This window comes from Carex rostrata, chromosome 2 (assembly GCF_964058835.1).
Source record: "Carex rostrata chromosome 2, lpCarRost1.2, whole genome shotgun sequence".
Classification (NCBI taxonomy): domain Eukaryota; kingdom Viridiplantae; phylum Streptophyta; class Magnoliopsida; order Poales; family Cyperaceae; genus Carex; species Carex rostrata.
Window position 1 is genome coordinate 12,054,223 of NC_135919.1, and position 72,089 is coordinate 12,126,311.

General features: G+C 34.0%; 6 protein-coding genes across 9 annotated transcripts; 5 read left to right on the top strand and 1 right to left on the bottom strand.

Annotated features, from left to right (window-relative positions):
• Positions 1–15,437: 15,437 nt before the first annotated feature.
• Positions 15,438–19,792, bottom strand: LOC144575077 (amino acid transporter AVT6C-like). Of its 2 annotated transcripts, none has more exons than XM_078325201.1 (5): positions 19,115–19,711; positions 18,828–18,980; positions 16,999–17,202; positions 16,146–16,617; positions 15,438–15,627 (listed from the first exon to the last, which is right to left on the bottom strand). In XM_078325201.1, exons 1-5 carry the CDS (start codon positions 19,500–19,502, stop codon positions 15,483–15,485), a joined length of 1,362 nt encoding a protein of 453 aa, XP_078181327.1. In that variant the 5' UTR covers positions 19,503–19,711; the 3' UTR covers positions 15,438–15,482. The 2 variants fall into 2 exon arrangements, with proteins under 2 accessions (XP_078181327.1, XP_078181334.1); XM_078325208.1 differs by lacking the exon at positions 15,438–15,627 and adding an exon at positions 15,673–16,063 and having other exon boundaries at positions 19,115–19,792.
• Positions 19,793–23,520: 3,728 nt separating this feature from the next.
• LOC144547983 (uncharacterized) lies at positions 23,521–25,211 on the top strand. Its single transcript, XM_078296672.1, has 3 exons — positions 23,521–24,487; positions 24,756–24,912; positions 25,208–25,211. The coding sequence occupies exons 1-3, from the start codon at positions 23,521–23,523 to the stop codon at positions 25,209–25,211; spliced, it is 1,128 nt and encodes a 375-aa protein (XP_078152798.1).
• Positions 25,212–38,393: 13,182 nt separating this feature from the next.
• Positions 38,394–41,100, top strand: LOC144575133 (uncharacterized). 2 transcript variants are annotated; one of them, XM_078325262.1, is made up of 2 exons: positions 38,394–38,673; positions 39,042–41,100. In XM_078325262.1, the coding sequence occupies exon 2, from the start codon at positions 39,116–39,118 to the stop codon at positions 40,763–40,765; it is 1,650 nt and encodes a 549-aa protein (XP_078181388.1). In that variant the 5' UTR covers positions 38,394–38,673; positions 39,042–39,115; the 3' UTR covers positions 40,766–41,100. The 2 variants fall into 2 exon arrangements, with proteins under 2 accessions (XP_078181388.1, XP_078181381.1); XM_078325255.1 differs by having other exon boundaries at positions 38,394–38,589.
• A 2,093-nt stretch (positions 41,101–43,193) lies between these two features.
• LOC144575097 (uncharacterized) lies at positions 43,194–45,712 on the top strand. The gene is made up of 2 exons (XM_078325218.1): positions 43,194–43,351; positions 44,112–45,712. Exon 2 carries the CDS (start codon positions 44,167–44,169, stop codon positions 45,628–45,630), a length of 1,464 nt encoding a protein of 487 aa, XP_078181344.1. The 5' UTR covers positions 43,194–43,351; positions 44,112–44,166; the 3' UTR covers positions 45,631–45,712.
• A 4,183-nt stretch (positions 45,713–49,895) lies between these two features.
• On the top strand, positions 49,896–50,806 carry LOC144575107 (heavy metal-associated isoprenylated plant protein 45-like). The gene is made up of 3 exons (XM_078325229.1): positions 49,896–49,978; positions 50,231–50,306; positions 50,412–50,806. The coding sequence occupies exons 1-3, from the start codon at positions 49,973–49,975 to the stop codon at positions 50,537–50,539; spliced, it is 210 nt and encodes a 69-aa protein (XP_078181355.1). The 5' UTR covers positions 49,896–49,972; the 3' UTR covers positions 50,540–50,806.
• A 14,921-nt stretch (positions 50,807–65,727) lies between these two features.
• Positions 65,728–68,120, top strand: LOC144575148 (WRKY transcription factor WRKY24-like). Of its 2 annotated transcripts, none has more exons than XM_078325269.1 (5): positions 65,728–66,159; positions 66,251–66,424; positions 66,515–67,032; positions 67,145–67,309; positions 67,441–68,120. In XM_078325269.1, exons 1-5 carry the CDS (start codon positions 65,743–65,745, stop codon positions 67,940–67,942), a joined length of 1,776 nt encoding a protein of 591 aa, XP_078181395.1. In that variant the 5' UTR covers positions 65,728–65,742; the 3' UTR covers positions 67,943–68,120. The 2 variants fall into 2 exon arrangements, with proteins under 2 accessions (XP_078181395.1, XP_078181400.1); XM_078325274.1 differs by having other exon boundaries at positions 66,251–66,390; positions 66,514–67,032.
• The last annotated feature ends 3,969 nt before the right edge of the window (positions 68,121–72,089 follow it).

The window sequence follows — 72,089 nt, forward strand, 5'->3', positions numbered from 1 at the left end:
TAGATGTACAATAATGTTCTCTCGTGTGGACAGTATTTTTTTGGCTTCGAATTTAATTCTAAGTTAAATTTTAAAATTTGTTGGATTGATTTCAAGACAAATTCAAATTTTTGAAACTGATTGACTTACCAATGATGTGTTTATGTCAAATTTATAAAATTTTGAAATCAATTTAGTATAAAGTTAAATGGTTAAGTATGATGAAATAAATACATTAAAATTAATTATAAATCTTTTTTTACGGTTTGACTTTATCTAAAATAAGTCTAAAATTTATAAATTTGATATGTAAATAAGTAGATCGATTTTTTTTTTTTAAATCTTGGTAGTGTCTGCAGTATAGTTTTCACTATTCAAACATAAATTACATCCATCGTTCTAAATTCAAAACATCATCCACATCAAATTACATCCAAATCTAAACAATAACATCTAACAATACAAACAACTACAACAATAAATTAAACAAAACCTCTCATTTGATAGTAGACACCGACAAGTTTCAACATCAACTAGCTGGCAACCTGGTAACCGAACGAAATGAGATATCTTTTTTTATGTAGAGACTCCAGAGGTTAGTGGGATGAAGGGAGAAGGGCAGAGGGGCGTGGGATGTGGGTTTGAGGGTGAGGATGCTAGGAAACGGGAGGGTTGGTAGCTAGAGTTTCGTTAACTCTTTCTGATTCTCCTGACAGAAGTGGAGAATGATAGGAAGAGAGACAAGAGAGTTGGTGGCTAGGACTATTGTCGCCAACTTTTTTTTTCTCTACGGGAGTGAAGGATAGCGGGGAGGCGCAGAGGTGGAGGTGCGGCAATGACAAGGAAGGGGAAGAATTTGCGAGAGTTATAAGTAAATAAAAAGTTCATCAAAAAGCTTGGTGAGTTTAAGAACGCACTAATATATACTACTTTTAAAATTAAAACACAACTAAAAGATACGGAATATGATGAAACAAAAAGCACTTAAAATAATCAAATTTAGCATTACAGAGTAACTAATTTACAACCTCGGATGTTTAAAGTTATATAAAGCTCCAATTACGTACCAGTAGTCGTGCTGTAGGCCGGTCTACGGCGTCTTGATATCAAAAGATACTAGAAAAAAAAAATGAACTTCCAATAATAAACTCTGGTATTTTACAGAACAGAATTAACTAATTGCCAGCCTTGGATATTATATAATTTGTATATATAAGACTCCAATTACGTACTGGTAATTGTACTGTATGTTGATCTAGTAAATTCTCTGTCTGGTCCATGAAATTTTCAGATGAAGTTCAATTATGAATTTTTGAGGGAATCATATAATCTGTGAGGTATACCTTATCGGTACCAACCGTTGGAGAATGAAATTGAGCTAGAATGAAAATTTATCATCAAAAGCTACCAAAGGCTAGAAATAGTTGCATGCATTTCGTTTAACATTCATAAAAGGGCCATAAATAAGCAAGAATTAAAAGGAATAGGGTACAATAGATAAATATAAACTAAGTTTAAAGCTTTTTTTAATGGTGTTAAGAGAATAATTAATATAAAAGATAAAGATAAAAAAGAGAGAAACTAATTAATTCTTCAGTAAATTCAAGAAACATGCAAAGATTTTGCTAATAATTAACTGAGAAAATAGACAACAAAGAGAACAATTACCAGCAAATGCATTGCAGATGAACTACATCTCTCTGATCAATCCCTTCTAAGGTACTCATTCATGTAGAACATAAGTTTTAGGTAATTAGGTGGATTGCACGAGATGGAGAAAACGGGCACATGAAGAACTATATAGCCAAAATGAGATTTCTAAATAGTAGTGCACGTGCCCTGCTTCTCCATCCGGTACAGTACACCTCAAAGGAGCAAGAGTCAAGAGAGCAGCTCTAAAAGAAGAAGATTAGGTTAATTCCTTTGGTAGTAGCTTCTAGCTTCCTGTGTACACAAAATAAAAAATGAAATCTGTAATTGACTCGTTCAATTCTTGTCATTCATCGTGTCAATGCCTTATGTAATCCGGTATCTGGTCCCATATGAGATGTACCATTGCCCACTACTGTCATTAATTAAAAGGTACAACGGTAATATGACTAAAGTATGAGAGTTACATCAAGAGGAGAATTGAGGGTTTCATTTTTGGAGTGGGTATATCAAATCAAATTCGGTCCAATGTCTGGTCGGAGACATCCGATCTACATCAAGATCCGCACGCACTTGATCTATACAAATCTTAAAGTTTCCCACACAAATCTTGTTCCAGATTAAACAGCTATGATCTTAAATCAGACCAAATGTGGTCTGATGCCCATCGATCACCACAGATTTGTTAATATTTTTACACTGTTGCCTGCGCAATGTACATGGGTGGATATAACTTTTATTTATTTTTGGTTGTAGGGGTACAGGCCAGCTAGACATTCCAGAGAAGCAGGGCAAGATAACTATGCGGGTTATACTGGCATCACTGTTTTTGCTTTCTCATGATTGTCAAGAAACAACCAAATCCTAACATATATGTTTCCACTAAGTCCAACCATATAGTCGAAACTATATAAAACATATATGACATGCACCATTTGGGGCTCACATACATGTGATGGATCTAAGAAAATTATTCTACTATGGTTAATTTATTTCTTCTTCTTGTTATTTTTTTTTTTTTTATCTTTTCAACATATTTTTAGATGAGAACTAGTCTTCGTCTAGTGACACAAAGTAATGATTTTTTTTTAAATAGAACTCTTTTTAACCATTTTAACGGAAGAATCACGGTGCGCGGGATTGTTATAAAAATAGCCTCCACCGATCTTAGGAATCGGTGGAGCAAGAAAACCATTTTCTTAGAGATTATTGGTGGAACAAGCACCTTATGCGGGATTTTTATAAAAATAGCATTTTCTCCACCGATCCTTAGAACCGGGTGCAAAAATGGCTCCACCGATCTCTAGGATCAGTGAAGAAAAGGCTATTTTTATAAAAACCCGCATAAGGTGCTTGTTCCGTTAAAATGATTAAAAAGAGTTGTATTTAAAAAAAAATTAAGTAACATTCACCGTGTGAAAAATTATGAGTTTGAAATCCGAACAGAGACAATTAAACAAAAATTGATATACTTGATTTCTATCTTTCTATTTCAAATTTTTTTTTTATAAACTTTTAGTACACTAACTTGACATGCATGACGGCATGAGGAGTAACCAGCAAGAGTCACTGCTCAACAACAGGAGTGACATTAAATTTCTCACAGTATTAATAATCAGAACAAAAATAATAGTATCGTTGATTTCAACTAGTCGCAAGAGAAATGTGCATATATGTCCGAGCGACTGATCGGACAATATTTTTCAACTTTAGAAATTAAAAATTAAATTATAGGAAATAAAATGATTATTTTTTTTCAATAAATAGATGTGATCCAACTATACAAAAAACCAATCACAACAACAACTATACAATGCGAAAAAAATCATGAGATTGAACCAATTGTTTGGTTCCATTAATTTCTCGCTAAAATATAAACTAATTTATACACTAAATTCAACCAAATTAATAGTTCGATTCCAGTAAGAAGCGGATCCAAAGAGGCTGATTTATGAAATTTTTTGGAGGTTCACTAGTGTTATATGTTAATACCTGCCCTGAACAATGTTTGTGCTTACCCCTGATACAGTAGAAAAGAAGAAACACTGTCCAACTGAGATCTGTGTCATGATTGAGGAGAAAATTAGGGGAAAAAAAGAAAAATCAAGGAAAAAAAAGGAAGAAATTATTGTCCGTCTATAGAAAGAAAGAGAAGAATGTGATAGGTGGGACCAACATTTTACAATTCAATTGAATGGACCCTTTTGGTTTATATTAGGCCATTTCTATTTTAATGTCTATATTAGGCAATTCAGTTGACACGGACATTGAAGTAGTATAACTAGCTTATATTTTTATTGGATTTGAAAGATCGTCGGCATATTTTGATACAAAAACAGTGCCCACATTACATGTTCTCAATTCTTACAGAAATTGAAGTAAAAGCTCCTCACAAAACTTAAAAGCAAACAACCTGTTCTTGTCTAAAGTTAAATTTTTTTTGGAAATGTATACCTCTTGTAATCGAAATCTTCAAATCTGGTTTTGGGCGGGCAGTTTTTTCAAGGAAAAATTGGTTATTTATCACTTCAAAACCTTTAAATTGTAAAAATGTTATTCCGAAATTTAAAATTGTAAAAATGTCACTCCAAACTTTATTAATTTATAATTTTGTCACTCCAAATAATTAATAACTAAAATACCCTCCCTTCTTCTTCTCCTACCTCCTCTTACTATTTGCTCAAATTTATTAAAAGCCTAATGGAATCAAAAGAAAGCAGGGACAGTTTTCTCATTTCTTCGTCTTTGATGGGCTTGTTGGCTGTTGCAACTTCTTCTTTTGTTTAATTCTCTTTTCCGGGATTCGTTAAATAACATTTTTTTTCATTATATAATTCTGACGATATAACGAACCAAGTATACCAGAAAAGTAAATTTGGATCTCCTTAACTTACTCAAATTTTGAATTTGACAAAATTTAGATATGATTTGTCAATAAAGAATCCACGTGAATATTAAAAGAATTTCTAAACGTGATTGGTCTCGATTCTAATTGGACGGTCGGATTCAAGATCAAAATTTTAGTTAAAATGAACTCCTCCGGGACCCATAGATCTGAACCGTTCGTTTTCTTTGAGATCCATGCTAATTCAATCTCAAGAATCAACAGGGTTTATCTGTTCCACCCACGCCGCCATGCGGAAGATTATATATGCGCATCGATGATGGATGATATATTGCCATTTTGCTATTGCGTAATGGAGGCAGGAGAAGAAGAAGGGAGGGCATTTTAGTTATTAAGTATTTGGAGTGACAAAATAACAAATTAATGAAATTTAGAGTGTCATTTTTACAATTTCAAATTTTGAAATGACATTTTTACAATTTGAAGATTTAGAGTGGCAAATAACCAATTTTCTCTTTTTTCAAACTTAGTAGTAGTTTCAATTTTGACATGGGGTGTGTTAATACTCTATTGAGATTTAGTATTTATTCAAACTTTAAATACTGTAGTTTATCTTTAATTCTATATTATTTATATTAGTGAATATTTAAGTCTCGTCTTTTGTCTTATTAAAGTTTTCTTAAAAATTAAAAATTATAATTTTTTCCTATTTTCTAAAACAAAAAATATATTTTTTTAAAAAAACCGAATCAAACAATTAGTATAAGAGAACAACTACATGGCACTACCTCAGAGAATAAACCGATTTTTTAGGGTAATATTTTGTATTAACATAATTTGTGACAAATTACTTGTATCTTTATTTTTTTTTATTTTTTAAGTATAAAATAAGCTTCTGCAAAACCATGTATATAATATCTCGTTTGTTAAAAAGAAAAATATTAAACTTGTTTTGAACTCTTGATTTTTACAAATAAATGTCAACATAAATAATCACGTTATGTTTTTAAAACTAAAGATAAATAATTGTGTATAATTTTTTCATGCCAGTTTTGTATAGAATGCTATTTTTTTAAAATTTCAAACATTGAAATTCAAAAAAGTGTGTGCATTTTGTGTCTACCACCGGCCGAAATCTTGAATCCGCCCTTAGTTCTAGTATTATCCATATTATTTGATACCAAGACACAATGCAACTGCTGGTTACTAGTAGGATGTCAATGAAACTCTTTTATTCGTTTACCCAACTCGTATCGTATCAGAAAAGAAGGGTAATGGTAAGCTTTTTTGTTAGCATATCGGGTATGTGTAAGGGTAACAATTTTTTTTGTTATCTTACTCATTATCCTATAAGATATTTTTTTAAAATAAAAAAATATATAAATATATATTTGTATGAAGATAATACATGATACAATAAAATTTTGAATTTTACTAAATTTTCATAATACAAATTAGTTGTATTCATATTTTTTTTTCTTTTGTTTTGAAAAATATTTTATCGAAATTACAAATCAAGATGTTAATAGCACTTTTTTATCTGTTTACCCAATCTGTACCGTATTCAAAAAAATTGGTAAGGATAAAGATTTTTTTCATTATTGTAACAAGTACGAGTATGAAAATACCACCACCCGACCTATATCATACCCGTTGACACCCTCTAGTTATTTGGATCCCATAAGATTGAATTATTGGTTTGTTATCATCTATTTTATGGATAAAAAAAATGAGCCTGATAATTGTATCCAAACAAAATCCCCGAGCGTGTCCTCCAAGTTGTTTAACAGAAAAAACTTCTAATGTTGTCTAACTTCCACTTTCAGCGCAAATATCAAAACATTTAATGCTTTGTTTATGACATTTTAAAATGTTACTTGCAAATATTTAAACCTCTATCTAAAATCATTTATATTCTAAATTTAAATAATTTTAATTCTTGACTACTTTTGTCGTTAAGCCAAAAAAATAAATATTTCTTTCACCCACTTTTTTTTTCACTCTGGTCATTATCGTCCATTTTTCCGATGTTCCATGATGAATTTTGCGAATATGAAAATACAAATATTTTTTACTCGATTTTCTCTTTCAAATGAGATTCATGAAGAATAATTTTCGAGTTATATTTGTGTCATCTTTTTTTATCACTTCAAATCTCTGTGACTTTCAATATTTTTTTTTTGCTTCAAAAAAATTTAAACCTCTGTTTACAAGTCTTCAAATCTTTCGTATAAACCTCATTAATAACATTTAATATCTCTAGAATAAAACGTATAAACCTCATGTACAAAGAATTTAAACCTCAACAATAATACTTTAAAGATTTTAATGGTATAAATACTTGCGAGTAACATTTTTAAATGTTATAAACATAGCTTTAAATGTTTAAATATTAGCTCTGAAAATAGATGTTAGACAACATTGAAAGATTTTTTTTATTAAACTACTTGAAAGACGCGCTCGGATATGATGGCTCGGGGGACCATAAAATTTCTCAAAAAAAAAATTCCATTTGTTTTTTTTGATAATTTAATTTTTATAATTTTTAAAATAATAAAGATTGACAGGAAGAAAATTTGATGATTGAGTTGGTACACCCTCCACTCAAGTCTTTTCGGAAAGACTCAAATGTCTCCAAGTGAGAAAGATACTTTGCATTAGTCAGATCTAAGATCTAACATTGTCTAGGCGTAGGAAAATTGCGCTTTTTCCCAAATATCATTTTTGTCTTAGTTGCTGATTTCTGGTGTTAGTTGTCTCTCAAATCATTATTAAATGAAACTCACGTATTAAACGACTCGCTGCAAGATATGGTTGACAGGGGAAGTCCTCCAAAATCCAAAGAATCGACATTCCGATAAACACTCGTACATACTAATTTTTTTTTCTTTTATTTACATGGGGTCATTTACATCTTTTGGAGATACTGGATGAAAATAGAATATAAAAAAAAATTGGGTTAGTTAGAAAACATGATACAGAATCATGAGAAAAGTCCATTGTGTTGATTATGTGTTCAATTTTAAATGCCCACATTTAAGTAAAAGTTGAAAATCAAGCCACCTAACTATTTAATACTTTAGTTATTACAATAAAAAATTTCATCTATTTAGGTTTTGAATATATGGCTTCTTATACAAGGACCATCTACCTTTGTCATTAGACCAAATGCTAGTTTTTTAAATGTTCAGTTTAAATTACTTCTAACAGACATGTTTCATGTTGTACTTTTAGATATTTAGATAATTATTTTTCGTACAAAGCTAGTTATTTTTTATACATAGTCATAGAAAATATGATCAGGTGACTATATATTAATAATAATATTGATTGAGTTAATTATAGTAAATATATTGTTCATATAAACACTTAACTAGATATTTTATAAAAATGATCGAGTTAACTTTAATAATAATATTATTCATGGAAACACTTACTAGATTTTTTAAAATATATATTACAATTATTAACCGGGGCGGAAGCGGGAGAGGCAAAAATGGAATTCAAATAGCTTATTGGGTTCAAATCCATTAGCTATTTAGTACTATATAAAAAACTTCTTAATCAAAACCATTTAACTAAAGAAGAGTTGCTCCATTGTGTCATGTAAATCTGAAATTGAAATATACTTACCATCTCCAATAAGACAATAACTATGTACTGCAAAATGGTCCCTGATGAATTATATATTTTAACTTCTAAGCAAACCCATTCGTTTGGCCTGATATATAATTTTTCATATTTGATTTCTAGATAGATATTGAAGGAAAGGAAAGTTGCTTTTATTATCAAGGAAATTATATATGAAATGGAAAATTAATCAATTATTTTTCAGGGATGTTAATCAACTTTCCTTTTTTCAGAGAAATTAAATATGAAAAGTTATATATGAAATGGTTCCAGAAAAATAGCAAGTTTTTTTCTAAGCAACTTTCTTCTTTATTTCTTCAAATATCTTCCACCAACAACAACTGCCCTCCTCTAAAACAACCTGAGTCGGACCCTGATTATAAATGCATGTCTGCTTGTCTGATGGTGGTACGAAAGTCACATAGTCACTTTTGTACCTTTATAAAACACTTTTCGCTAATAGTTTTACAAGAACAATACTTTTTTTTTTTGTAAGGTCAACGTATATATTAATAACAAGAGAAAATATGTACAACAACTCAGATTTTACGTTGCTAAATTTCTAACTAAATACCCTATTACGCACCCTTTTGCAAATATTGTTGTTAAAAGAGTACAATAAAGAGAAGAAAAATCTCCTATCCGGCCTCGACCTCCCGAAATTTTTATTTATAGTATAAACAAAACAAAAAATATAAACCAAAACCCTTTCGTTCTAGGACAATTTGAGTTCTACCTAGGCCGTAGATTGGTTATGCGGACTCAAATACAGGGGTCCACACAACCAATCTGTAGCCCTTGACTAGAGTCCGTACAGCCAATCTGCAGCTCCACCTTTTTCCTTTCTTTTAAAGAAAATTTCATTAGCTTATAGAGGTGGGTTTTTGTTTCAATAATTTTTTAGCTAAAAAATAAAAGGTGGATTTATGTGCCAATAAATTTCGTTAACTTATAAAACAAAATGTGCACAGAAATTGATAGGTGCCTTTTCTGTATAAAAGAACAAAAAAAAAGGTGGGGCCGCAAAATGGCTCTATGAACATTTGTATTTGGATCCGCACAACCAATTTGCAGCTGAGTAAATTTTGAATTTTGAATTTTTCGGCCGACCCCTCAGGTCTGTATTCTTTCACTGGAAATGAAGTTTAGGGCTCCTGGGGGAGAAATATTTTCTCATTCAAAAATCATGTGGGGAGAAATATTTTCTCATTCAAAAATCATGTAAAACTAGGTGCATCGTTGCGGCTTTGCCGCAACCGTTTATATTTTGTGTATGTTGGTGTACATGAGGGGTATCCTTCTCCCAAACTGTTTATATTTTGTGTATGTTGGTGTACATGAGGGGTATCCTTCTCCCAAACTGCAATGTCTTGATTATTTTCTAATAGCTATAGTTCTTTGATATCGATCATAGAAATTTCTACCACCGAAAAAGACTTGTACAAAATGAACCAAAGATTGAATGCAGTCAGTGAAAAAGCAAAATCCAAATATTTCCTCTTGCTAACAATAGTCCGTGAAAAAGCAATTCGATTAACAAAAGAAACAATAGCACAAAAGAACGGTAATATACATTTAAATGTATAAGATTTTGCTTATAAATGCAGGTGGTCTTTTATTCACTTTAATGGAATATATTTTAATTATAATTGTTAACCAACCATTTATGAATCAAACAGAGCCACAACATAATTGTTATAGAATATGCTGTTACACTTGCATCATCAGAAGAAGATTCCACTTCCATGCTAAATAAAGAAGAACCTTTCTTGCGTAAGATCGTAATCTTCCATTATGTTAAAGAGGACAACCTTTAGGAAAAAAAATAGAAGCAAATAAAGAAGAACACATTCAACCAACTAAAAATAAAACCTTTTCTCCAGATCTTGAAGAGTCGCTGAGCTGCTACATTCTGCATTATTGTTCAAGGAGGAGACATGACTTGCCAACTCAATTAATATTAATCCTAATACCATGCTCAAGTTGTTAGATGCTTGGAATTAGAAGCAAACATAAATTGGAGAAATTTGAGACTAAATACCCTTTATTTTACCCCCTATCCCCCCAGTTCCCCTTTACCATCATAGAAATATTTTTACATTGATTTCCAGAGCAAAAACTGGTTCATGTGGTACTAGCCAGCTCCAAGCCAATGTTGCCATTTTTTAAGACCGAAATATTTATTGTTGTACAGTACTATAATATACCAGAAACATGGTGGTATGATCCTGGTAACCTGACCTGACATTTTCAGTAGGTCAATGGTACTCATTGTCTCGCGAGATAAAGAGTTTCTATTAATAATCAAACCACCATGCCTAATTGGATCACTGACAACTCTATTTAACTGCACAATTAAAAAAATGGGAAAAATTACTTGGGCTCTGTACAGTTAGTTAGGCTTCAACCCTTTGAAGAATGTACTCCTTACAGCTTGCTCCATAAGATATAATATAGACATCTAACCAATCCTTCATCTTCAAATAAAAATTATAACTCATCGTCAGGTGGAACAGGGTCTGTTTCGTCATTTTCTTGTCCTTCTAACCTCCCTAATTATATTCCTTCCTAAATATATTTGCCAAAAAATACAGATATTGGGAGGCAACAAATGTTTGTCTTATGAGGAAAGAGCTACATCGCCATGTGTATCTGGTAGTTCTTCTCATGCCACGTACCATCGCTATATCATCATCATCATCTAAATGATTGCAAATTAGAGAAGAAGAAAAAACCATCAGAAATTAGTATGATCTTCAAACTGCTGGACCATTCAGTTATTTAAAATTTCAACATCAGTGTATAGATCTAACCTTCAATTTTTATTTAGCAAATTAAGCATGGAAGACGTCCATCATTGGATAAGTCAGTAAAGAGTTACTCGATTTTGTGACCAATTCTAATTAGTTGTTCTCTATTTTAATTGACTATAGGTTTGTAATTGTAGATTATCAGCCAATTCAACAACATACATTGCAATTGTATCCCTAAGAAGACAGATTATTGCTGATTACACTCATAATCAAGTTTGTATTACTATAAACCTTGCCTAAGCTAATATGCAAGTATGATTGGTACTGTAGAGAGATGCGGATGTGATTCTTTGATGTTTGCTGATGTTATCCCGATGGAAAATGAAGGGACCCGGGTAGTAACTCGGCATCATACTATTGAAGAAAAATGCTCGTTAGTTTACTGAACTTGTGTTCAATTTGAGTTTATTTGCTTAATTTTTTTTCCTTATTTTTATGACATTTAACGAATCAGCTTTTTCTCTAACAGACCTAGCTATCTATTTCTTGTTATTTACTTATAAACACTTATCAAAATGCATAAATCAAAATATAAAGAATAATTGGATGTATTTCCTACGGAAAAGGACTGGCAGGGCACTATCAGGTTCCAGTTTGACATTTTACTTGCAACCCCATATAGCATGAATTCCCTTATGTCTTAAATATATTATGTCACAGTTTTAAACCTCTATTTGTTGAGGGCACCAATAATGACTTTCATATTTGAATCATGGTACTACTAATTTGTTCATTCCGTTAATTCAAACAATGTATTAATACAACAAAAATTCTTCAGCATATCCATTAGAAATATGTAAAATTTAATTACGGACAGACAAATCCTGATTGTTATCACTCACATTAATTTACCAACAGAGGCAAAACTAAATCCAATAGAGAAAGAAAAAATGAATTTCATTGAGGCATTTCATCAAACACTTACATATGTGTTGAGCTGCCTGACGAAGATGGAGTTCCCATGCTTGAAGTACCTCGACAGGAGTGTGGTAGCGAACAGGCGAGAGTCCCACACCACGAAGCTATTCCCAGATAGTCCCCACTAAGACATACCTCAATAACAGTGAACAGAGTTTGCGATTTCGCTTTTTTATTTGCTGCGCGCGAACTTTCTCGTCTTGAAATTTCAGAGAGAGTAAATGGATGAGAGGCTGGGAGCAGGAGGAGAAAGGGAAAATGGGAAGCGATGTAACTAACGAAGAAGGTTCGCGACAAAGAACAGGAGAGACCGAGAGAACTCTAGAAGACCGCCATGAGCAACACGTAGTAAGGGGAGAATACATGGCAAGGGTGGAAGGAGGAGGAGATGACAGCTGGCAAAATGTCGGACAAATTCGGAAGGCAAAAGATGAATAAATTGGAATAACATCAGCAAACGTCACAAAACACATCTGAATCCATTCATTTTTCATCAGACGGTAGATAAAGGGCGTGACACTGTTCATGCTACAGTACCAAACCATCCAAAATTAATGTATTGATAATGTTCAACAACTATAAGGTCATTTAGTGAGCAACAAAACCATTTTATTAAATTAATTGCAAAAAATAATAACATTTGTTTTTATGAATTTTAAAAAAGAAGTGTAGCAACTAAACAAGATAATTCAACGGAATTTTTTGTCCCAAATCAATGATCAACATATCGAACTACTCTCAAATTTTTGATTGATGAATACTATACATTATACAATGATGCATTATAATGATAATAATTTAACTTTATGGTTTTAGTTATTTAATAAAAAATAGTTGTGAAAAAGATATTCAGGATTACTAATTCAATTATTTGCAATTCCGCTTTTCGTAGGAGTAAATGAATTAAGTTCTTGGTTGCTTCTCGTAGGAGTAAATGAATTAAGATGCTCAAATTTTTAAATGTACTATTGCTCAAAAATAATAAACCAAAAAATTTTGATTTTTTAGAGAATTTGATTTCCATCACGACTGCAGAACACTGATACGGACCTCTATCTGAGACCGTATCGGCATAGTGCGACTCCAACTTTTTTTTTTTTTTTTATGTCTACCCAAACAAGAATCGTCTCTTAAAATTCGCATCATATGAGATATGTCCAAAACATAAAATGGTCCAATGCTTTGGAATTCACGGACATTTGAGATTTGTCAAAAATAATTCAAAATTTTGGGGCCCCATTCATTTTATTTTAAAGCTCAAGAAATGAATCAATACTTTGGTTCATACTTCAAAAAAATGACGTTGATCAACGACTTTGGTACAGACTTTAATTTTTGACTTTGATCAATGATTTTGGTTTTAAAGCTTTGAAACTGTGTAATTGCCAAAAATAAAAAAATAAAAAATAAATAGGGGCTACACTATGTCAATGCGGACTCAAATCTGAAGCCGCATCAGCATAGAGCGCCCCAGTATTTGAGGCCGCACCGATATTCTGTAGCTGTGGTAGAAATCAAATTTTCCAGGAAAGAGACTTTTTTAGTTTATTTTTTCTTTAGAAAATATTAGAAATAAAAAAATTGGTTACACTATCTTAGATAATGTTTAAATTCGATTCATGTCAGAACAAGACGAACCGAATGAGCTCGTTAACCACTTACTCGTGTAGTGAGTCACGTATAGATAAAAAGTTCATTAATTTGGTGCCATGAGTTGCACATGGACTACGAGTCTGAATTTTTTTTTTGCTATTTTACAACGAGTTTCATCCCTTAATAGTGGATACAAAATTAATAATAAAAGAATTGAAAAAGAATTTTATTTCTTTACGACAACAATTTAAAAAATAAATCAAACTAGTCGATCTAAATCAAACTTGAACTTACTCATAATGAGCATAAACTAAAAAATCGAACGAGTTTATTACGAAATTTTTCCGAATCAATCTCGAGCGAAGTACTAGTTACTAATTATCTTACCAACACTTTTTCTATCCTTCCATATTATTCAACATCCGAAGCTCAAATTAAGTCTCATTACATATTCTTCGGATGATGCCGCAGTCCTTACCTGTTGTACCAAACCTTCAAGACTTTATCGAACTTATCCATAAATCTATATTACAAAATCGAAACCAACTTAACGCGGTCAATAATTTGTCTCGGGCCCGAATCCAATCCATTGTAATCAAATAAGCGAAATTACTGTCATGGATTAATTGGCCGATTAGTTGTTGGCAGTGATCAAACTGTCATGGATTTTTTCGACTAATCAACAAATTATTTCCAATTATGATTATTTCCGATTATTCTCGATTAATCGCTTAGCAGTACCATGTCCGTCCGATGATCACATACCATTATTTACAACACTGTTACCAGCATACTCGGCTACTCGAGTATCCAAGTACATAGATGAGGATTTGTACCACTACATTAAGCTCACAGTTTTACTCGAGCGAATTTTTATTTTTTAATATGTGATCAGAAAGATGGTATATACTTTTCAGAATTACCAGGTACTCTGGTGAAGAGTATGTATTTTCTGTTGTTTCAGGTAGTATTACATGATATTGTTTCATTTTTTCTCTGAACTATTAAATCTAAACGAACGCGTCTGATCAAATCTGGAAGTGAATTCTGATGATGTTTACAAATCGATTTGCTTTTTTTTTCATTTGTCTTGGATAGTCTGGACAAAAAAATAATTATCTGATGCATGTTCAGAATTACAGCAGATAATGAACGTACGGGGTTATTTTTGTATTTACGAGAAGATTTGTCAGTGTTTTTCAACAAATATTATTACCATTCAAAAAGGTCAGGGAAATTGTCAAAAGAACATCTTCCAAATTAATGATTAAATGTTACAAATATGAAGGAACATTGCAGATCACATAAAACATTACAATTGCTCATTTTTATAAAAGGGTATCAGATAACAGTAAACATTAATTATTACATTAAGAAATTGCGCATTTACAAAAGTTGGAACGCTAGAACAAATGTTACGCGAACAAAAATCTATTATCTGGGAAGCGCTTGACTAAAAATATATCACAAGCAATCTACAAATTTGGGGAACCAAGTATTCGTTCCAGAAATACCAATTTACACATGTACCAAAAATATGATTTGTGCAGCCTTAATAAATAAATAAGAGTGAGCTTCCGGTACTATGCATAGCGCATACTGGTCCGTATTATGGATCGATATCTTCATTTTTACATGTGAAAATGTATTTGTAGATCAAGCTTCACATTTTTTAGAAATAAAATTACTACCTTTTTAGATAGGTATAAAATCACTTGATCGAAAGATTTTAGATCATTCAAAAGTAGTGATTTTCTATCTAAAAATTAGTAAAAAAAAAATTCTAAGAATGTAAAATTTAGTCTGCAAATACATTTTAATATGAAAATCATGTTGAATTGTTCATATATGTATCCTAAAATGAAAATATCAACTATTTGGACACTGAAAATGGAAATATTGATCCATAGTACAGATCAATATGCGCTATGCATAGCCTCACTCAATAAAAAAATGCTGACTCAATCATTTATGTAGCCTAAATCACCTGATGATGCATGCCACCAAGCTAGCTTTGTATATCTTAACAAGTGATTATCATGAGATCAGTGTTGCTAAACTCCATAAGTGGAGGTAACTGTCTCTCTTACTGAGGTCATAATATTGGAAGCAATTGCAATTGAACTTGTAATCACTGCCAGAACTATCATTGTCCCTGCCAATGCCTTGTCTTTTCTTGTTGCAATCCCATGTACATCCCTGTATAATCTTACAGTTACAATCTTGAAATTGTGCTTTTACAAAATAATTAACAAGAAAGAAAGAGATTGTTGTTCATGTATAATTAAATCATTGTTTTTTTTTCTAATATATCTAGAGAAAATATCTAGCCAACATATTATTGGTTCTAAAAATATCTTGAACTATAAAAAGTATTTAATTTCTAGAAAATGGGCTCAAACTTGAAGTAAATATTATTGTTGGTTTAATTTGAGGTGCAACATTGGCTATATTCAACAATCAACAATCATGAAGCAACAGTCCATACTCATCTGACAATGTTTGATCACCTCTTTTATAATAAAATCAAACCAAGATTTCACATATTTCCAAATTGTACTGATATTGTGCCCCTCCAAATTTATCACAAAGCAGAGCAGCCCTGTCCTACTTCGGTGTAGCAAACCAAAGTTGCCTACACCAAAAAGTGTATTGGACAAAAATTGGGGCAATGTTGGGGACAAACTATAATTTCAAATTTGTAAAAAAAAAATTACCTTAGCACAAGAACAGCAGGAAAGATCAGCGACACACAAACAGCAGAGGTAGAACCAGAGTACTGAAAAATGATCCATATGTTTGGTATAGCAATGGCCGCCACATATAACATTCCCATCAAAACCCCAGTCAGAAAAAGAAACCTCGGATTATCTGAGACAAGCGGCCTTCTTTGCGGGAAAAGAAACTCGTCCATGTTTAGTCTGAGAGAATAGTGCAACAAGGGGAATACTAGGACTAAATGGAGCGCATAGCTGAGTCTAACGATGTCATTGAGGAATGGTGGAACAAGGGTACTGGAGGAGGCAGTGTTCTCGAAATTGGAGAGGATGTCTGCCATGGTCGATTCGCCAAAGAGAAGGTACCCAAAGAAGCCGACAGTAAAGTAGATGAGGGAACACAGAGCAAGGGAGATGCGCACTGCTGATGTCATTTCAGATGACTTGTTTAGTTCGCCATGGATCGGGTGTACTGCAGTTGAAAGAACCGCACGTTTCAGAGAACACTTGAATCGATGATTAAAGGAACTAATAGGTTACCATGTTGCAGCAAATGCTCAAGCTATTAAGAGACTATATATGGTAAATATGTTACGCAAAAAAACAATAGAAATAATTGATGTATGTACTGTGTGTGTATTTATATCTATCTATACGAAAAGTTTGTTAAGGTACATAAGGGAACTATATAATCTTGTATTGATGCAGAGATTGGAAAAGCAATGAGTACAAATTTATGAAGATTTTAGCTCATTAAATTACAAGGACCAGCAGCTGGAGCTAACTTTATGTTATTAACAAAAGATTATTATGTATTTCGACATTTTTAGCTAAGGCAAGGCAAGGTGATTACCATTGAAATGGAAGGTAAATGCTACGACAATGACGGGGACGGCAGTGAACACATCAAAAAATGACGCCAAGTGATCGAAGTCAGGGAAGAGCCTCGGGGTCTTAGTTTTTCCTTGAAACAGAGCATAAATAGCTATTCCCAAGCTTATGCACATGAACAGCACGGCGAGCAGAATCGATACCGCTGATGTGTATCTCAATGAATCTGTAAGGAAAAAAAAATCTTTTCAGATCTTTGGATAATTAAAAAAAAAAATCTGGCTTCAATATCAATGACAAAAATATTGACCTTAAGTTAAACCATCGGATCAAATTAGACTGACTAATTCTTTTTATACATGATTACAATATGGTGGCATTCCAAATAGGGATTACAGTTCCATTTGGAAGTTTAAAATCCCCCTTATTTGATTAGAAAGAAATAAAATTTGTTTTAATGGTACCAGACATGCTTCAGTCAAAGCACTTGGTACCATAATATTGTCTCTTGCAACTTTTTGGTGTCAATCTAGGGTTGATAATTCTTATTTGAAATTGAGTCTCATAATGCTCTCTGATATTAAGGGCCTCTCAGATCATATTTGGGAGGAGGAGGAGATCAGTTCAGACATATCCTAGTCCCAGGCAGTGCAACTGCTTCTGTCTATAGCAGAGGTGGAGGATTCCAGGGAGACTTTATAGGTTTCTACTCAGATGGATTCTGGTGCTGGCAACTCCTTAGATCCAATGTCTGAAAGAGAATTGGATAAGGGAGAATCAGTTGACTGGAGTGCTTTAGAATAATTTTTAGTTGCCCGGATGTTTTGGATTTAGTGTTGTATGCTAGTGTTGGTTTCAACTTTTTTTTCTTTTATTTAGCATCTTTTTGTGTTTGAACTGATGTAGGTCTCTTGTAAGAACAATGTACTTATTTTAGATATAGGTATTAACATATTTTTAATGAAATCGGTAAATAATTTCACTATTTAAAAAAAAATAGACGGACTAAATTTTAGGATTTAGATAAAATAGAAGGCCTTTTGTTGGTAAAATTTAAAATTTATGAAAAGGCTATGCCTCACATGGAAAAAGCATAATAATCCCGGCCCATTTATGTAGTTCGGATATATTACGGTTCTGTTTCGCAGCGGCTTCAATTTTTACTTTTCAAGTGAGAAAATAAAAATTCACTCTAACTAAATTTTTTTTTTTTCAACTCAGTTCAAAATTTTCAGAGTCCATTCTTATTTCTATTCCTTTGAGCCCGCCGAACAGAACCTACATGTCTAGCCCAAGCCCAAAAGAAAGATGATGATCTCAACACGTCCAAACCAAACAGTACAATACAAACAAAACCAGCTCATTTTCATCAATGATCTACTGGGGACCATAGATCGAATCCGCATCACACCAGGCACCTGAGGTCCAAGCTCAAAATCAGAACCGTTCTTTTAGCTTGGCACAAATCTTAAAGCAGCCCCCCTACAGTCACAGCAGCTACCGAATTGACTTTGATTCGAATAGAACTAATTGAACCGTTCAAATTGCACCTCCGGTACCTGGGCGGATACGGACTCCATTAGATCTGGCTTTGGGCTCACTGGAGCAACGCTAGCGATCACTTTGTCTCTTTACATCAACAGATATCAGCCGTCCATAAGAACTCCTCAACATTATTAAATTGGAATAGTGGGACGCGGCAGCAAGTCTATTGTCTATCGTCTATTGCTATGTAGATCTAACCATTTAATTGAACCAACACAGGAGAATTACAATTTACAAAGTTGAAGCTTCAGCCGTGCGATCGGTCAAAATAAATGATCGACGGCCAAGGATTACGGGAGAACTCACCGACACGCTTGGCGAGCACAAGGGGAAGGAGAACAAACACGGCGATGATTAGCAGCGCAACCTCCCGGTCGTTCCACCACTGAGGCCCAAACCACTCCTGCAACACCCCTCCGTGATTCTCATCTCCCACCGTTGTCCCAGACATCACATCCCCTTCATATCACAACGATAAATGATAAATCAACCTCATGTATGATGTATCCATAACATTGTAATTTTTGCAACAAATTGTAAAACATATATAAGAGAGTACAAAAATAGTAACTGATTATTTGATTTAATTATACCTATGATGATGAGGTACATGACCAAAGTGCCAGCTGTGGTGAGCGCGACACAGAGATTGAGCATGGTGGACCCCGCACAGCCGAAGGCATCCCTCATGATTCCTGCATAGGACGGGGGGCCGAGGGTCCACCCGGTGTACCGGAGCATGAACTCAACCGAAACATCAGATAAGAAAGCAACAACCGCGATTAGAAAAAGAGCAGGGATCACACCAAGCACCTTCATGGCAGCTGGGATTGACATGATCCCGGCACCGACTATGCTTGTTGAGACATTAAACACTGCACTAGAGATTGATGCACTAGCACCTGAGGAGCCATCTAGGGGTGATTTCTCAAGGAGAGCCTCTGATGAGTCTGTTGCTTGAGATTTTAGTATTGGCGCCATCTGGACAGAAATACGAAACAATGGAGAAGACTCAGAAAAGATAATAAGTAGAGAATTAATGGCCTTCTGAAGGGGGAAGATGATTGCAATTTTTTCTTTCTTATTTTACTTGCTACGGTGGAGGCGATGGAAGAAAGAAGCTTGGTGAAGAGTCTAAAACAACTAGTGATGGTTTGGTTAATGGTTAGAGACGAGAGAGAAATGATTGGTGTATCTAGACGGGAACACGGGTTAAGCCTTAGTTAATACGGACAAGTCTTAGCGAGGATAAGCAGGGACTGATCCGTGGTAATTCTCTTCTCTTGTCATTTCTAGTCAACATGTCTGTGCTTTGAATTCGTATCCTCTCCATTAACTCAAAAAAGAATCTTTTGAGTTAATGAATATTGACCGTCCGATCCACTTTAAAATCCGTGCTGATTAGATCCGCACTAATATTAAAGGACCCTTAATTATAAGCTGTGGCCGGATTGACTCCGTTTAAAATCAGACGGCCGAGATAGGTTACCTCAAAAGATGCTCGTTTGAGTTAATGCAGCGAACTCTGTGCAAAATGAGTTTAGTTTACTTTTTCTAATAAATTGCTAATTTCTTTTTTTTAAGGAAAAATAAATAAATAATTTACTCATGTTGTTACAATTTATCGTACTCCCGTATCTTAAGGTTCCCGATTTTTTTATAAATACCCAGAAGAAATATAAAATTACGAAATCTACCCACTGTCTAATTGAAATTCGAAAAATACCCAATCCGGTTAACCAATAACCGAATTTGGGAAAAACTTCTGGTTAACCATTAACCGGTTATCCATTAACCATTCAAAACAATATATCCGGTTAATGGTTAACCGGAAAGTTGTTTTTTTTTTTTTGTATTGAAATATTAGAAATGTTGAATATATTTCTTTGAAAATAGATGAAATACAATATAATTTGATTTATTAGAAAGACTGCAACAAATAACCCGGATCAATATTTTTCAGGCCGAATTTTTCACGGCTGTAAGAAAAATTAATATATTTCTTTATGTGTTATTGGAAAAAAAATAAAAATGCATAGATTCTGAGTTATTGATCCCGGTTCAAAAGTCACTTCTATGTAATCCAGAAAATATTGTGATCCTTCTAGGACATTTAATTTATGAAAAGTTGTATCTATTTTTGAAAAAAAAATATAAACTTTAAGTTATTTAATAATTGTTATTAAAAAAGAATTATCAAAATAGATACAACTTTTTATAAATTAAATGCCCTAGAAGGATTACAATATTTTCTGGATTACATAGAAGTGACTTTTGAACCGGAATCAATAACTCAGAATTTAAGCATTTTTATTTTTTTTCCAATAACACATAAAGAAATATATTAATTTTTCTTACAGCCGCGAAAAATCCGGCCTGAAAAATATTGATCCGGTTATTTGCTGCAGTCTTTCTAATAAATCAAATTATATTGTATTTCATCTATTTTCAAAGAAATATATTCAACATTTCTAATATTTCAATACAAAAAATAAAAAAAAAATTTTAATTTTCTGTTTAAAAAAAAAAAAAAAAAAAATTTCCGGTTAACCATTAACCGGATATATTGTTTTGAATGGTTAATGGTTAACCGGAAGTTTTTCCCAAATCCGGTTATTGGTTAACCGGATTGGGTATTTTTCGAATTACAATCAGACAGTGGGTAGATTTCGTAATTTTATATTTTTTTTGGATATTTATGAAAAAATCGGTAAGGTTCTATATATTTTATGCAACCAAATTAAAATATAAGAGTAAATTATACGGACAGTCTTTACACTTTACAGTGTCAAAATTCTCAATTTTTAATTCATACCAAATTTGTCCTACCATCAACTAAAATCAACTTCCGCTAGAAAATCAGATAAAATTCCACGTCAGCGTTAGTTCAGTAAAGCTGTCCTTGATTTTTTTTTTTAAATGGTTCCTCGTGCAAAGCGTTGCTTCTCCTTTTTTTTTTTTTTTTTTTTTGAAATTCTACAGTGAGATACCATCTATTTAACAAAATTCATCTAAAATAATATTGTTCTTAATGGTAGAAACATAATATATTTCAGACTATTTCCGTCTCCTTTATTGCATTATTCAACCGTAGCCCGTAGGATCAACTTTGTATGAATTGAAAACATTAAAAAGCAATATTTTTTTATAACTTAAAGTCTAAATTAGTGAAACCATAATAAGGATCATTCATATAATTTAGTCAAAATATAAAAATTCATCTTCTTAACTGAAAATAAGCTACTCTGATTGAGCATTATATTTATGTCGTTTCTGCGGATCTAACAAATTGAAGTGACTGAAAAGAAAATGCAAGGTTTTTAATGCAAGGTGTTGTGTCTCATACTCTCATTAGTCCCGAAATTTTTAAATTTACCATTGTTTGAAAATAAATAAACCAAAACACCATTCGTGGTTGGAAATTAGAAAAACGACATGGCCGCTGTGTAGGCAAGCGGGCATATAGAAGTGGGCCACAGCTGAGGGAAGCGGTTAAGTTTTTGGGCCGCATCTATACACAGCGGGCGGGCCGCTTCTGGGGCCAGCGGCCACTTGTGCAGCTTCGGGGGCCAGCGGCCACTTGTGCCGCTTCGGGGGCCAGCGGCCACTTGTGCCGCTTCGGGGGCCAGCGGCCACTTGTGCCGCTTTGGGGCATAGCGGTCATATGCGACTTTATTTTATATAAGCAGATAGCAAAGAAGCAGAGAGAGATTCATTTGACGCACAGAGGTCATATGCCACTAGTGCCGCTTCAGCTGTAAGTATTTTATTTTCTTTCTTTTTAAAAAAAAATTTAGTATTTATAATTAATTTAATTAATTTTTAATTTTAGGTTTTCTTATACTCATACCAAATGGCTGTTATGGTATCTATTTACACTGGTGGTGAGATTTTAACATGCCATAATGGGGTTTATTACAGTATCGGGCCTGTTTCTGTGATACCTGTAATCTCGGGTACTGATTTGTTGGTTCTGAAATCGATTATTTCTCAGAACCTCGGATTGAATCAGGATCGATATGACCTTAATATTCAGGCCAAAATTAGCATGCCCACTGGTTCAGGCCAAACTTGGTTCCAACTTTTTCCTGTTCAGAATGATGGAGTCTGGCAGGTACTGTACAACCAGACAATTAATTTTTCTGGGGGTGGATACAAGATAATTGAACTCTTTGTGGAGATTAACCGAGTCCAGCGTCCTAACCCCCTTGCAAGGTTAATCTGGGGTGCTATTCGGGCTAATGCCTCAACCTCCTCAAGTCCAGTGTCCCAACCCCCTTTTCAGATTGACATGCCTGAAAGTAGTAATACCCCAGTTCAGGAGGGCCGACGGTCTACTAGTCGGCCCTCCCGTCGGTCCCGAATCCCTTTGCCGATTGACATGCCTGAGAGTAGTCAAGCCCCAGTTCAGAGGGACCGACTGTCTAATAGTTAGCACTCCCATCGATCCCGAGCCCAGCCTTGTGATCCGGAGGAGACTGAGGAGACGGTGGATCTGGAAATACAAGAGGCAGAGAAAAATTGGGGGGATGTTGATCCTGATTGCATGAGCGATCACAGTGACACAGCAGATACGAGGTCTGTGCTCGGGCAGACAAAAAAATTCAAGGTTGATAAAGGGTTTCGGATAATGGGTCGCGGGGTTGAGCACCCGATTGCAGCTTTCAATGACCTGTCAGGTTTTCAGGAAGCAAATGTGGGGTTATTTGGTAGACATGCAGAGTTTGAAAATGAATTGTCAGAGGGACAAACCTATGATTCAAAGGAGGAAATGAAAGCTGCAATTTACAAGTTTCACATTCTTTGTAATAAAGAGATTAAGAATACGCACAGTGACAAACAACGGATTAGGTTCAAGTGCAAGGACCCCAGATGTGGTTGGTACATTAATGCAAGGGTCACTGGTTTTGGTACACAATGGAAAGTATCCAAGTGCCCAACAAAACATGTTTGTCATGCGGATGCCACAAGAATAGATCATGCACAGTTGACCGCTGCTATGGTTGCCGATTGCATCTCGGCGCACATGAGAAATAACGTAGATTTAAGTATCACTTCTGTCAGAATAGCTTGTGCACAAACGTACAACGGTCAGGTACCAGCGTACAATAAATTGTGGCGTGGAAGGGAGTTGGCAATTGCCAGCCAATTTGGTAATTGGGAGGGGTCATATGCGCTTATAGTCCCCTTATTGGAGGCAATTAAGCGAAAAAATCCAGGTACATTGTTTGATGTTACCTCATATCCAACTGGTGAGCCTGGACCTTACAGGTACTTTAATAGGGCGGTTTGGGCATTTGGACCATGCATAGAGGCTTTCCAACACCTGAGACCTGTCATCACTGTTGATGCCTGTTTCTTAGCAGGCCGGTACAAAGGTAAAATGTTGATTGCAACCGGGTACGATGCAGAAAATCAGCTCCTCCCGTTGGCTTTTTCATTGGTAGATACAGAGAATTTTGAAGATTGTGCATGGTTCATGCAATGGTTGAGGCGCAATGTAATTCGCTCCAGGTTTGTGTGTGTCATCACTGATAGGGGTAAGGGCATAAAAAAGGTGTTTCGACAGGATGATCTGGGATGGAATGAGGAAGATGAGGATGAGTGCGTTCACCGTCTTTGTGCTACTCACATAGCAGAAAATATGAAAAAGAATCATTGCAATGAAGAAGCAATCAAGTACTTCAGGATATGTGTGGCGAAGAGAAAGATGAGGAGATATGAGCAAGGAATGCAAGCAATGGGAGATGTATGTGATCGGGCTCTGAATTGGTTGGATGGTGTGGGTAAGTATCTATATCAAGATGAGAACAAATGTCCTAAACCATGGAAGATATTCCAGGCGTTGGATGGGGGTTTCCGTTGGGGAATTATGACGACGAACGGGTCCGAGTCGCTCAATAATGTTTTTAGATCTTCTCGTAGGTTGCCGGTAGCAGCAATAATTGAGGACACGTTTTACAAATGTCAGCAATGGTTTGCTCAAAGGAGGGCAAAAGCGCAATTTGAAGCAAGTCAGGGTCAACAGTTCTCATGCCGTGTGCACGAGGTATGTTATTTTCATTAAATTATTTTATTTTTGTAATTTTTATTAATTTCAAGCAATGTATTTTTCGTAGTTGATTAACAAACGGTGCGGGAGGTCACAATCTATGACGACGCTCGGTGGATTTGGCAACTGGAACGAGTTTGAGATAACATCCACACAAGAGAAAGTTAATGCATACATGAAAGACGCTTCTGGCCGGTTTACCAAAGCGAATTATAAATACACTGTGGTAATCATGGATGAGAACACGGTTACATGCACATGTCAGAAGCCGCAATTAAATAGAATACCGTGTTCTCATGTTCTGGCAGTGTGCCGTCTCCGAGGCATTGACCCTGGAAGGTTTGTACATTACTACTACCACATACAAACACTTATCAACACATGGCTGGGTGAATGGCATGTGTATGACAATCAATCTGATTGGCCGGAAAATGAAGGCCCAATCCTTGTTCCAAATGACAAAAATATTACCTTGGGTCGAAGGAGAGTTAATAGGATTCTGATGTGGCTTGATTTACTTCATAATAGAAGGAGAGGACATCAGACTCGCCGGGATACACAAGAACAACAAAACAGAGCTGCTCGAGATGCACGAGGTAGTTAACTCATACATTTTTGTTATTCAATTTTCAAGTTGAGAAAGAGGAGTAACAATACATTTTTGTTATTAAATTTTCAGGTTGAGAAAGAGGTAAGCAATATATTTTTATCCGACGGTCAAGTTTAGATTTGTATTAACATGCAGACACCTATTTAGGCAAGCATTACTCGTTTATTGTATTAACATGCAGACACCTATTTAGGCGCACTATTATTGTTTGTTTTGATTTATTTGTGATTTATTTGTTGTTTTATTGTTTGTTTTACAAATCGTTACGTTCGGATTTACTGTGACGAAAAATAATGAAAGATAAAAGCAAAATAGTACAATAAATAACAACATAAAAGAAAGATAAGCATCCTGATATAACAAATCATAGTATATGACAACACTAGAGTAAAAAAAAATACAAAAACAAACAACAACCTAAAAGTCAGAAGGAGTGAATGGGCGCCTCGCCTTCCTAGTCCTCAAACCCTTAATCCGCACTGCGAGTGGCGTGTGGTCGAGAGAATCATCTGACTCAACGGCCTCGACCTCCTCAATCTCAGCTGAGTGCTGGACTGCAGGACCAAATGCTACTGTGTGTCCAAACTCCTGAGTCGGAAACATACCGTAGGCAGCTCTCACGATAGGATCATCCATGGAGATGTCAGGAAGGTACGTACCGGGATGATACTGTGTGGAGGTGCCAGCAAAGTCCGGTATGGGAGGATACTGCGTAGGCTGTGAGCTGCCAGGAAAGTGTGGAAAGGGATGCGGCATAGTGAACCCTGGTAGATATGCAGGAGGAATCGACTGGGTCGGAACATAACCCGGAGAATACAAACCATCAGGGTTTGGGTCGATATTGAAGCCGAGTCCCTCCTCCTACAAATTTACAAACAAGTTATGCATCATTTTTAAAAAAAAAAATGCACAAGTTGTATATATTAAAAAAATAACTTACCTGCGTAGAGAAAAACTGAGTAGGGATCTGCTCCTGAGTAGGGACGGCCTGCTCCTGAGTAGGGATAGCCTGCTCTGCAGCGCGCCTCCTAAGCGTCTCTTGTCCTCTATCGAACGCCTGACCGACAGTCTGAGCATCCTGGACTGAAGCCCACAATGCCTCGTCACCACCGTATCGGATGTATATATCAGGCTCATCCGATATGTCATCAATCTGATCACATCCAGGCAATCCTGCACATCTCAGGAGAGAGTCTAGGCGCGTCTTGTACCCACATTGGCAGACGGCAGGTACATTGTGCTTTAGAATAGTTTTTCCGAGTCTCTTCCAGCCCCGCACTGTGGCCATTGTCGCCGCTATGACACAGCTCTTCACCAGATATAAAGCCTGCAAAATTATAAGTACAATATATAAATGTTGTACATATGTAAATATTACAAGTTTTTTAAAGTAAACATACCGTAGATGCAAACGGTGCGCCGGCTGGAATGATACCATGAACTCGTCCTCGCCGATCCCTCGGCCTCGGTGCACGCTCGTGAGGGTTGTCGGTGATACACCCCTCTAAGTACACTGTGTACGCGCCACACTCCTGATACCAATCTCTATAAGGCCTGTATTTTTTTGAAAAAAAGTCATCAATGCGACGTATCATCCATTAACCAGAGATATTAAAAAGAGATATTCTTACACTGGCGGTACATCCATGTGACGGTGCTCATCATCTATAGGTGGGTCGATAGCGGATGCCAGCTGTATGTATGATCTGTACCAGTACGCCCAGTCTCTGCCCGGAGAGATGTCTCTGGCCAAATGAAGCTGTCGCCAAACATCCTCACTGATCGGCTCTGGGGGAGGAGCTGTCTGCCTCAATCCAAACTGTCTCATGACCCGACCGGGGTAATGATGCTCGATAATTTGAATTTAGTAGGTTTTTTAATAAATGTTGTTATAGCTAAAATTTGTAAAATAAATTCAAATACAGTACCTGAAAACATATGAGGGGCAATCATGGAAGTTAAGTGGACCAATCATATAAAAATGAGAATTTATTTTAGAGTACTCATAACTTTTTACTCTAAATTATATAGAAAACCATACACAATTACAATTTTTTTATAAACAAATGGGATCAGTTGACTCTCATTCATAGTTAATGGATCCGCCCCTAGTACTATGCATATTGATCCATAATACGAATCAATATTTTCATAATAGTTGATCTAAACCGTTCAAAAATAAAATAAAATTTTAAAAAATAACCAAAGAGGGGCTGTATTTTTAAAAGCACCCAAACCGGAAAAAAAAACTTCCGGTTTTAGCACCTTACCGAAAATTCATGTCTAAAACCGGGAAAAAAATTTCCGGTATCCAATTCCAGAATTTATTTTCTGGTTTTTAGTCCCAAAACCGGAAAAAAAATTTCCAGAAATAAGATTTCCCAATTTTTTTTTAACTCATTTACATATATATATATATATATATACACACACATATATATACATGTATATACATGTATTATATTATATATACATATATATGTTGTTCGAGCAATAATCTTTTTCGTCTATTTGACTAATTTGCAAAACATAAAATTATTGAATTTTATTATTTCTTTTATTTTAGAATTATGTAGGTTCAAGCCGAATTGGAATTGCAATGTAGATTGCTTGAACTGAAGAAATCATGAAGATATTTATCAGGAATTTAATTTGTAATATTTTAAAGTTGGTAAAGTGTTTTTGATGTTGTTTCAACAAGATAAAAATGTTGGTAACGTTTGTAAAACGTTATAACGATTATATCTTAAGAAAACGCTGTGAAACAACTCCATCAAAGTCAAAAAAAGTCAAAAACGTTGCTGTAACGTTTTAAAAAGTTATAACGTTTTCTGTAACGTTTTAAAATATTGCTGTAACATTTTAAAAAGTTATAACATTTTCTGTAACGTTTAAAAAGTTAGTAACGTTTTAATTAATTTCCAAACTTCAGAAATTCCTGATTTTGATCAAGTTTTTACAGTGCAAAACGTTATGTAACGTTTTACAAATGTTGTAACGTTTTACTGAGCTTTCAGGCAATTTGAAAACCTAAAGGGAAAACGTTGTAACGTTTTAGCTCAATTAGCTCATTTTTGAGCTGACTCTATAAATAGGGGATTGGGCTTTATTCCCAAACCAACCTAGCCGTCCCTAAACTTCAAAAGAGGCGATTTTCTGAGAGCTTGGTTCCACCATTGTTGATTGAGCTTAAAACTTCAATATCTCTCAATCAATCTCAAACAACCTCAAACCCACTTCACTAATCTCTAATTAGATTAGGTTAGAGTGATCTATTGAGTGTTTCTCTTGTTCTTGAGTAGCTTGTATGACTTTCCTTGTTTGTAAGGGATCGCCGGCTCAAACCTCGAGTTGCTCGTGTGACTTCCCTTGGTTGTAAGGGCTCGCCGGCGCTCATCTCTCGTTGGTCGTGACTTCCCATTTTGTAAGGGCTCACAGTTCACAATTGTAATCCTTTCATATTGGGTAATAGAAAGGCGCACCTAGAAAGAGGTTGCGACGCCCCGGAGACGTAGGCCTTTGTTTTGCCGAACTCCGTTATCATCCCCCGTGTCAAATTTCTCTAAACTAATTTATTTACTTTCAATTGCAATTTAATTTCAGTTTTGTTCAATTAGAGGTGCACTTAGTTTAACAAAGTGGTATCATAGCAAGTTACTCAAATTAAGGCACACTTAATTAGAGTTAGATTAACTTGACAAATGGCACCCTATAGACCCGTGAAGGAACCCCTAATTTTTGGCAATTCAACCAAAAATTTTATGCATTGGAAGAAAACCATGATCAATTATTTAAACATTCTTGAGTTATGGGATGTAGTTGATAAGGGGTATACACCAATATTCACTACCACTACTACCGACATTAAAATCGAGACTCCCGAATCCAAACAAACCAAGAAAGACAATGATCTTGCAATTAATGCCATAATTAACTTGGTTAGTGAATCGGTTGCCTTAATCTTTGGTACCTCTTCAACCGCAAAAGAAATGTGGGATGCCCTTGTAAACAGGTATGAGGGAAATACTCAAATTAAACGAACCAAATTAACCGGTTTAGAAGCCAAATTTGAAACCTTTAAGGTTGAAGATGGCGAAAGCATTGAGGATATGTATAATAGACTTATGCATATCCATAATGAATTTACCGAATTGGGAGAACCGCTTTCTAACAATAAAATTGTAGGGAAGCTATTGAGAATCATGCTCATGAGAGACAAATGGTATGGCTTGGTGAGTGCGCTAGAAGCAATTCAAGGCACACACGACTCACTCACCCCAGATGATCTCTATGCACACTTACGAAGCTTCGAAGAGAAACTTCGGCAATCCGGAAACCCAAAGCAAAGTTCAAAATTCAAAACCATAGCCTTTCTGGCTCAAAACCGAAAACTTTCTAGCTCCTCAAACACTTGTCTCTCAAATGATCAATTTATAAACAAAATTGATCATGAAACCTCCAAAAACACCCTTCTCCTATCCAAAATGTTTCAAGACATGCTAGATCTCGAAAGAAATTACAACAAGGAACGAGAAGAGAAGAACAAAAGAGTGATGTGCTTCGCATGTCATAGAAAAGGGCACAACACTCAAACTTGCTTCCAATTGGACGGGTACAAGACCAAGAAAAAGGCTAAAGCCTTGCAAGCCTTATTCTCGAATGAGAGCGAGGCGGAGCAATCCGACACAGAGTCGGAAAATGAACAGGAGACAAACCTTGCATTGATGGAAAGTGTAGATGAAGGTCTCTCAACAATTGATGTCGACTCGATTATTGCAAGCAAGAATATCACCGATGAGACCACCATAGAATTCCTTAAAGACCTTGTCAAATCAAGGAACATCAACAAGGAAGGTGATGAAATTGAAGTCTCAACTAGCTCCGCTAATGAGGTACATTTAAATTTTGGTCTTAATGATCTTGATACCGAAGATGAATTGACCGATGAGGAAGACGGTGGTGAAGAATATAATGATTCAATTGATGAGACCAAACATGACTTGTGTACCAATCGGTTAGAAACCAATGACACAAGCAATTTCACAAATGAGATTCTAACATGGTATGATGATGAACCTAGGTGGCAATCTCTCATTGATGAGTCCAATAGAATTTTGGTTGAAAAAGGAAGGTATTATTCAAAAATTGATTGCTAAAAATGAGATGTTAGAATGTGAACTTAGGAATTTAAAAACATTGCACATAGGTGAAATAGGCATATTAAAGGTTAAAGTTCAAACCTTAGAGACCGAAAATAAGGCATTAAGGTTTCCTAGTGAATTTTCAAATGTCACTAGTCTAGATTCTTACTATGTGGATAGTTTGATCAATGGCCAATCTTATCGCAAAATGGATAAAATTGGTCTTGGATTCGTGAAGGGTCAATCCTCATTTGAATCTAACCACATACAAGGCCCGAAAGGAAAAGGGGAACATACTCAAACTTCAAACACCAAAAATTTTAAACTTAGATTTAATTGTGATAAGTATTCTACTTATCAATTTTTTACCAAAAAGGATAATACTTCCTTGCAAAAGGAGTCAAATAAAGGGAATACCTCTCAAACCTCAAATGCTAAACCAAATCATGCATTTAGGTATAAGTATAATCATAAAATTTATAAGAACAAAAATTTTCTAAATAGTGATAGGAACACATTTAATCCAAAAGGGTCAAACAAAACTTATTTCAAAGGACCGGATGGATGGTTTTATGAACTCAAAAATAAAAATATTTTACAAAATCAAACTCAAAGAAATGATTTAACAAAATATGTTCTCCAACATCACAATAGAATTGAGTCTAACAACACCAAAAGTGTCTCATCTAGAGTTTCAAATAAGTCGATTAGTAATCATAAGAGTAATTTGCATGAAGTGAAATACAAATACCGATCCACTTTCAAGCAAGGTTCTATTGCTCAAAAGCCATGAATTACATTTTGTAATTATTGTTGCAAAATTGGTCATACCTCATTAGAGTGTAGGTTTAGGAATGAAGACAACAACTCAAATGTTGTTTGGGTTCCTAAAGTTAAACTAGTTTGAGTTCATACAAAATCTCCCCTAGTTTATTCAAATTGCCAAAAACAAAGGGGGAGATTAAACAAGGTATATGTTAGTTATTAATCCAAAAATAATTAATATATACTCTTGGAGATGTGTTTGATTGCAACTCATAAAGAAAATACTTGGATCATTGATAGTTGTTGCACACAAATATTATGGATATTCCAAACTCTGCATAATTATGAAATACGCTTCCGCAACGTACGAATTATGTGTGACAACACTAGTGCTATAATAATTTCCAAAAATCCTTGATTTGCGATGGTATTGGCAATGTATGAATTGTGGCATGCAAAAGTTAGAATATAAATTGACAATCCTTGAATAAAACTTGCAATTGTTAATTGGATTTGTTAATTTTCATGATAAGATGTTAGATTAATTCCTCAATTTTCTTGTTAGTGTTAATATATTACTAAATTGAGGGGGAGTGCATATTTTGAGGGGGAGCATTTTGAAAATGTGCTAATTTTTCTCCCTTTCGTTGATTTTCAAAAGGGGGAGAAATTGTTAGACATGCAAAAATCACAATTGGGTAAACCAAATAAAAAAAAATCGATTTATGCACTTACTCGCATTGTATGTTTTTGCAAATCGTCAAAAGGGGGAGATTGTTGTTCGAGCAATAATCTTTTTCGTCTATTTGACTAATTTGCAAAACATACAATTATTGAATTTTATTATTTCTTTTATTTTAGAATTATATAGGTTCAAGCCGAATTGGAATTGCAATGTAGATTGCTTGAACTGAAGAAATCATGAAGATATTTATCAGGAATTTAATTTGTAATATTTTAAAGTTGGTAAAGTATTTTTGATGTTGTTTCAACAAGATAAAAACGTTGGTAATGTTTGTAAAACGTTATAACGATTATATCTTAAGAAAACGCTGTGAAACAACTCGATCAAAGTAAAAAAAAGTCAAAAACGTTGCTGTAACGTTTTAAAAAGTTATAACGTTTTCTGTAACGTTTTAAAATGTTAGAATTTCCAGAAATGAGATTTCCCAAAAAAATTTTAACTCATTTACATATATATATATATATATATATATATATACATGTATATACATGTATATACATGTATTATATTATATATACATATATATACATGTATATTATATATACATATATATACATACATATATATATACACACACATATATATATACACACATATATATATGTGTGTGTGTATATTATATATACATATACATATATTATAAAAAAAAATAAGTTCATAAAAAAAAACCCAAACGACGTTTATAAACAATATACCGATCGTTGTATGCCTACCTACCATTGAACAAAAACTTAAACTGAATTTTTGAGGCACTAAATTTATCCGATAATTGGTGTTAAGACCGAAAATATTTTTGCCGGTTTGGGTACTTTTGAAATTCCAGCCCATGTTTGGTTATTTTTAATTTTTTTTTCAATATAAATAAAAAATTTATATGTATAATATATGTATATGTATATTAAATTTGACCTCTGCTGGTACATCAGCAAGTCTGGACTGATACAGGGATCAAACTGCAAAAGTGATTACACCAGCATGTAAAGCATTCAAAAATACACAGAATTGACACAAATTTCAATTTATTTGAATTTTTTTACAGTTAGTTATGAATTTTCAAAGTTCAGTTTTCGAAAAAACTTTAAACGGCCATAACTTTGGCTAGGAAAGTCGGATTTGGGCATATGACCACTTTTCTGAAAGGGGGGGATGAGACGAATCTGAATATTGCCCGGGGGTGAACTCCGGGTATTCAAAGCATCAGGATTTAAAAAATACGTCGTTTAGTGTCTCAAAAATCCAGTTTAAGTTTTCAGTAGGTATACAACAATCGGTATTTTGTTTATAAATGTCGTCTGGATTTTTTTTTTTTATAAACTCAATTTTTTTTATAATATATGTATATGTATATATGTAAATGAGTTTATAAAAAAAAATAAAAAAAGGCAAATACCATTTGCGGAAATTTTTTTTTCGGTTTTGGGACTAAAAACCGGAAATTTTTTCCGAAATTGGATACCGGAATTATTTTTTTCCGGTTTTAGGCATGAATTTTTGGAAAAAACATTTCCAGTAATTGGTGCTAAAACTGGAAAAAAAAATTTCCGGTTTGGGTAGTATTTGAAATACACCAACGGTTTGGTTATTTTTTAAAATTTTATTTATTTTTTGGATATAAATAAAAAAATGGGATTTTCTACCTATCTAAAAAATAGTACAAAAATGATAAGAAATTGTAAAATTTGATCTACAAATGTATTTTCATATAGTGATGATTAAGAAATCAGAACAATTCAAATTGATTATTTAAATTTAAAAAATGAAAATATTGACCCATAACCCATACGAATATACAATATACATAGTATCATAACCTCGCAATCTCCATATAAAAATGTACTTGACTTCAGTTGTTTTTAGTATTCCAGTAGTTATGTGAAATTAAATTCAGATTACTTGAACTAGGGCCTAGAAAAGGTTAATGCTAGGTAGAATAATAATTGAATCTTAAAAATGGGTTTCCCTGCCCGATTATGTTTTTTTACCAATTTTTTTTTAAAATAAACTATTTAATCAGTTTTTTCTGAAATTTTTATTTTTATCAGATTCGCAATATTTGCACAATCAGTACTGCGAGATCAAAGTACTTGTGCAGGTTAAACATATATTATTTGTGAATCTGGTAAAAATCAAAATTTTAGAAAAATCAAAATTATTAAAATCTCCATTTAAAAAATCATATAGCCGTGCAATTTTTTTGTTGGTTGAACATATATTATTTGTGAATCTGGTAAAAATCAAAATTTTAGAAAAAAACTGGCTAAATGATTTTTTTTAAACATGGTAAAAAAAATTATTGCCCTGGTTAATGATGCAAAATGAGTTGTTGAACCTTTGTTGATGCATTTATAACCGAGATTTTTATATTTACCCAAAAAAAAATATTTTTTATTAAAAATAACCACGGTTCGGCGAAATTTTTAAAAATACCCAACTCGTGGAAAAAATTCGCGGCCCGGAAATTTTAATAATTTTTTTTTTTCTAGAGATTATGATGTTCAGTTTATTTGGAATTTAGATTAGTTTGAATTGTTAAGTTGGAGGTTTGTATAAATTTTATTTGTATGAATTGTCAAGTCAGAGTGCTTCTGAATTCAATTTTGCACCTCTGGTTAACATAGCAAAGCATCTTCAAAAATTATGAAAATTGACCGACATGCAGTCTTGATATCGTAAAACACGACTTTGAAGTTTCACAAAAAATCTCAAAACAGATTGCGAGATATCATATCTCAAAAATTGCTCGAATTGCTGAAGGAGTGCTTTTGAGTCCAACTTTGCACCTCTGGTTAACATAGCAAAGCATCTTCAAAAATCATGAAAATTGACCGACATGCAGTCTGGACATCGTAAAATACGACTGCGAAGTTTCAAAAAAAATCTCAAAACAGATAGCGAGATATCATATCTCAAAAATTGCCCGAATTGCTGAAGGAGTGTTTTTGAGTCCAACTTTGCACATCTGGTTAACATAGGAAAGCATCTTCAAAAATCATGAAAATTGACCGACATGTAGTCTTAACATCGTAGAATATGACTCTGAAGTTTCATACAAAATCTCAAAACAGATCGCGAGATATCATATCTCAAAAATTGCCCGAATTGTTGAAGAAGTGCTTTTGAGCCCAACTTTGCACCTCTGGTTAACATACCAAAGCATCTTCCAAAATCATGAAAATTGACTGACATACAGTCTTGACATCGTAGAACAAGACTGCATGTCGGTCAATTTTCATAATTTTTGAAGATGTTTACCTATGTTAACCAGAGGTGTAAATTTAGGCTCAGAATAACTCCTTCAACAGTTCGGAAAATTTTTGAAAGATAATATCTCGCGATCTGTTTTGGGATTTTTTGTGAAACCTCACAATCATGTTCTACGATATCAAGACTGCATGTCAGTCAATTTTCATGATTTTGGAAGATGCTTTGCTATGTTAACCAGATGTGCAAAGTTGGGCTCAGAAGCACTCTGACTTGACAATTCATATAAATAAAATTCATACAAATCTCCAACTTAACAATTCAAACTAATATAAATTCCAAATAAACTGAATAGCATAATCTCCAGAAAAAAAAAATTTTAATTTCCGGGCCACGGATTTTTTCCACGGGGCGGAATTAAAAATTCCGGGCCGCGGATTTTTTCCACGGGTTGGGTATTTTTAAAAATTTCGCTGAACCGTGGTTATTTTTAATAAAAAATATATTTTTTGGGGTAAATATAAAAATCTCGGCATTTATAATGTCCAGTAGTTTGTTGAATCCGTATCCTCCGAGGTAACATAAATATTACGTTTGGATCACGATCGTCTAATAGGAATTCAGAACAATTTAGTCTGAGGTAGAAAGCATGAAACTACTTTAATAGTCGTGTATATTATGATTGCACGGTCCAGATCCAAACAGAAATATTAGAAATATTCTGTTACCTAAGGTGATACAAATTCGTAGTTAATTAAGGATGCGGAGTGTTTTTAGCTAAAGCAAATCTGGACAAAATTCGCACCAGCAGCATTATTAATTATATGGTTTTTAAGAGGTTTTAGTCTTGTAAAAAGCTATGATAGTAATCCAATTATGGGCTTTAAAGCCTTTCATTTGCAAAACAAAATAAAAAAATAAAAATAAACAGGCCGTGAACATGATTTGACAAAACAAAATAATAAATCAAGTCTTAGTATTAAGTTGTATGAATTGCAGAAGAGAAGGTCGAATACCTCATATTTTTCATATTTAATCATATTTTATATTTTATATTTTTATTTTTGAAATCTAAATTGTTGATTGGAATCACTTAACATAATAATAGTACTAAAATATATCTTAGAATGAAATTTTATAATTTTTGAATTTCTTTATTATTTTTTAAGACAGAGACAAAATTACTATTTCTGTACTGTTCAAAAATAATGTTTTCTACCAATTTTAAAAAATAGTAAAAAAAAAATATAAAATTTCATCCCAACTATATTTTAGTATGGGTACTGTGTTGAGTGGTTTGAAACTTTGGATTGATAATTTAGCTTTTGAAAATAAAGATATAAAATATGAGGTATGATAAAATATGAAAAGGGTGATGTATTGGAATTCAAACTAGTCAAAATAATATATAATTTTATTTAGCACTGTATAAAATATTGTGAATAAATCTAGAACAGGCAGGAACTAGGCAAAATAAATAACAACTCATTTTTTTAATTTAAAAAAAAATTACAGGGAAAAAGTCATAGTTTCAGAAAAAATATAAATTGATATGGTCTGACTTAATTTGAAAATATTAAACAATAAAGATAAAACATACTTGTCCGATTATCTGGTGAGGGGTCGTGCTCTTGGGAGCAAAGCTGGTAACAACTAATACGAGATATTTTTCCCTACACAGAAAATATATATTAAAAAGTGACGAGGCTTTCCCTCTTAAATTTAACAGAGCATTAAGCAGACTATTTTCAAATTTTTTTTGTTTTTTTAGAATCTAACAAAATCAAATTATATGAAAAATAGATGGATTATTTGATTTATTTCGATCAAATAGATGAGACTGAGCGGTTTGGCTCCATTGGGCACCAAATCAATTTTTAGATATCAGTGGCTTCAGAAGTTGCAGCATTTATTGTTCAAAGAAAATTTGAGAAGGACAGATCAAATAATTGATTCGATCTCACTAGAAATTGTATTAATTGAGTTAGTTAGAAATCAATGGAATTGAACTAATGACTTGATCCCATTAATTTTGTACTGTGTGTGAGACTAAATTATTAGTTCGATTTTATCCATCTATCAAAAGACCATTCGATCTTGTTGCAGATAATTTAATTATTTAGTTTCTAAAAAAAGGGAAAAAAAGTTGCTCTGTTAATATGTTATGGTACAAACCAGTGTTGTAAAAAACATCCGTTTAGACCGATTAATCATTGGTAGTGATCAAATTATTACGGATTTTTTCGATTAATCAATTAATTATCTCAATTATAACTAATTACTTTTTATTATTTCTAATTAATTATTTGACAGTACCTGTTGGTCCAATAATTACATACCGTTATTTAATACAAACCCAGGCCGAGCCATAAGAACTTTTTGATGCGCTGCCTAAGTACCCTTCTTTCACTCCTATTTCACACGAGATAGCTCATGCAAGCGCCACAGTGGAACTAAAACACTTCCTGCGGGGTCCGCCTCCGAATTCACATCCTCTGAGATATCTCATATTTCGCGCGACTTTTTGGAAAATCTCAACCGTTCAAATACGTTCAGCACGAATCTCGAAGTTCAAATAATACTGGCCCTGCGGTTTCTCCGAATAGACACCGGACATGTCGGTCACGCAAAATATGAGATATCTCAGAGTTTACGCACTCATAACGAGTTAATAATTTGATCGAATATCTGTGAAACACTATTCGTTGTACTAGTAACTACAGAGAAAATAGTATAGAATAACCAAAAAAGTGCAACGGACTGGGACCTTGATGAACTCGTATCCTCTGAGATACCTCATGTTTTGCGTGTTTTATTTGAAAATCTCAACAGTTCAAATATGTTATACACGAATCTCAAAACACCAATAATACAGGTCTACGCGCTAACCCCGAATATAGGCACCGGACACGTCGGTCACGCAAAATATGAGATATCTCAGAGGATACGCAATCGACATGGATGGAATACGTGCATTGGACAGGAATCTGTCTTTTTAAGTTTTTAGGTCCCATATTTCGAGACGTTTATTCGGACAATTTCACATATACCCTTAAAAAATTTTGAATTGTATTTCTGATTGTAAAATTCATAATATCATATTTACCTTGTGAATTTCAAAAACTCACAAACTGAAAATTTGCACACTAAACATTTTTAAGGATAAATTTGTGAGTTTTTTAAATTTAGAAGGGTAAATATAATATTACAATCTTTAGAAAAGAAATACATAATTTCAGTCTTTGAAGGGTATATATATGAAATTCCCGCTTATTTATTTTGTAAAATTATAAAGAAAGAAAAAGCACAAATTCAAGCGGTGTGTGATATTCTCAAAAGCCTGTAATCCGATTATCCGAAGCTTTTCTGAGTGGAAAGTGGAAACTCGAATCCTCCGTTTGACATCAGAGTGATGTGAAGTACCAGAAATGCCCTCACGCGACCTTCCCATTTGCATTTTACAGTTACTTCTGCACTTTAGGTCTGCCGTATTGGTTATCTAGAAGAGAAGTATCTATTGCTGTTTCTGTCGCCCGGAAAATCTTAATTAATTGGTGAGTTTTCCTCAACAATTCTGATATTTCTGCTTGTATATTATTTCTCGCTTCAAATTATCTTCAATTTCAGAGAGAACCCCTGTAAGATTTCATATTCTCCTTTTTTTGGGTAGAATTAGTTGTTTTGTTGCAAAAGTTGAAATGTTTTTTACTTCCTATGAATCAAATTGGCTATTATAGAAAGCTCATCTATGAACTTGTCATTTAGTGGATTGTGTCATACTATTGTGCAATTACCAAATTGTTTTGTTTTAATTTGTAGCCTTTTCTCTTAAATGCGTAATCTAGGTGTTTTAGTCCAGAACAAATTATCTCATTTTCTGTATAGTTTGTCTCATTTCTCGTGCCAGCATGTGTCCTATTGAATGATCACTTGAAATCTTATACTTCTTATCATATCTCAAATAAATATGTTCTATTGCAAGATTGTAATTAGTTGATTCTTTCAGATTACTTGGTGGGCTGGTTTTTTAGCATAACAGAAGAGATAAAAACATCTTATATCTCGGTTAGTTCAAGCAAAATGGATTCAAAAGGAGAAGAAAAATTAAAATCTGAAATTCAAGATGAAGCCTACACAGCGAAATCAACTAACTCTTGCAGTACCATAGACGAAATCTTCATAGAGAACCAATCAACCAAAACAAAGCATCAAAATCCATTCTGTAATTTCATAAATTCTGTTTCTGCACCTACTAGGACCCGTTTCAAGAAATTCGGGCCATCACCCTCAGCCAAGTTCAAACAAATTGCATTGGAGAGAGATGATATGTCCCGTTCTGTCCAATCTGAAAATCATAATTTGCCCCAAAATCAGCACCACCTGCCCCGGTTGCACTTCAAAGAAATCGACTGGGCCCACATATGGGCCTTGACCAAAGTATGGATCAGAGATCCTTTAAACATGGCTCTATTTGTATGGATTCTGTGTGTTGCAATTTCAGGTGCAATCCTCTTTATGGTTATGACTGGCATGCTAAACCAGGCATTGCCCAAAAAATCACAAAGGGATACTTGGTTTGAGGTAAATAACCAGATATTGAATGCATTATTTACATTGATGTGCTTGTACCAGCACCCAAAGAGGTTATATCACCTGGTGCTTTTACTCCGATGGCAACCAAAAGACATCCTAAGCTTAAGGAAGTTATATTGCAAGAATGGCACATACAAGCCACATGAATGGATGCACATGATGGTTGTAGTTGTTCTCCTTAATTTAAACTGCTTTGCACAGTATGCGCTGTGCGGTTTGAATTTAGGTTACCGTAGATCAAACCGACCTGCAATTGGGGTTGCCATATGTATCTCTGTGGCCATTGGTGCACCGGCTTTCGCGGGATTGTATAATGTGCTTAGCCCTCTTGGAAAGGATTATGACCTAGAAGTGGATGAAGAAGCACAGCAATCTGTGTCAACTGTGACTAGTACTGGTACTGGTACTGCTGTTACAGGTACACAATCAACCCCTGGAAAGCTAAAGTCATTTGAGAGGAGATACTCTTTCGTAAGTGAAGAGAGGACGATTATAGACACTCAACCTGAATGGATTGGTGGTATACTCGATTTCTGGGATGACATTTCATTGGCGTACCTGTCGATTTTTTGTATTTTTTGTGTTTTTGGCTGGAACATGCAGAGGCTAGGGTTTGGTAACATGTTTGTTCACATTGTCACTTTCGTACTCTTCTGTTCAGCTCCTTTTTTCATTTTCAACCTTGCTGCAGTGAATATTGACAATGAGACCCTTCGCGAGGCATTGGGTCTCACTGGCATAATTCTCTGCTTCCTGGGTTTGCTATATGGTGGTTTTTGGAGGATCCAGATGCGAAAAAGATATAACCTCCCGGGAAGTAAATTTTTGTGTTTCAGCCCCTCAGTTACTGATTGTGTTGATTGGTTGTGTTGTTGCTGGTGCGCCCTCGCACAGGAGGTGAGAACTGCTGATTATTATGAAATCACCAAAGATAATAGGTCATATGCTGGTCATAGAATTCAAACAGTTGATGGATCTCCATATTTGATTTCTCCTTTGCCAAGAGAAGACGGTACACCCCTTTTTACTTCTGGATCTAGTTCTCCTTTTGCGGGTAGATCTAGCCCAAGCCCAGCAAGGGCAATGATGGCTCCTATGCCTTCTGTCATAGAAAAAGATGATTTCTCAGCACAATAGGTTAGTAGGGAAATTTTTTCCCATGTGTATACTTTCAAGTTTCTTCCATGGCCGAAGCATGATACATTTGCATAATGTGTGAGAGTGAAAAATCTGGTGCAGATACTTTGTTTTAAGATTCCAATTATATATATTTTCATTTCCATCTGATTTGCTACCTAAACATCGTAGGAAATGATTTCTTGTGTTTTCATACCACATATTGTTGTTTGTTTTAATTGTGGTTTTAATATGTTATGAGGTATAGTTATATGTTTAGAGATACCTTGTAACTGAACGTTTTGAACTTTAATACATCTCTTACTTTTTATCCTGATCAAAATTAACACAATTCTGGTTCGGAACAGTGTTTTCTGCTACGGATCAGTTCTTTCTGGTACGGAACTGGTAGAGCAAGAGTTTGCTACCAGTGTTGTCAGGTACAGATCAGATTAGTGTTTATTGATAGAGATGATACATCCTAAATTCAACTGGTAACTGGTAGAAATCCGGTACCAATGCCTTCTGATCCTGGTGGTAGAGATGTAAAATTTTCTTGTTTTACTTTCTTCCCTTTTCATCTACACTTTGGCATTTTTATCTTTCTTTTTCTTTGTTATAGTTTACATTTATTTTATTTTACTTCCATCTGTATTTTCATTTTATTTTTGTAGTTTAATTTTGTTGTTTTCTTTGTTAGGACCTTATGTAAATAATGACATTGCTTGTGTCTCTTATAAATGAAAAAGGAATTTGAGGGTTTGACTCTTGTCTTTCATTAAAAAAGAAATTAATTAACACAATTGAAACAAAGTATGCACAAACAGGTTTCTATATGAAAACAAATTCTTTGGTTTGAAGGCCCATATCCAAAATCCATTTGAAGGGCAATGTTTAGAAATCTACTTTTCAAATAATTAGCTATTTGGTAGCTACTGCCATGCTTATAAAAAAAAATTAGCTATTTTAGTCGGGTTTTTTTTCACGTTGTTCACTTATTATTGTTAAATAGAGTTGTTTCTCTGAGTTTTGTTCACTTATTATTGTTAAGTAGAGTTGTTTCACTGCATGGTCTTACTCAACAAGGATAATTTTCTGTTTGGGGCTCTGGTTAATGGGTTTTCATCACTACTCACCTTCCGTATATTTTTGGGTTGTAAATATACTCAGGGAGGGCTTTAAAGGTTTTAAAGTTTTTTGTAATTTTCATAACTCAAGGGGGGGTTTTGGTAAATTGTCAGAGACCACACACCACTGACATGTATCATAGCATAGAGCTTTCTGGGGGTGTGGAACTACTACTGGTAAATGATCTAGGTTTGGTTCTCTGTGTCTATTGAAATATGCCTTCGGGTTTGGCTCTTCGCATTGGGCAAACTGTCTATTGGATAAATGTTCTGGACTCTCTGATCTCATACTGCGCCTTCACTTTTGAGTATGGCCTACTTCCGTTATGCACTGATTTCACCTGGACCATGTCTTCAGGAGGTATATATGTGCTGGTTCTCTATGTTTTTTTGTATATATGCTGTTTTGCCTGGTTTTGTATGCTTTAGATTTAGACACAACAATTAGATAGTTTTTATTACTGTGTACTGGGCATATCGAATGTATAGCAAGGTTTTTCGTCTTTTCACCATGGCACAACTGAATTCACTATAATCAGCACTTGTTATATAAAAGCCCACGGGCATGTTTCATTTCAAAAAAGAAGAGAGAACTATTGAAAGAAAAATTTGAATTTTTAAAATGAAATGATTTCTATTAAAAAAAATTGCATGCAGTAACTTTTTGAAATGAATAAATATTTTCTTTTTTAAAACGGTAAAATTTTGTATAATGGAATAAAAATAAAGAGTTCCATGAGTTTTTTTGTGGAATAATAGAAAATAGTTGAATCACGTTAAGTGTTTCATTTTATATTTTTATGTTAGACATAACGAACACACATTCATTTTTAAATGAGAAAAAAATGAATAAATGAACTGTTCAATCATTAGGATGGTTGGCAGTGCGCGTATCGTGTTACCGTTAAATTTTTGCAAACCCAGTCAACTTTGTGCTTTTAGGTCGATTATTACTTTATTAGTAACGAAGTGGGTAAACAATTATACATCATGTTTACTTAAATCTAAGATGAAGTTTTATTACTATCAGTACATCAAAAACTTTATTACTTTCTTCTGCCGATCCATTTAAATGAACAATGATTTTCTGTAGCAATATTGACATGTATGTGTGATGTGTCACATACATTCCCCAATTCGGAAGGGAGCAAAACAAAAAGTAGAATATTTGCTACAATACACCATATGAGGATTTGCACAAAGATGTGAAGTCTTTTGTAAAGGTCAATGATGTTGTTGTCATATTGTGAACTTTGGAAGTTTGGCCATTAGGTGACAGAACCATTCCTTACCTACTTCTTTTTTTTTTTTTCCGGTTCTCACAGGTCATAGCTTGGTTTATGATGTACTAGAAGATTATTCTCTTTTCCCATTTGGTGAAGTGGAGCGAATATAATTATAAATCTCCAGCTCAAAATGAATTTTCCTCTGCTCTCTTTCTCAGAAAACAGAAGTACCAACTCCACTGAGGCTTTCAAAGGTATCACTTAATACAATTGTATATTTTTTTTTTCGGTTTAATTCTTTAAATACTCTCTCCATAACTGTATTTTCATTTTCAGAACCAATTAGGGGCATCATTTTAGTTGCATAGCTTATTGTTGGTATTGTTCTAAGAGACCAATCAGTTGAAAATTTTGTTTATAGCTTTGGATTTGTGGAGTTTATTTACCAGGTTGGTTTTCATTTTGCTACAGACTGCAGCAATATTTTTACCATATGGGTATTTCACTGTGGAGCGGGGGCGGTCCGATTGGCATTGGTATGTCCGGTCGGAGCCATCCGATCCGCATCAAAATTCGTGTGCACTTGATCCACACAAACTTAAAAGTTGTGTGCGAATCTTGTTGCAGATCAGATGGCTCTAACCTGACATGGGACCGTATTTGCATTGGACTGCCCCCAATTCCTTTCACCGTAGTACTTTTAGGACCCTTGTTTGTCAAATAGATATAAACTTCATGCCTCCAAATGTGAATGGAGTATAATATTCCATTATCTTTGGACATTCATTAATTAGTACTGCATCTTTAAAATTTTGACCTCCCTTAACTATATTTATTTTCTTCCCATCATTGTCATAAGAATAAGTCTGTTCATTCAATAAAAATGTCAAACATGAAAGATGAATCTCTCATTTATTAGTAATTTTCATTCTTGATTAATTTCTGTTATATTAATACAACATAGACTTGCTGCTTTGAAGAAAAAGGTCTTTTAACAATTATTTCCAATTGCAGGGAAACTGTCACAACATACGGTATAAGGAAATTTGCATCCGAAAAAAGGACTAAAATGTCCATTAATGAAAATAGTGAAATAATAGATGTGCAACAAGAACAACAGCACAAAACTTATCCATGTATTCCACCTGAATTGGAATATTGTGCCGTAAGTATTCCATCCACAGAGGAGTGCTTGTTGCAGGAAGAATCTGAAAAAAGAAGCAATCTCAATCTATTGAACAAATTTCATGATACTGTCAACAGAAAAGAGGAAATTTCAATTTCAGTTCCCTCCTCATCAGGTACCTGTCTATATTTTGGGACCCACTTTGTAAGAAAGTTCAACTGGAAATTAATTTTTTCCAAATTCAAGAATTGGTTAAAACATCCTATGAACATTGGACTTCTCATTTGGTTTCTATGCGTCGGTGCTTCTCTAGTGATGCTGGGATTACTTCTAATTGGTGCACTAAACCAAGCATTCCCCACAAAATCATTAAGAAACCGTTGGATCGAAATAAACAACCAAGTTTTAAATGGCCTTTTTACCCTTATGAGTCTACTTGAACACCCAGACCTATTCCATCATTTGTTCCTACTTTTCAGGTGGGGATCTGAAGATGTAATAGAATTAAGAAAAACATATTGCAAAAATGGCATGTACCGACCACATGAATGGTTCCACATTACAGTTGTGGTAGTTTCCCTACATGTCACCTGTTTCTTTCAGTATGCACTTTGTGGCCTCTACTGGGGATATAACAGTAAAACCCGTCCAGAGTTTTGGGAGAATTTTTTCTTTATTCTGGGGGTAACAGCACCAGTTTTTGCTGGGTTGTATATGGTCTTTAGCCCTCTTGGAAGAGAATTTGAATCCGATTCAATTGAAGACACTAATCAGCCTGACAAAGCCAATTTAAAGGAAGTACCAGTTAACCCAAATTGGAATGGAGGTTTGTTCGAGTGCACCAGTGATCCTACTATTTGGAGCCTCTCCTTTTTTTGCACTTGTTGCATGTTTGGTTGGAACATGAAGAGGCTTGGGTTTGGTAACATGTATGTGCACATGTTCACATTTCTTCTACTATGCATAGCTCCGTTTTGGGTACTTAATATCGCGGCACTTAACATAAGTGATATGGTACTTTCAGATGTCATTGGCTATGCAGGAATTTTCTTTTGTTTTTATGGGTTACTATACGGAGGATATTGGAGAATTCAGATGAGAAAGAAAATTAAATTGCCTGGTAATAAATTTTGCTGTCGCTCTGCATCATTGACCGATTATGTACAATGGCTGTTTTGTTGGTCTTGTGCTCTTGCTCAAGAGATCCGCACGGGTAATCTATATGTAGAGGATGAAAACTTGTATGAGAAGTTGACAGATGCTGAGTCTGTTGATGTCATGATTGCACCGGTTCAGCCGGTAATAGCAATTCAAGGTGGTGGTGAGGCATTAGCCGATATAAGAGAGACTATTTCAACTGGTACTGACAATGAAGGAAAAGTACAGTCTCAACTGTCCTCATCTTGATTTTTTATTTTCGATGTTTTTCTATTTTGCAATTGTCGTGTTTTTGTATTCTACAAGGATAAATTAGTGAGTCAATTGTTAAATACTTGAGGCTTGGGTGCTATGGATAGCACAAGGCCATCCCGTGCTACGGCCTCAAAAACCTATCGTATAACCTTCAAACTTCAATTTAAATAGCTCAATAAATTAGTTATATAATAAAATAATAGGTTAATTTCTCATGCATCCTTAAAGAGTTCTTCAATTTCTTATTTACCCCTCAACTCTTTATTATATTCAATATACCCTTCAACTCTTTTTATGTCTTTTTATTTACCCATAAAATTAATTACTCTAATTTAAATCATATTAAAATCTATCTTTTCCCATTATACCCTTGCTCTTATTTAGAGTTAATATGTCTCTTCTTTTATTCATTCTCGTTCTTTTTCTTCTTCTCCGCTCTTGTTTTTCTTGCGTTGACCTTTGCTCCAGCTCTTTTGTTCCTGTGCAGTGGGAAAATGTTTTTCCATTTTCTGGATTTGAGAAGACTTCATTCACGGATGTGGAAATGTATATAAGGTTGGTAGGTGGAGTGTAGTAACAGTGGGTAAGTAACAACTATTTTAACTTTGGTACTATATATAGGTAGAATAACTTTTTAGATACAATAAGGAATTAAAATAGACAGAGAGGTAAGAAAAGAGAGAAAGGTACTTTGTTGTATTGAAACTTGAGAGAACTAAATTGAATAGACAGGAATGAAGATGACTAAGCCAGGAGGAAGCTGACTTCTCTTAGGCATTCCATCATACAGGTTTTGTGCATGGGTATAGTTAGAGATTTGCAGAGGTAAGATAATATATAATAAATACTCAATAGAAGTGGGAAAAACTCAGAGATATAAGTTATCGAGATAATACACGCAAAGATGAAGCTTACTGGCAATTCATGGTGGATGTGAAGCTTACTGGTAAAGAGAGGTTCAAACATGGAGGCGTTATCCCATCTCCATTCGATTCCCCACTTTACATTTAATTGTATTAGATAGGTGGTCTATAAATACACCATATATGCTGTAATAGAACAAGCTAATGAAAATACAACGACAATTCATTAAGATTACTGCCTTATAGATCTTTTTGACTATGATGATCATATCAAACAATTAAATTAAGGAAGCAAACAAATTTGAATAAAATATTCTTTAGATGATGATAATTTTTGGAGTTTCAAGTGAATTAACGTTTTAGGACTCTTCGTTCAATATTGTTTTCTCAATTTTGAATTAAGACTTTACGGATTTACCTCATATGTTTAAAATTATTTCAAATGAATCTCTATTGTAGATCTGTCACCACCGCACAGTAACAAAAGAGCTAGAACAGAGGTAGTGGTTTGCTAACGGGTTACCCGTGACCCGTTCCGGGTAACCCGTTAGGGGTAACGGGTAGGACGGGTACGGGTACAACCCGCAACGGGTAGACGGATAGTTTTCCCAAAACCACTACCCTACCCGTTTATTACCCGTACCCGTTGCGGGTTGACGGGTACGGGTATCCCGGGTACGGGCGGGTTTTTTTTTTTTTTTTTTCTTTTCTGTTTTTTTCTGAATTTTTATGCTTTGAGATTCGTGCCAAGTTAAAGGACATATCCTGGATGGAGTTTAGATATAGGGGTCCGTTTTGAGATTCATGCCAAATTAAAATTGATGACTCAAATCTCATTCTACTCAGTCAAGTATTGCACTGGATCTGAATTCTATAGGGTGCCGCCAAAAAAATTTTGAAATTCAAATTTTGTAACGGGTCAGGTACGGGTACGGATAGACGGGTACGGGTAGGCGGGTACGGGTTGGCGGGTAGACGGGTACGGGTACAACGGTTTTTTTCAAAATTATGTTGTCCGGTCCGTTTATTACCCGTACCCGTCTACCCGTTTGTACCCGGGCAACGGGTACGGGCTGGGCAAAACGGGTTCAACCCCTAACGGGTTTAGCAAACCACTAAACAGAGGTCACGAAAAAAAAAAAAAAAAACAAGAGCGGTGAAGAAGGAAAAGAACGAGAGTGCAAAAAAGAAGAGACAAATGAACTCTAAAAAAGAGCAAGGGTAGAATGGGAAAAAATAAATCTTGATACTATTTAAATTAGAGCAATTAATTTTATGGGTAAATAGAAAGTCATAAAAAGAGTTGAAGGGGATATTGAATATAATAAAGAGTAGAGGGGTAAATAAGAAATTGAAGAACTCTTTGAGGGTACATGAGAAATTAACCCTAGAATAATTATATTGATCCCCTCACCCCTGTCCCTCCATTTAACCCCGCACTCTCTCTCTCCAAATTAACTCCCTAAACTGTCTTTTATCCCCGCATTAATTCCTCTAAGAATTTTCATTTATCCCCGCATTAATTACTGCCCTTTAATAACAATCCCCGCATTAATTAACGATTCTCACATTAATTATATTATCCTCTAATAACAATCCCTCATTAATTATACTATCATTTAATAACAATTCCCGCTAATAAATATTTATCTGTTTATTGATGTTCAAAAAAGTATTTATCATTGTTCTGACAAGTATTTATCCTTATGTCTTAGAAGTATTTATCATTGTCCCTGACATGATAATACTTTGATTTGATTAAACATTACTTATTGACAAGTTCAAGAACAAAGTTCAAGAAAATATTTATCGTTGTTCTGACAAGTATTTACGATTATATATGGAAAGTATTTATCATTGTCACAGATGTTTTACTGTAAGTTGCAATTATGTCTGAGAAGTATTTATCTATGTAACATAAAGTATTTATCATGTAACATAAAGTATTTATCATTATGTCTGAGAAATATTTATAATTGATATTTTACTGAAAGTTGTAATTATGTCTGATAAGTATTTATTCATGTAACATATAGTATTTATCAATGTATCATAAAGTATTTATCCTTATGTCTGAGAAGTATTTATCATTCATATTGTACTGAAAGTTGTAATTATGTCTGATAAGTTTTTATCCATGTAACATAAAGTATTTATCAATGTATCATAAAGTATTTATCCTTATGTCTGAGAAGTATTTATCATTGGGTGAGGGGATAGTTTATTTAATGGTCCCCAGTTGTGCGGGGACAATCCAGAAAAAAATGGAAAATTTGTGCAGGGATAAATGACAAGTATTTATGAGGGGATTGTTTATTTAATGATTCCCAGTTGTGCGGGGATGATTCAAAAAAAAAGGAAATTTTGTGCGGGGACAACTAATGGATTGATTTATTTTTTCCTAAATAGAGATCATTGCATAGGGATTAACACTTTGCAAATTCACGATAAATACTTTGATGCTTCAAGTTAAATACTAATAGTTTCTGCGGAATATTAATTATTGAGCGGTCCCCCCATGATATTTTTGGCAGTTTGTGCGGGGTTTTTTGCGGGGATAGACCTGCGGGGATTGTTATTAGGATCCTATATAATAAACTTGTATAATACTAATTTTTACTATTTATTATGATTTATGAAAGATTGCCAATTCATTTTTGGCTATCTTTCGTAAATCATAATAAATAGTAAAAAAGTTTCAAAAATAGTAAAAATTAGTATTCTACAAGTTTATTATATAACTAATTTATTGAGTTATTTAAATCGAAGTTTGAAGGTTATACGATAGATTTTTGAGGCTGCAGCACGGGATGGCCTTATGTTATCCACAGCACCCAAACCTTACTCATACTTAAATATAGTAAACATGAACCATTCAAAGAAAACTATATTGTTAGAGTTTCATCCCTTTTACCTGGATTTGCTTCCAAAATAATTAGTAATAAAAATACATTTTGTAACTCTTTGAGCGAGCATTTATTTACCTCCCAAATTTAGTTCATAGTTCAAATTAAGTTCAACTCTGGAGTGCATCTATGCTGATAAATACTCTGCAGCAACCTATGCTATAATAGTAGGTGCATCTTTTTTAATTTCTCGAACGATCACAAGATTGAGACAGCATCGGTAGCCAACGATTTTCCGGCCATGTCTCCAGCTCACTCCCATTTTTCTTCAAATATAATAATTGATTTATGCGAAATAGACCGAGAGAAAGTTGTAAAAAATAATAGGTGTTAGATTAAAGAGAGATTCTTCTTCCTCAAAGTAGCCCAAAAGCTCCTTTACTGTATGAAATGCCTGACTTAAATGCCTTTCATATCTAAAGAGGAAGTAGAGAAGTGAAATAACATCACCTTTTTGTATAACATACAAGAAAGGAATCTATACTACTCTATATATAAATACATCCATTGCCCACCATCTCTCCTTCAATTAGAACAGATCAAATTTACAAATCCACAGTGACATCAATGGCTGTAAGTACTCTTTGCTTATTCTTCAGAAGTAAAATAAAAAAGAAAGAGAAAAAATAGCTTCTTTTTTTTTTTTTTTTGGTTTCCCTTATTCCTTGAAAACCTACTCTTGAAAATTAAAAAAAAAATCAGTGTACTTGAATTTAGTATTGCTACAGAGATTCAGGACTGCAAATGAATCAAATTACTTCAATAAGGCACCATTATTCCATTTACTTTTCAAACAACTTTGCTATTTTTGCATTATACCAACAGGTGGTGGAGCTAAAGGTCGGAATGCATTGCGACAAGTGTATCAAGGCAATCAAGAAAGCTATCAAAAAAATAGATGGTAAAGATTTGAATAACTTCTGTACTCCTCTTAATTAGTTTATTTATTTCCCAATAAATAAAATTATCTTTTTTCCTCTAAAATCTTGTTAAAAAAACTTGGCAGAAATGGAGAGCTACCAAGTTGATTCCGAAACTAACAAGATCACAGTTACTGGCAACATCACAACAGAAGAGGTCATAAAAGCCCTTCAAAAGGTTGGCAAAACAGCTTCATCTGTGAGTGAGGAATAAGCATCATTCTGCATAAATTATGAAGCCAAGGGGAGAAAATCTGGAAGTGTTCACAATTTCACTATTTAATGGGCTTAACTGAAAAAGATTAATTTTACCGAGGAAGCGGATTATATATATATATATATTTTTAGCCTATTTACAAAGCTAGGTATGTCAAGAAATTAAAGGTCTAATTAAGATATGGGGATATTACTGGCAGGTGACCAGTCATAGACATTATTAATGGTTTTATAATAACATTAATTTGTAATTGTTATTCATTTATATAGATACTAATAACAAAACCAAATATCATAAAATTTTCTTCAAATTTCTTTGATAAATTATGCTGGAAGAAACAGTCGTGTGGTAGAATTTTATTAGCTTTTTAACAAGTCCTTTTAGATAATGATTTCTTTGAATAAATCTCTGACAGGAAACTTAATTTCTCAGCTAGTTATGTCACATGCCAAATTAATGTCGATGGCTAAGCTGATAAATGTCACTTGTGTCGGTTTTCCCATGTTTCCTTTTTTTTTTTTCTTTTTTTTTTTTTTTGATTCCTTCAACGCCCGTGGGCCTAGTTTTCCCATGTTTCCTTATTTCCTGCATGAAGGAGAAAATAGGTACAATGTATTTATGTTACTATCAGTTGCAGTAGGTCAATGCTTGGTCAAACTGCTGACATCAAATTGTCTTTAGTAAATAACTAAATATGTGTTCACACCTCACGCGAGTATACTGAGTCCGGATTTTTTTTTTTTTTAATAGTATTCTTTAAATTATTTCAACGGAACAAGTTTCTTTGGACGGATTTTCGAAAACTAGCTTCCACCAATTCCTAGGACTAGTGTAGAAAAAAAAAAAACTCACCTACACCGGTCCTAGAAACTGATGGAGCCAACATTTATTCCGCCACAAATATACTGCACTAAAGACCACACAAAAACCTACACCGATCCACAGGATTAATATAGTTTCAAAAAACATCTCCACTAATCATATGAACCGGTATAGGTTTGAATTCGCATCTCAACCGTTTAAATAATACTGGCACACTGTGTGACTTTTTGAACCTTTGCGTGATTTTTTTGGAAATTTGCCATGTTGGTCTAGGGTGATGGTGGGGTCCATGAGTTTTATTCAAATAATTTATAGATTGTAGTGACAACAAACTTAATTTCACAAGCATAACAAGTGACAAAATAGTTGTGTATCAAATATGGTGCAATTCTAATCTGATTGTTCATCTATCGAAGCTTATCTACAATTTTATTATTAATTTTGTAACCATTTTGTTGGTAGTCACAGTTGTCAAATAGGTTTGATTTGTCGATATAAACCCTCCTTTAAATTAAAAAGAGTCCTATCAGTCACTGCATAAAAAAATGCAGACTCGGTTCAAATGTTGAACTCAGAATAAAACTGTTATGTTTTTTTGTGGTTTTGAATGGCCTGGGTTTTCCTCCTGACAGTTTATGCTTACATTAAATGCGACACTTTGATAGTTCTGAACCAAAAGAAAAATAGCTTTCTCTAGCATATAAAAGCTGTGGTATTAAAATTCAAAATCAAGGCTCCACCGGTCCTAGAGATCGGTGGAGGTATAGATGAGAGATCTTCTGTGGCGAGACTATCTGTTGGTGCAAAACTGGCTCCACTGGTCCCTAGAACCGGTGTAGGTGGGTTTTTTTTTTCTACACCGATCTTAGGGATCAGTGGATGCTAATTTTCGAAAATCTGTCCAAAGAAGACTTATTCCGTTGAAATAATTTAAAGGAATACTATTTAAAAAAAATCCTGAGTCCGTGTGGCGTATCCCCCGTTACTGAGGTGCAATATATATAATATATATAAACGGACGGTCCAGATTAATTTCAATCAGATCGAACTCAATTCAGTACCTATGATTCATAGTTGAAAACAATAGGGATTCATTTTTAGATTCATGCTAAGTTAAAAGGATGATTCATATTTAATTATTGCACATCAGATACCTGGGGGATCCGAATTCCGCGAGTACTATTGCATCTCATGTTCTCTTTGGTACCTTGTTAGCAATTTGGCATAGAAATTTTCAATGATGAAGTTCAAAATTTAGCGGCTTAGTGCATTGGGTCGAGTCATGTTTCTGCGTTTATTAAAAGAGAAAAGGTTTCTGTCCACTGGGTTTTATCCACCATTTGTCCACAACTTTATTCACTACCATCTAACTGTCTTTTTATAGTATACAAGATTCAATTGAAAATTTACAGTATTATTTGAAAAATTTTACAGTATACGAGATTCAATTTTACAGTATATATTTTACAGTATGCAAGATTCAATTGAAAATTATACTGTATACAAGATTTAATTTTTACAGTATACAAGATTCAATTGAAAATTCTACTGTATACAAGATTCAATTTTACAGTATACAAGATTCAATTGTAAATTTTACTGTGTAGAATATTCAATTTTACAGTGTACAAGATTCAATTGAAAATTTTAATGTATACAAGATTCAGTTTTACAGTATACAAGATTCAATTTTACAGTATACAAGATTCAACCCAGTGCGGACGCTAATAATTAACTCTAACTGCCAATAACCGCTAATAACTAACTCTAACTGCCAATAACTTCCTATAACTGTAATTTCCGAAAGTACAGTTTGAAAGTACAGTTTGAAAGTACATTTATTTTGTCATGTTGTGCAAGTTGCAATCTTTTTCTAACTATCATGGGACCACTTCAAATAGTTGCTAGATGTTTTGTGATTAACTAATATATTTTATGTGATATATTGTATAATTATACAGTATGTAGAAGTAATTTTACAGTATTCGCGTTAGTCAAAGCTGTGGACAAATGGTGGACAAAAAGCTGTGGACAATTAGACGCTTCCTTATTAAAAAGAAGTTTCAAAATTTAGCTAGAAATTTCTGATAATTATTTTAGTTAATAAATAAAATTTTGAATGATGCTCCGGTACACGAGTCCCCTCTGTTTCAAACTTACTGTGATCTTGTTCCTAAAATAATATCATAAGAATTAAGAAAGCACTTTAATTTGATGTTTGGCTGATTTAGTGTATTGCTGCCAATTTTTGCTCCTGTATATTGACAAACAATTGTTTAATGCATATGAGTAGATAATTTACAACTAGCTACAAACGTAATATTTTGATTTAATTAATGCATCAAATTCTCGTGAATGAGGTAAATATATTGACAGATGTATATTAACTTTACATAGCACACGATTAATAGAGACAAAATAAAAAAAAATAATTATTGTTGGGTTACGTGAAATTAAAACATTATGTCAATATCGTTACCCCGAAAATAGACTTAAAATCTGATTGTTAAACAAAAAAGGAAAATTAAAGATTTACTTTCGTACTGTACCAATACTACGAATTTTTATAACTATCAATTCACGTCTGTAATTATGCTATAGTTTTATATCAAATGTAAATTTTCTTTTTTGATTAAAAAGGCCGAAGCCCATTTTCATTGAAGAAAATAGTTAACTTACATAGTCCTAAAATTCATATCGAAACAACAACCAACTGGTACCCAAAAACTCTCAGCATACCTGCTGGAGACAACCTGACCGTAACTTGCATACCAACATAATAGTCAAACTGCAGCAAAGTCACCTGACACACTTCATATACCCAAATTACCACAGCAACAGTATGAAAACAAAAAGCTGCATTTATAGGCCACACCATGGGGCTAAGGCTAAGAAAAAAAAACAAAAAATTCGGCTGACAAGCCGTGTTCTAGCTACTGGTCTTATCCTGAATAAGGCATGATATGTATCCCTGTGTCCTCTTCTGCTGGCTGCTCTGCAACATCTTCATCTGGATGCCAACTTGATATGGGTAGAATGTTCAGGTCTTCTGGTAACCACATGGCTGTCATGGATGAAACTGGGTGCTTGACTTTGCCTGACCAGTAATGAACAAGGGAGAGGATTAGTAAAATAATTTGTCTCACTATTTTTTTCTTACTTTGCGAGAAGCAAAGATCATTTCTGTACTTCTAGATTGTCCAAACTGCAGCACTGAAAACTAATAGGAAGGCTGATCTGTGATTTTTTGGCAGTTGATTAGAAAAGTTAATAATATCGGCAAACCTGCTCCATCCTATGCTAACCTCTTGACATGACCCTAGATAAAACCAGATCTATTTGGTAAATGAACATGATACAAAGAGATGGTTTGTTGTTTCAGGATTACTACAAAAATGGCACATATCAGATCCTTTCCACCCTTTCTTTTTTAAATTGTCTTTGGTCAATATTTTATTTTTATGAGTTAGCCACATGAAAATCCTAATCTTAATAGGGATAGGTACTGTCCACCATAATAGTGCATGTTTGGGAGTAATTAAGTTCAGAAATTTATATAAAGACTTGACTGAAAAGTTGTCATTTATTTCCCATCTCCAACTGAGCCTATCCTGCAAATGAGTATAAGATAATTGACTAATAATTTTCAGGATTTCTAACCATTCTACATATTGAATCTCATCTAAAGACCTACAAGATTTTAGGATCCCTCCTTAGGAGTTAATAACAGCTTGCAAGGGGATGTTTGGATTGGAACTAATATGAAAAAGAAAGGAGAATCGAGAAGCCATAGGACAGTTCTTATACCATATGTCAATCCAGAATAGGACTTGTGTGTTGGCTCTCGGTTCATATGTCACACTAATTGCCCCCAAAGAATTTAATGTTAAAATTTGAGACCAAAACTCAGATTTGTGTGAAGAGAAAATATTATATTTGTAGAGAATCATATCTTTCCAAGGACTACTATAAAGGGGGTCTTTGAATTTCCAACACTATTTCATAAGTCAAGCTAAGTTCATTTGTTTAAGATCAATGATTCTGAGCCCTCCATATTCCTTGACAAAGCAAGCTCTCTGCCAACTTATCAAGGAATATTTTATTTTTCCTGTATTAGTCCCTTGCCACAAAAATTGACGACGAATTTGGTCAATTTTTTTTATGACAGTATCAGGAATTTTGTATATAGACAAGAAATATAAAGGAACTGACGAGATGACTGAATTCAGTAGCGTTAATCGCCCACCTATGACAAAAGACTACCCTTCCAGTTTTGTAGTTTCTTTTCTACTTTATCAATAAGAAAAGTCCATTCCAAGGTAGTCAATTTATGTGTATGCAATGGCAAACCTAAATATTGTATTGGAAATGAGACAGTAGTACATATGAAATATGAGGAGTATTTGGTGACATCAAGTATATTTATTTGATACATGCAAGTTTTTGTATAGTTGACCTTGATACCTGATAATGCTTCAAAGGCTATGAGAGCCCACCATGCATTTTCTACGTTAGCTTCATCAGCTTTAAGAAAAATGATTGTATCATCGGCATAGTGACAGTTTGTATGAGCATGAGTATCTAAAACTGGTTGTATCCCTACCTTTCTTAAAAATTTTACTAAGAGTATCAGCTGCTATGATATATAAGAATGGGGACAAGGGATCACCTTGCCTTACCCTCATTTACAAAAGAAATAATTAGTAAGTTCCCCATTTATATTTATACAGGATTGGGAGCTAACTAACTATTCCGTTATCCATTTTATCCATTTGGGTCCAAAACCTATACTATGGAGTATATCTAAAAGGTATTGCCAATTTATCTTGTCCTATGTTTTTTCGAAGTCTACTTTGATAATTACACCTTTCTCGTTATTATTCTGACAAGAGTGCAAAATTTCTTGACTTAGCACCACATTATCTAAAATGTATCGTCCTTTAATAAAAGCGGCTTGGCTATTATCAATTATCCTATGCATAATAGATTCTAATCGAAAGGTCAATATTTTAGATATTATCTTGAAACTATAATTTACCAAGCTAATTGATCTAAATTTGGATATGAGGTTGGTATCTTTTTTCTTTGGGTATGAGACATATAATGGATTTGTTCATATTAGTTAGCTTGGTATTATGGTCATGAAAATGCTGACAGAGTATAATAATATCCTTGCTAATCAGCTCCCAAAAAAATTGATAGAATTTGAAAGTGAAACCATCGAGGCCCGGAGCTCCATTTGGTTCACAAGCAAAAATAACATTTTTGATTTCATCAGACGTAAAAGGGAGTTCTAAAGATTGATGTTCTACATAAGTAAGTTTATCACAGGAGTCCCAGAAATCAGTGTTTAATGAGGCACAAGTCTGACCAGATTGTCCTAAATGGTTTTTGTAGAATTGTTGTATGTGTTGTGATATCAAAGGTTTAGATGTAGTGGTGACCCCCTCAATTTCTAGTGATAGTATCATATTTTTCTTGGATCGATGTGTGGCTATTGTGTGAAAATACTTGGTATTGTTATCCCCTTCTTTTAACCGTTGTTGCTTAGATCTAGCCTGCCAATGTTGTTCTTCTTCTAAATAAATGTTATCAAAGGTACTCTTAGTGGAAATCCATTCTTCAGACTCTTGGTCTGTTAGGTCTCGATCCTCTAAAATCAATTCTAACTCTTTCAGTTTGGATAGAAGTTGATGTTTTTCTTTCTTTTTCCTACTAATTTTTTGCCTAAGAAATTTTAATTTGGCATTCCAACTTTTAGCTATGTCATGATGATCTAAAGGAAACTGATCTCACCACTAATGAATTAAAAGAATAAAATCTGGTTGTTCCAACCAGATGGGATCAAACCGGAATATAGGATTGGGAGAATCAAGTTTTGAGGATATCTGAAATATAAGGGGGCAGTGATCCGATTCATATTTGCCTAAGTCAAGGATAGAGCTAGTTGGGTGTTCGCTTACAAAAGTATGCTACAAAGTTTCAGGTACAGCTAACTGTACCAGTTTAAAACCTTGAGTTACTCTCGATTAAGGCTGCAAGTGCACAGCCCTGCTCGTATAGTAAAATCAGGTATCGATCCTCAGGGACGGTACAATTCGAGTCTAAATTCTTACAAATCTGAGTTAGGTACTAGAAGTGTGAAAAGTTGGGTTTGGTTTGTTTATATTTCCTAATTTCGAGTGACAATTCAATTAACAGTAAATGAAAGCAATTAAAGGTTTTGGTTTTGAACAATGATAAAAGGCGCTCCCAGGGTTTCAGGTTTCATCCCAAACTTTGCATTCTCTAGACCAATCATGCGACCTGTATGATGCGACTCGCATCATCTCTGATGCGGGTCGCATAGCCCTCGAGCAGAGCTGACATGTGTTCGTATCTAAGTTGATTTCTTGTGCGAGGCTTCAACCTGTAGCTCTCACCTACTGGTATCTAACCTAAGTTGATTGTCTGGTTTGCTAGAAGTATCCACAACCTTTCGATAATGGAAAGTTCACCTCTCGGCTACTATTGATCTTAGATCTACTTCAAATACTCAATCACAATTGCAAGAAACATCAAGGCCAAATTACTAGAAGAGATGCTATAGACATCTAACAGTAGACAATCAAGAATCAATCAAGCAATCAAAATCAAGTAAACAATGAATACTCAAACAAAAAATCACACAAGTTCAAACTTAGATCAAAACAACATGCAACTCAAAGACAAAGTTTAGAGACTACATCCTAACCCTAGGAACTAAAGATCTACTCAAGCATGGTGAAAGAAAGCATAAAAGAGAGATAGAATAGGCAGATCATGATGAAGCTCGAAGATCCAAGGTGGATTGGAGAGGATCTTGCAATCTTCTCTTCTCCTCTTCTTCAAGCAAGCTCCAATCTCCTTCTTCTCTCTTGATCTCTGCTCTCTAAGTGATCTGGAATGTAAAGGGGGAAAAAAGCTCCTGAAATTCTGGCATAGGACCTGCTTATATAGGCAACGGATCTGTCTTGGGGCTTTGCTGTCTGCTCTGGAAGCTCGCGATGCGACCTGCATCAGGTCTGATGAGGGTCGCGTCGGCTCTGATGAGGGTCGCGTCGGATGTCTCAGAATTCAGTAACTTCCCTGATTTTGCCCGTTTTCGCCTGATTCCTGCAAAGTAAGAACCAAAACATAGCAGTACCACATTCTATGGATATTCAATGTAAAAGACACCATTTGTTGGTTCAAAACATAGATTTTTGTATGGAAACAAGTCGAAATAATAGGTCTAATAAAGTGATATCATTGGGTAAAATGAATCCCAAGCTACATTAGTAAAGAATCTATCGAGCAAAGCAAATATGTTCTCACTATGCCATGTATGTCACCTACCATGAAGTTTCTGTTATATCAGATGGTGTTGACTAACAAATTTATTAAATCTAGAGCTTGATGTAATATCAAACAGGTTGCCAGATTTTTCATGTTTATGCTTAATTGAGTTAAAATCTCCACACATAATTCATGGTTCTGTGTTGGATCCCCTAATTTGATTCAGTTCACACCAAAGGCCCTTTTTGAGTGCTCAAATGTAAAATAATTTAGAAGTCTTAGAAGATCTTCATATATATTATTATTAGAGTTTCTAATATGGAGTGACAGTTTTTATTTCGATTTAACGAATGTATGGGAGTTTTTTTATTTAGAAACTATGTAGGAAAGTTTCTTATTAATAAATTATTTATAAACTTTACACTGGCGAAATTATTGGCTGAAGTTTCTTTCTCCATAAGTCAATTTTCAATTAATTGCTGACATGGACTTGATAGAAACTCTAATTTTAATTTTAGGGATGTAAATGTTTATAAATTAAAAGATGCTTAATTTCTATTTAGTAATTAATAGTTATTTAGAAATCAATTAGAGTTGCTGGATGAGATGCTCTTACCTAAATTTTAATTAAGATAACACCACAACAGGGGGGGTCCGAGGGAGTAATAATTTGGCAAACGTAAGAGTGATTCCTTTCAGATAGTTATTTAAGAGGGTAGCTTATTGCAAAAAGGAACCTCTGAAAAATGTCTGTCGCGGTTGATACTTTTCACAAGGGCCCCTCGCGAATAGTTTCTTAGCAAAGTGTGTTTTCCATGTGGCGATGTTTGGAATCAGGTAGATTGTGTTATACTTTTACCATTGAATAGTTCACAGGAATGATGTATGTATTATCGTGCATATTGTGCTATACTGTTACCATAGAATAGTCCATAGTAATAGTCTAATTATTATCGTGGTTATTGTACTGGACTTCTACCATCAAGGCATCCACAAGAATGTATTGTTATTATCACCTTGAAGGAGTCCACGAGAATGATATGGTTATTATCGTCGGTATTGAGCTGGTAATATTCACTCGTGTATCTCAATGATTGATCCCCAATCATATTTGCAATAAATCAAATTATTAAGAACACAAACAATTAACATATAGAAATTGAGGACAAGTAAGGATTAATTAAACCTAACAAAGACTTATTTCAACATACAAGTTACACAGTTCAAACAAAAGTTAAATGTCATACTAACTAAAGACTTGTCCAACATACTAGTTATATATAGTTCAACAATAAAAGTTAAATGTGATAATTAAATCAAAATATACCTAACCCCAACTAGTTTAAATTGAATGATATCGAACATTGTAAATATGAGTATAGGTAGCTGTTGGAACTATAAAAAACTCATTATCGGAACCATTATAGTTTTTCCCATCAAATTGTTGATCGACCGGAGGAAGATCAGCGGTTGCATCCTCTTCAAATTGTTGATCGGGAAGAGAATCAGACGTGGTTGCATCCTCCTAAAATATGTAGAAAAAATTATAAGGTGCTTGTAATTATATTTATTTAATTTTAAGTACAAGTATATAGGTAATAGAAATAACAATTAATCAAGAGCCTTGCTGGGACTATTTGTAAGGGCACATAAATAGAGATAAGTCGACCAATAAATCACACTTACATACAAGTCTGACATAACACTAAGAATATGGGCGGGAACAAAAATAAGCATAAATAGGTGGTTTGGGGGCTATGTATCTGAGTAAAGTCAACACTGCTTTCTAAGTTACTCGAAAATGAGATTTATTATCCATGTAACAAAATCAATGCTGCTTTCTAAGTAACTAGAAAAGTTAAATAATATTTTAATGTTGATTTATTATTGTTTAGTGATCAGGTTAAAGGCATAAAATATACGACCTTCCCTAAAATGGCTAACTTGTTTAAGAGCCTTCACTTGGCGGTTACTCTAGAGATATTATGTTACTTTTATTTTCTTAAATTCCTTAGTTTTTCTCCAATTCAGTTACTGAATTTTTCTTCAACTGGCCAGGATACAAATCCAAATAACTTGGTTGCTTGTGGTGCCTTCTACTCGGAAAGGGTCATAGATTTTACATTTCATAACTTAGTGATTGCATCCTCCTAATAGAATTTTGACCACACTCTAAATACATAACAAAAATAAGCACTTTCGTATTTGCATAGAGAAGTCAGTAACAAATTCTAGCTGATAATAAATTTCACCTTAGTTGTACATTGCTATTGGGCATAATATTTAGCATGTACATTGTCATTAGCAAAAATATTGTAATTAGCAAAAACATAGTACACCGATACATTTGTCGGGTGTTGCAAACCCGTGTCTTATAAAATTCTTGGATCTGGATATTCACTCCATCCTTGATCTCTTCACTGATGCTTGCCAACATCTCTTTGTAACACCTATTAGCAATCTCAAGAAAGGCATCGACCTCATCGTTGTTGTACAATTTTTGAGTATCTGTAGTAGTGGTAGTACAATTTGACCCAAGATATATGGTTGATCTTCCATGAGGTGTTGTCATTCTTTGCTTCATAGAGGTGTTGCCTAACCCATAAGTTTTAGCGTGAGAATTTCGTCCACTGACTTGTTGAAATACTAGGTCATCGGTCACACCATTATATTCCAGATCATCTCGTCACACGAGATATTCTTTTTGTATTTGAAGTTAGAAAATGATAATTACGACATAATGGTTATCAAACCCTATGTAATCTTTACTTACTGTCAGTGTTATAAAATGAAGTTTTCATGCAGTATGCGGAAGGCCACCGCATACTGCATATATGGCATACTGCATAAATATACTAGAGCAGAACATATAGTTCCACAATCATCAAACAAATAATTCAAAACGCTGAATCTCCTATAAAAGAATGGGAGATGCTAGACCAATTACTTGGACATTCAGACTCAAACAATGAGTTTGGAGGTTATTTTTGGGTCTGGACCTAGATAATGGGTTTGAATCAATGGAATTGCATAATGATTTTTTATGCGGAATTCAACCCCAAACGCATTTGCGGCCGCATAGAATCGCATTTTACTACACTACTTACTGTGATATTTTAAATGAATCATAAATTTAAAAGAAATTACCAAAACTGCGGGGGATTTCTCATCAAGAAATTACATGGCATCAACGTCATTGCATGAAATTGTGCTAGGTGTTTGCACTTGATCATCACTTGATTCATCATCGACTTGTGAGATACCTTCCAATTCCTGACATGCCCACTCACCTAGCCTACCACGGAGAAAGAGGCGTAGTGCGGATGGGAACCGTCCACCATTTTTTTCCTATATAATAGTTTGAGTTGAAGAAAGAACCATGTCGGCTGCGGTGAGTTTATAGGACTTACTGTCCAAATGATGGACCACCTCTGACTTTGAGGGTTAGTTTTGTTTTGATTGTCCCTATGCTGCCAAGCTGGTTGACTCCAAAGGGCAATAAAACCATTCCAACACGCTCTTGGTGGAGGCACCAAGATGGCACGAATTCCCTCCAATCTGCTACGGTATCATCATGCATCTCGATTAGATTTTTTCGAAGATTGCTAAAAAAATCAAACCACAACTTATTAGCACAATCCTTGAGAACCTTGTGAGTTGTAGGTATGTCTTTCACAAATGGAGCCCACTGGTACTGTGTCTACTCAAAAAGAAGAAAACAATTTTAAGTTCATATTGTGTCAAAAATTATATTGATTAATTTAAATTGAACGAGAACAGATTAATAAAGAGTAAATGTTTGTAATGAGACAACACCAAGAATTCTCGGTAAATAGCGTTCTTTTGATTTTGAGGAATTCCATTAAAGGTTAATGCGGCAACATCACCCATGTGCTGTTGTATAACACATCGCAAGGTCGCCATGAGTTGGCCTTTTCCCCCTGAATAGTGGATTTCTTCGGGTCCAGCGGGCCACACAAATGGTTCGACTTTATCACCCGAAGGGGGCTGTTTAGCTTTGGTACTCCCTTGCCCTTTGAGTTTGCCTCTTGGTGCTTACTCGACTACAGTAAAGGGGATGACTTCAGCATTATCCTCCTGAAACTGTACGTCAGCACTCATACTGCGTTGGTACTTGGTGCCACGTGACCTAGTCATCTTGTTGTTTCCAGCCATGTAATCTATTACTATACAGTAAATGGTAATTAATATCTATATTGAAAGCCTTCAAACTCATCCAATAAAACTAAACTGTAAATGTATTTCTATACATTTGATAAATGAGTTAATTTTCTATGTACCCTCCTAAACTTCTTCAATTTTCTATTTATCTCTACACTATTTATTATATTGAATATATCCCTTAACTCTTCTTATTCTGTTCTATTTACCCATAGAGTTCATTACTCACATTTAAATGTTTTTAAGATCTATATTTTCTCATTATACCCTTACCTTTACTTATAGAGTTTTGTATGCTTTTATCCACAGCTTGAATAAACTTATTGTCTATGAATAAACTTGTAGAAGATTAAATAATTTTTTGGAACCGATTTCTTTTTTTCAGATCTAAATTGACTTTTTTTTTTGTTCTTTCTGTGGACACAGCAGCAAAATATGACAAATTTTGAAGCTGGGAGATGATGCTTCTGTCAAATAATAAGAATTACTAAAATAATAAAAAACTTCTTAGAAGCTGGGAGATGATGCTTTTGTCCAATTTCATAACTTGAAAGGTAATTCTAGCGATCTAACTTTTATGATACATTAATTTAATATCCAATAAAATATTACTTAAATTAAAAATAGTAGATGCATTATTAATTATTTATACAAGGTGGATATCAAATTCGAGTAAATAAAGAATTTAATTGGTTGCATCCATCACAAAGCTATTAAACTTACATCGTTAAAATTGTAAATTTGATTTAAAATGCTAAACAACTATCAAATCGGTACAAACAAGTGCTACTTTAAATTTGAACAACATTTTTATATGAAATACATGTATGTTAGACTATCTTAAACTTAAATATTAACAATAACAATGACAATAACAATAACAATAACAATAACAATAACAATAATTAAAATAAATTTTTTGAACTACCACACAACTAAATTTAATAGAGCTTCAATTTCCATAGTAGCATAAAGAAGACCGAACTCAGGAGAATTACAAATCTTAGTTTCTTAGTTATAGAATATTAAAAAAATGTAACAAATATTAGATGTGATTTATATCACTTTTTTGTGTTTGTAAAAGAAGTATTATTTATGCTTCTTCTTGTGAGCATCATCATGAGGTTTGTAAAAATCACCAATACTAAGATTCTATTTCTAAGCATTTTTTTTTTCATACAGTCAATACCTCTCAAATATATAACATGTCAGTGGCAGAGCGAAGTAAGAACAGAGGTGCCAGTTCTTGGCTAAAAAAAATCCGAATATATCTATTTTAGTTTGACCTTTCTAGATGTAATTGGAAGATTATGCTTGTAATTTATAACAATTATCATAATGCATTCCATTCTAAACTTCTGTCCGGTCCTATCTTTTATTTTGGCTATGTACTCGTAAATCGTAATATGCCACCAAAAATTTTCACATATGTAGAAAATTTAAAATATATCAAACGTTTTTATTTTATTATTTGCATCTTAGAAATTTTGTTAATAAAATTTAAAATCTAGAGGCATAAAAATTGAAGTTCTTTTTCACTCTGAGAATAATTTGTTTATGAAATATTACTAGGTATTATGGATAGCATAAGGCCTGCTACGATTTCAAAAATCAATTATATAAACTTCAAATTTTGATCTAAGTAGTTCAGTAAATTTGTTATGAGTGAGTCTATGGTACTATGCATATCACGGGTTGTTACCGTGCTACGGCTCTATATTTGAGTTTTCAAATTCTAACGGTCGATCTGAACCGTTCATCTTGTTCTCCGTATTAATATGTATTTGGAGACCAAATTTTACATTTTTTGAAATTTTTTTACTATTTTTTTAGATATTTAGAAAATCACTTGATCTGAAAATTCTGGACCATCCAAAAACAGTGATTTTCAATAAATCTAAAAAAATAGTAAAACAATTTCAAAAAATGTAAAATTTGGTCTCCAAACACATATTAATATGGAGAACAAGATGAACGGTTTGGATCGACCGTTAGGATTTGAAAACTCGAATATAGAGCCGTAGCACGGTGCCAAATCGTAATATGCATATTACCATAGACTCACTCATTTGTTATTTAATGAATTTGTAGAATACCAATGTTTATTATCTTTGAATTTTTTTAACTATTTTTTATGATTTATGAAAGATAACAATGGCAATTTTTTTTTTATTTTTAAGTCATTTTTTGCTCATAAATTATAAAAAAATAGTAAAACAAAATCAAAAACAGAAAAAATTGACATTTTACAAGTTCATTATATAACAATTTTACTGAATCACTTAGATCGAAGTTTGAAGTTTATTGAATTGATTCTTTAGACCATAACACGGAAGACTTTATACTGTCCATAACACTCGGCCCTTACTCAAAATATTATATTCCGGAAAAAGAAACTACCAAAAACTAATTACAAATACCATGAAAAATGAGACATTGTCTTGGTCAACCCTGCTGCCATTCCAGTTTTAGAGGCAACAAAGCTTCTGGACATTGCTTGGTATCCCCTTTTGTATGTAGTAGTGTGACGTAATACACTACGTAGTACAGTACGTAGTACACTAGCAGCAGCTGGACAAAACATAGCAACAGCGGATCTACTGTTGCATAATCTAATAAACAAATTAAACCATATCTTAGTACTAAACTATTAATCTCATGGAACAAGTCAAATAAATTGCCACGACTAAGCTAAAACCCTCTATTTAAATATTCACATCGAATGATCTACGATTTCTCACGAAACCCACTCGCATACCTACCACATCATTCTTAACCAGGAACATGCGTCTGCCAATTAGAGATGTAACTTCTACGTGCCATCCAATAAGTGCGAAAGAAAATTCTCTTTTCAGACAAGAGGGACAGCCGCCAGTCAAAACACGAGCTTTGACCAGTCAATGGTCAAATATTCAAACCTCCTATATAACCCTCCCTTGAAGTTGTCTTTGCTTGCCTCATACCATCTTCAATTTCTCGTACTTCCTCCTTTCCATGCTTCAATAAAACAGAGACTAGCAACACATCTGACACCGATCATTCAAAACCTGAAACCCGCTTCTCTTTCTCTAGTTCCTCTTTCTCTCTCAATGACTTCTCCGGGGGGTAGCCTCAATACCTCGGCCAATTCTCGGCCGACATCGTTCTCTGATTTCTTTTCCGGGAGTAGCGGAGGTGATTATGCATCGAAGTTTAGACAATTACCTACTTCAGTTCCAATTTCACCTCCTCCTGTTTCTCCTTCATCATTCTTTGCTCTGACACCTGGGCCCCACCAAGCTGATTTCTTAGACTCGTCTATCCTGCTATCCTCTGGTGTAAGTAGATATTGCATCCTCCTCCTTTTGTGTATCCTAATTGTATGATCATCTATTAACAAGTGAAACATTTTTTTTATCTTCACCTCAGGCATTTCCATCTCCTACAACTGGAACTATGTCATCTCAAGTATTCAATTGGAGAGAAGAGCAACAAGTCAAAGATGAACAGAGATGTTACCCGGATTTCTCATTTCAGACCCAACCGACAAATCAAATTATGCAATCATCCATGTTTCAGGCTTCTGCTTCCGTACCGCCATCGGTAAATTTTAGCAAATTATCCATTCCAATATGTAATCTTTACCTTGTCAACAACATTTATGATAATAAATCTATGATTACAATGAAACAGGTAAGTGCCCCATGGAATTATCAAGAATCAAACGCTAATAACACGACCGGACCAATTCAAACAGATTCTTCAGAACTTCCTACAGTACAAGCTCCAATCCAATCCACACAAACTTTAAATAAAAGATCTGACGACGGTTACAACTGGAGAAAGTATGGGCAAAAGCAAGTAAAAGGAAGCGAGAATCCGCGTAGTTACTACAAGTGCACCTTCCCGAACTGCCCGACAAAGAAAAAAGTAGAGAGATCCTTGGATGGGCAGATAACTGAAATAGTCTACAAAGGTGCACACAACCATCCTAAACCACAGTCGACGAGACGCAACTCGAGTTCCATACAAATGCTTCAGCAAGCATCAGCTGCAGGGGAAGCATCAGATTCTTTCGGTGCCCCATCTGCAACTCAAGTTGCAACACCTGAGAATTCATCGGCATCTTTTGGGGATGATGAGATGGAGCTCAGCTCCCAGAGGAATGTCGGGGATGAACTCGATGAGGATGAACCTGATTCTAAGAAATGGTAAGCTGCTGTGTTAATTTATTTCATTTTATGTTTAAAAAAAAAATTCAGATGATGATTACGATGATGTTTAATTATTATGCGAACTTAATTATTTCATTTATAATTTCAGGAGAAGAGAAGGCGACGGTGATCAGGGAATAACAATTTCAGGAAATAGAACAGTTAGAGAGCCGAGAGTAGTAGTTCAGACTATGAGCGATATCGATATACTGGACGATGGGTATCGATGGAGGAAATACGGTCAGAAAGTCGTCAAGGGAAATCCGAATCCGAGGTTAGATTTTTTAAATTATCTTTCATAATAACAAATAATCAAGAAAACGGATAAACCTTTTAAATTAATTGAAAAGTTAATGCTCTCAAATAGGTTCATTAATTGTTTTGTGTTACTTCTATTACATGTAGGAGTTACTACAAGTGCACAACGGCCGGTTGCCCGGTGAGAAAGCATGTGGAGAGAGCATCACAAGATCTGAGGGCCGTGATCACAACTTACGAGGGAAAACATAACCACGATGTACCCGCAGCCCGTGGAAGCACGGCACATGCGCTCTACCGACCATCGGCAGAGAACACGAATATAAATTTAAACAACAATTACTTAGGCATGGCAATTAGACCATCGGCAATGCCAAACTATCCTAACCCATTCATTGCCAACTCAATTTTTGGTGCCAGAACAGACCCATCAGCAGGTACAAGTCAAGCTCAATTCGGGCTTGAAATGATGCAGAATGCGGGCATGTACGGCTATTCCGGGTTCAGTTACCCGGCAAGCTCTTATATGAACCAACAACAGCAGCAATCACAAGAGTTAAGAGAAAGGGATGACAGTGGCACAGCATCAAAAGCTAAAGAAGAACCAAGGGATGACATGCTTTTTGATGATGATACTTTACTATATTGACTTTCGTCAACCTAGGGTTGACTTCAAGTTCTAGGTCTTCTCTGTTTTTGGATGGTATGTAAATTGAGAGAGAGAGAGAGAGAGAGAGAGGTATGAGGGGAAAAGATTCGCACTAATTTATTAATTTGTTTTAGGGCCCAGTAAGGCTCTTTTTTTGATAGAGGTAGCAGTACTTCGGCTGGAGCCTCTGATGGGATTTCAAAAAGCCCTAGTTTGTTTTGATTAGAATAGAGGTAGCAGTACTTCAAGTTCTAGGTCTTCTCTGTTCATATATTTTTTTTCCCTTTTTTTCTCATTTAATCTTTTTGGAGTTTATTTTCTTGGGATAAACTTTTCTAAATCAGATTACCGTATAATCGATTTGAAACAACGATATTAACGATTGATTTTTATATATTTTATAAATTTCAACGATGTCCTTTTTCTATAAAATAATAGTAGTGAAAACTGAAAAGGTACTCTTTCCAGAAAGATCCAGTGCGAATATTTAATTTCGGTTGAATCTAATTATTCTCCTAAAAACAACAATAAATCTTTGGATGCGTAGTGATTTATTGTAGAATATATAGAAAGATGACGAATTGTTAAATTTGCATTTTGCACCCTGCCTGCATCTTTGCCAATATTACCTCCGTGGCTTCCGTGTAATGTTTCTGATAATTAAAGAAATAAAAGGACATTAACAGTGACCTTCTCTATGAAGTAAATATTGAAACAATGATTGATGTTGTACTTCTTACAAATATTGAAACTTCTATTTTTTTAGTAAAACCGGTCAGGCGCTGCCAGGTATACAAATATTTTTTTAGTAAAATTGAGAGGTAAGAGGATTTTTTTTCTTCAAATACCGGTTGTACCCTTCTCCTCTCTTCCACTCTTAAATATCTTAATTAATATAAAAGTTACATAAATAAAGGTTCTTCTCCAAAAACAAATATGTTTCAAACCCATATCTCATTTCTCCCTTCCTGTATCTTTCATATTTTCTTTCTCCTTTCGTGTATCTCCTTTCTCTTAATCTTTTCAACCTATACGTACAAAAAAAAAAAAAAAAAAATCAATTGTATAGCTAATCTGAGCTCTTATAGTTTTATACATTAGAACCTATACATTAGGGAGATGTGACCCAAATTCTTATAAAATTTTAGAACATATAGTAATTGAAATGATATTGTTTTCTTTAAAAAAAAGTAGTTGCATTATATATCATTGTGAACAATTAATACTAGTAAATTAAAGTGTCAGCTAAATTATTAGTGATTAATCTCTAAACATTAAGATAGGGGTCTGAGCTTATTGTCAATTTGTGCGTTTTTTCTTTGATTAAGTTTTGATTGCATATAGATCCAAGATGAGAATCAAAAAGCTAATTATGCTATTTAGAAATTGACAATATATCATACTCTTACAATATGTTTTTATACCTAAACTAAATTGATATTTGTTTATTATTTTGGTAAATCAAAAGGCACTCAAGATGATTTTTGTTTTATTTGTTATTCTGGCACAAGTTCTTTTGTCTTGTGGTTTATACAAAAATTTTGAACAGTAAGGATTTGTCGGTAAATTAGTGCAATTTCTACAAACTTTTTCCTGTGCATTGCATGCTTCAAATCACATTTTTCAATTTCCTCGACGATGGTACAATGTACAATTATATGTAACTAGACATGCTATATGCCGTAGGCTATCGCAAGAAGAAATCAGATATTTCAACCAATATGAACAAATATGAAATACCGGCATACCGCCAAGGCAAATTCTCTAGATAAGTGAACTCCTAAATCCATTTGATGTTATCTTCAAACCTAATGTTCGACCTTCTAAAGGCCGTCCACCAAAGTTGATTATAAGAGAAAGGCAATAAGTTCTACACGACGAGATCTTTTTAGTTTTAAGTTTGTCGAAGCTTCCGTCAATGCATTTCGCCGGAAATGACTAAATTATAGAAATCACACAAACGGAGATGATTATGAAGCAAGCAATGAATATTTGATTTAATTTGTAGAAACTTTTTTTTGACAAACTATAGATGTTGTTCTAAATTTTTTTTTTTAATATTTGATGATTTTTTCTTATTGATGTTGTTTTGAATAGGTATTTAATTTTTTATATATTTGAGGATTTTTCATCATTGTTATGGTATAAGTGAGATAGGAAAAATAAAAGTGTACTTTGCTCAAATTAGTTACTTTGTGGAATTTGCATTATTTCAAGCATTTGGAATTGGGTATTTACTCAGTACATTTGTTTTATTCTCTTTGACTTAAAAGAAAGAAGCTTATAATAAGTGTCAACTAATTATATTATGAACAATTATAAAGTATGTAATGAATTTACTAATTCTACTACTTTCCAGGATAAAATTGCAAATATTTGTTCTAAATATTATGCATGAATTATTTAATTCATCAAGTTTAGGTCACGGTTAGATTTGCATTTAGATATTGCGCATGAAGCAGAAAATTCATCGAAGAAATACCTTCCTTTATTAATTTTTCCTTTATTAATATTTGTATTAATTGAGACATTTAAGAAAGAGATAGAATAAAAGGGTAAAACCGGTATATAGCTAGAAAAAATTTTCTTATCTGTCTCCATATTGAAACTTCAAGAGAATCTTTGAAATTATAAAATAATTGGCTGAGATATGGTTAGTATTCTCCAATTAATGAGACCGAATCATCTGCCTTCCTGGGGGCATGAAATTCCTGACTCCAGAATCATTGTCGGTGGACCTCCAATTCAAAAATTAATAGTGACCGGCCCCATCCGACAGTGACCAAGGGGGCAGGTGATCTCCTTCCCCAATTAATACCATGTGGTTGAAGGTCAGGATTGTCTTGTTCAACGATCAAACCTTCATTCAGCAGTCAACATAGGGAACATGCTAATTTTCAAAGCCTAGGGCTAAAATCGGTACAATTTTTTTGGTAACAATTTTGTGCGGTTGAGTTATCAGATCACTCTATCAGACTTTTCAAAAAAAAAAAAAAAAGAGTTATCAGATCGATCGGAACTAACTTGTCAAGAGTTCGGTTCAATTCAATAGAATAAAATGTAAATATTTTAATAAAAAAAAATATAATGTAAATTAGAGGTAGAGCTAGATTTTCGAACAATGGGGATCAAACACGTATGGATCAATTATATAAAAAATTTAGACTATGGGGGTTAATTATATACAAATTTTATGCGAGAATGGGAATTAATTTTACCATATCATGATATTTTATGTTAAATTATATAGAAAATTAAACATAAATATAAAATTTTGAAAATTAAATGGGTCAACCCCATTGGATCTACTTAGATCTGTCTCTGATGTAAATAATTCGGATTTATTTATTTATTTATCGGAAACAATTATCTATCAATAAGAATTCATCTGCAATGAATTAAAAACAATCAATGTTGTTCTTCTAATTTATAACATTTGGCACTATAAGCCTAGTTAGAGTTTGCTTACGCTAAGCCTAAACTAGTAAACAGAGATAAAATGAACTCTCAATTCTTCTATCACTCTCAACTTCCGATCAGATTTTTCACTAAAGTTTTATTCCCATTTTGCTTTGCTCCCCGATCACATCTAGTTTTACAACTGTAGGGTTCAACAAGTATACGCATACGCCTGATTTTCTTCCTCCAGGAAGAAAACACGCCTGTACGCGTGTGTTGATATCTCTTCAGAGATATCAATACACACATGTATACTCACGATTTGGAATCCTGTTAACATATAAAATTATCATTTGATTCTATTATGGAAATGATGATGAAAAAAATATGATTTCATTAATCATTTAATTAAATATGTTACGGAAAGGTGATGTTTCCTGGCAGCTTAACAAAAAGATAAGCTTGACAAATTGTTGAAATTTTGAATGTTTGCTTCTTCTAGATCTAGAATCTCTTCTCTTTCCATTTTGGAATTTGGAAGTCAAGATAGAAGTGTTTGTTGGGGCACCTTCGTAGCATTGACATTCCCCATTTGCTATTTTGGGGGCAAATCAGGCCTGATTTTCTCCTAGTGCAATCTAACTAAATCAGGTTGACTATTCATATTAATATATTTATTTTATTATCATATACTCCTCTATGTGAGTGTGGGTTTGTTCACTATTTATATTGATATATTCTTTTTGGA

Excerpts from the sequence above, each read along its gene's own strand:
- LOC144575077 (XM_078325201.1), bottom strand. The coding sequence starts at position 19,502 with ATGGCGCCAATACTAAAATCTCAAGCAACAGACTCATCAGAGGCTCTC. Across the intron at positions 17,203-18,827 it reads TGTGCTCGCCAAGCGTGTCG|ATTCATTGAGATACACATCA; the intron begins GTGAGTTCTCCC and ends TTTTCCTTACAG. Across the intron at positions 15,628-16,145 it reads CCTGCTGTTCTTGTGCTAAG|GGATGTACATGGGATTGCAA; the intron begins GTAATTTTTTTT and ends AAGATTATACAG.
- LOC144547983 (XM_078296672.1), top strand. The coding sequence starts at position 23,521 with ATGGTTGCCGATTGCATCTCGGCGCACATGAGAAATAACGTAGATTTA. Across the intron at positions 24,488-24,755 it reads TGAGGACACGTTTTACAAAT|ACGCTTCTGGCCGGTTTACC; the intron begins GTCAGCAATGGT and ends CATACATGAAAG.
- LOC144575133 (XM_078325262.1), top strand. The coding sequence starts at position 39,116 with ATGGATTCAAAAGGAGAAGAAAAATTAAAATCTGAAATTCAAGATGAA.
- LOC144575097 (XM_078325218.1), top strand. The coding sequence starts at position 44,167 with ATGTCCATTAATGAAAATAGTGAAATAATAGATGTGCAACAAGAACAA.
- LOC144575107 (XM_078325229.1), top strand. Across the intron at positions 50,307-50,411 it reads AGCTATCAAAAAAATAGATG|AAATGGAGAGCTACCAAGTT; the intron begins GTAAAGATTTGA and ends AAAACTTGGCAG.
- LOC144575148 (XM_078325269.1), top strand. The coding sequence starts at position 65,743 with ATGGTCAAATATTCAAACCTCCTATATAACCCTCCCTTGAAGTTGTCT. Across the intron at positions 66,425-66,514 it reads CTGCTTCCGTACCGCCATCG|GTAAGTGCCCCATGGAATTA; the intron begins GTAAATTTTAGC and ends ACAATGAAACAG. Across the intron at positions 67,310-67,440 it reads AAGGGAAATCCGAATCCGAG|GAGTTACTACAAGTGCACAA; the intron begins GTTAGATTTTTT and ends TATTACATGTAG.